The following is a 70,607-nucleotide window of genomic DNA, read 5'->3' as shown; positions in this document are numbered from 1 at the left end:
CTATTTGACTCCATTGGCTAACCCCAAAGCTCCCAATCCAATCCCCATCGATAGACATAGGGTTTCTACCCTATTATGCCCTAAATGAAGCCTTGCTTTCCTTTATTGAATCCATCGGTTGCATAGGCCTAATGGGGTCTTAGGACCCTAATGTGCCAAGGAGAAAGCACTCTTGGTGATTCCTTTTCTCCAATCTACTTGAAAATGAAAGCTTTGGTGAAGAATCCTTTGATTTTGGGGTTTGGAGACACGCGATTTTACCTGCGGTTTCAAGACCTACGAGAAACTGCCCCTGCAACCACCCTGAGACCATCCTCTTAAGAAGCTCTCTGTTAAAGTCGATTTTACCTGCGGTTTCATATACCCTGAGAAACCACACGTAAAATCGCACCTAGCAGAACCCTTCCTAAGCCCCTGTTTAGGTTGGATTTACATGTGGTTTTAAGTTTGGGTATGAAACCACCCATAAAACCACCCTACCTTTAAAGTCTACAACTTAGGTAATTTGTGGGGGACCTTTTTGGGGATCCTCCCTTTTGACATAATTAACCCTATTCTTACTCTTTCATTAGGTTAAATCTTTCGTTTTTCCAACGTACTACTTAATCACGGCGACATCTTCTAGCTTCGGGATATAACACCTAGGGTGAGTGGGTTTGGTTTGTTTGGGCTTGCATAATTTTACCATGCTATTAGTATAATTAATTTGGCATAATTTGTGCATTTGCATACTTTATTAAATGATGAACATGATTATGATTGTGGTTGTTATTACATTTTAATGGGTCACGGTGCCGGTGCCGAAACCCCGAATATTATATATTTATGAAGTAATTTTGTTGAATGTCATATTGAACTGTGTGTGCTGTGCCGTGCTGGTAACCGAACATTAAACTAGATGAAAAGTTGATGCACCCGGATTACCTCTCGGGATGATAGGACTTGCATGTAGTATATCTGTGGCTAAGATTTTTGCACCCTTATGCTACGACCCTTACCAACAGGGGTTTAGGTGTTGGGTAATCAGTACACCGAATTCTGTGGAGGGGAGAGAGGCCAGTCATGATAGTATTGGTTATCGGGGTTTGCCACTAAGTGGTCTTGGAGGCTTCGATCTGCATAGGCCCCCTGGTGACAATTGAGAATTCATTGTGATGATAAGATAAGTGACCTAGAGTGTCTTTCGAGTTGTCACAGTAGCATATACCTGACTTAGTTGTGTGTTAGGTGGAAAATGGAATTAACATGTACATGCATCATTGGACTATGTGAATTGCGTGTTTGTGCATCCCCATCTCCTCACTGGCTCAGTGGAGCTAACCCCCTAGTGTGCACACTTTTTAGATTATGATGCAGATGGCAGGTATCTCGCGGGACTCGAGGTCCAGTCGTCGGGTTATGATGACATTGGTACGGAGGAGCTGGAAGTTGTGTTAAAGGAACATGGCAACGGGTGTCCTTGTGATGATTGTGCCTACGGGTCGTGAGGATATTCGGGACTTGGTCCCTTTTTATTTACTTTTGGGGCTTAGGCCCATGTATAAACCTTTACCATTATACCTTTTGATAGTTATTAGATGGTCATTGAGAATGTAATTAACTACTGTATTTATCATCTAGCCTTTGAACATCTTGTAACTATATGATTCTATACGCTTCCGCAATACTACTGATCCTTGGAATGAAATACTCCTTTTCCGCATTCTAATATTATCTTGCTTTAATATTGGTTATGACTGTGCGTTGGGACACTGTGTCAGTGATCCGGGAGGTTTAGTAGGGTGACACGCATCGTCCTAGTCACCCTTTATATTATATTATATTCCTTGTCTAGAATAGGGGTGTGACAGAGAGAGAGAACACAGGTTCAGGCCATGGAAGAGAGAGAGAGAACGCCGGTTCAGGCCATGGAAGACGACGATCGTTTTTCCCTAGTTGAATCAAAAATCATGATTTTCAAATCATTTTTCGATTTAAGGCAAGAAGCTTATGATTCAAAGTTGGATGATGTTATTTATACCAAGCCTAGAATTTGTAATTCATATCTGAGTTCACCTCTTTAGGTGAACTTAGATATGGATCAAGTTTAGTGTAAAAATCAGAATTATGCAATTCTTGTAATCCATTGGAATTAGGCAACTAAACGGTTTTATTAATTTAGAATTATGGTCCTACAGAACACCGTTTTGTTGATTTACGCAACCAAATGCTTCCTAAGGTGGTCCAAACATGTTATGGGTGATTTAAAAAAAAATTGAATTATGTTGATCTCAATTGTTGGATATGAGTCAAGCGACGTGGCGCTCTCAGAGGGCATGGAAGTAGGATGGAAGTAGAGGATCCGGATCCTATTGTCACTAAGGTGGTGAAGTTAGAAGTTGTAATCTTATTTTGATTGTCTCTTTTCTTCGTATTCTTAAAAGTTACTTAAGTTAAGATTTCAATAGATATTGCCCATCTGAAATGTCATGATTTGTTTTTTAGAACTGGAGATGTCCGGTTTTTGGCTGATGGTCTACGATCAGCTGGTGCAAGATTGAATATTTTCTTATTGAGTACAACTAGACAGTTGAATTTGGACCCTTCCTTCAGATCCTCACTACAACTGTTCGTGCATATGATGGGGCCACTCGAACCGCGCAAGGTATAATTCGACTTAATCTCCAAATGGGACCCCTTGTTCGGTCAACTCTATTCCATGTAGCGGATATAGACGAAACATATAAAATGTTGCTAGCACGACCTAGGATCCACACCAACTTGGTTGTGGCATCCTCATTCTCTGATGTCTCAAGTTTCCCATTAACGAAACCATAATCACTGTAGTTGATGAACTTGATGTTGAGGAAGAATGCATCATGCTTGATTCCCAAGATTGGTTCACTAGTGATTAGGGATGTAAACAGATCGAATTCGGTCGGATAGTGGCATTATCATATTCGTATCCGATTATATTCGGACGAATTCGGATAATATCCTATCGATTTTCAGACGGATTCGGATAATTTTTGGATAGTGATTTTTTGAATACACGTTCTCTTAAATGGATATGAATACGGATCGAATACGATAAATTGACTATCCGTTGACATATTTACCGTTTTTATGATGAGGGTTAGGGTTGAGACTTGAGAGTTCAGTAATTACCCTTTCTTCTACTTTTCTTAGTCTTTTATTCTTTTATGTTTTTTACTTTTGATTTTTTAATAGATATGTAATTCCATTTATCACATTGCATAAAACAATATATATAAACCAATAGCAAATCTAGAAAAAGAATCACATTATCTTAACGTATAAATTTATAAAAATAAGATAACAAAATCCAATAAGGTAACTTAAAAGGCTAGACAAACATGGAGTTATATTTTAGATATTTTATTACCGTCGGACTGCTAAACGAATCGGATAATAATCGGTCGAATAGGGGGATTATCATATTCGTATCCGATTAGTTTCGGACGGATTCGGATTCTTCTAAACGGGTACGAACGCAAATCGAATACGGATTTACGAATATCCATTTACATCCCTACTAGTGATGTCCCTACCTTGATAGCAACCTAATTCCCCCAGGGCTCGTGCACGATCCCGCAATACACATGAACCGGGAGATACTGGGGCCCCCATGTTCACGAGGGAGAGTTTCCTCTCAGGTGGGTGGCCCCAAGGGGGGAGGCGGAGTCGAACTCAGGACCTTTAGCTTCCTGAGATACTGGGGCCCCCATGTCACGAATTACCTTCATGGAAAATGATCTGTTATACTAAAAAGGTAAAATAGTAAGGTTACAATTTTATTGTAATCAACCTTGGTGACAAGAAGATTTTTCCATATTTAAATTAAAAAATAGACCACTTTTTGGCCAAGATAACTAATCCGTATTGAAATCGGCCTCCAACAATATCAATATGTATCAGCCGATATGCTGAATCGATACCAATACTAATTACAATGGGTCTTATATATTCTTTTGGTAAAACAGATTATACCAAAAGGGAATTAGTTCTCTGTCCGGGGGTGTGGTCTACACCAGCACTCGATGAGTGTATCTCTCTCCTCCCTATATGAAAAGACAACTCTGCCCCCTTGTTTTGAGGAGGAGAGAGATAGATACATTGGAGTGCTGGTATATGCCACATTCTCAGACAGAGAACTTTCTCCCTATACAAAATTAAGGAGAGTGATTCCTGTCCTGAAGTGTAGCCTACCTCAGAAGGAAACACCCAATGAGTACCCTCATACAAGATCACAAGAATCACTTTAAGGGGTAGAGAGGTTATTTCAGTGGAAGGGAGGAATGACAAAAAGAGAGGGGACCGCTAGCAGAGGCTATGCCTCCGGACAGGAATCATTTCCGCATAAAATTTTAACACTTCTTTAGTATTACAAAATTACCCTTCTACGCACGTGTAAGGGGCAGTAATGGTATTACGTATCATAATTATAAATTTCTTTACTATACAATATGATCAGATCACATAAAATTGCCCTCTTGTCTTATTTAAGACCCATCAAATCGTGAGGGACAGAAAAGGTAATAACAAACTATAAATACGGAGAATAAATCCTTACTTTTTTTTGCTCTATCTGTCCTAACTCCTGACTCCTAATTCCTGAGCCTGTTACCACTATTCCTGAATTGCCCTTCTTCCAACAATAAGCAAACAAGAAAAATATTTTGCATGGGAAAAAACCCTGAAAACAAATAGTTTTTAAAACCCTACTAAATTGATTAGAAACTTTTACCACCCTGAACAATTATCACCTTCAATTTATGACTCAATGGGAAACATATTGTTACAAGGTAATGTCGTTTGGAGTTAAGAATGTCGGGGCAACTTATCAAAGGACGACAACCACCATTTTATATGACCTAATGCATAAACAGGTTGAGGTCTATGTCGACAACATGATCCTCAAGTCAAAAGAATGTGAGGGACACATTGTAGCTTTAAGAAAATTCTTTGAAAGAATTAGGATACACAAACTAAGGCTATACCCCAAAAGTCTGTGTTTTCCTCTTCCTCTAATAGGGGGAGAGGATCCCACCTTGGGCAGTGTTTTTGGGCAGAGGGTACGGTGGTCATTCTCATCTCCATGTGAGGAATTGGAAGAATTGGAGGGAGCAGCGAATTGGAGGGGACAACGATTCACACCCAAAAAAAATTTAGTTTTTTTTTTCTTCTAAAAATTGAAAACCTGAGTCTTTTCGGTTGGACCACGGATCTGGCTTTAACAGCTGAGTTAAATGTGTGCCTACGGATCTTCATAGAAAACTTTCTTATGTTTGATCCAAGTATACATAGTAAGAATTTCTTACTACAGTTATATAATACATGAAAGTTGATCCTACCAAACGAAAAATTCAAGAGAAAATTAAAAAAAATAATATTAAAGAATTTAAATTTTTAGTATTAAAATCTTTTGGCTTTTTTAACAACTTTAAAGAATTTTGGAAGAGAAAAGAATTATGTGGGAAGTGTGGCGCCTGCAGAGGGGGCGAAATGGCCACCCCACCCATGAAAGGCGAAAATGCCACCATGCTGATACTTCCACACGCACCCTCATTGACCACGCACACACAGTAGGAGCCACGCTCCCCCACAGAAATGCTTCCTATTTAAAGAAGGAGAAGCAGTTCTCTGTCCGGGAGTGTGGCCTACGCCAGCACTCCCATGTGTCTATCTCTCTCCTCCTTAAAACAAGGGGGCAGAGGTATCTTTTCACCTGGAGAGGAGAGAGACAGACTCATGAGAGTGCTGGCGTAGGCCACACTCCCGGACAGAGAACTTTTTCCCTTAAAGAAGTACTTAAAAGCAAAGATATTGAATGTTATTCAATAATACTAATGTTTTCTATTAAAATTTTGCAATTATCACTTAATCAAAGGGATCTAATGTACCTTTTTTTTTTTCCGATAAGAAGGATCTAATGTATCGTGACATCTTAATAACAAAACACTTAAGGATGCCAATTGGGACGGTTTCTGGTATTTGGGATGGGATCATATCTGTACCGGTACCAAAAGTGCCAATATCAAAACCATCCCATTTAATTAATAGGACCAAATTTAAATCCCGGTCTCAATTACTAACGGGACGAGACGGTATTGGTTCCTAAACGATTCTAGGTATTGTATAAAAGGGAGAAGAAGTTTAATGGTTCCTAATGAAGCGGGTTTATTAGTGTTGTATGTTTTTTCACTATAATGAAATCTAAGTTGTCTCTTGCTTTATACTGCAACTTAAAATATGAAATCATAGTTTTATTTTTTCAAACTCCCTAAAATCACATGTAAAAAATTTTTCAAGATTATAATAAGACAACAAATAAACTCAACGACCCATAACTAAGAATTATGACAACCAAATAAACTCAACGACCTCCCAATTACCCGCAGCCCTATCCTATACCAGAAGTGGATCACAAATAATTTAGGGAAAATTAAAGCATTCAACACTTTTGAATTTTCATTTACAAAACTAACCACTCTATGTTTCAGTTAACAGAAACACACAATTTTGGGTTTTGTTCTACAAAACTAACCAAAATAGTAATTATCCTTCAACAATGCATATTGTTTGACCATTTTATCCCTGACTTCATCCACCCTGCCTTTTCCGATCACCATGTCCACCTTCCCTGCAACCACCCAAACTCCACGCCTATGAGCAACCCCAACCCTGGTACCCTCTCTGCTCCAATTTTCCTACCCCTGCAACCCCACCCAACCGACCCTCCCAATTACCCGCAGCCCTATCCTTCCTTGAAATCCCGCCTGAAACCCTTCAGCCCCCAGTCTTGTACTTGCCTCGTGGATCCTCCTAACGATTTTCCCTTTTCCAGATTACTCAAAATCCATCTTGCAAATCGTTACTAGTTGCTGCAAATCGTATGCGCAAGGGAGTGTTGGATGGTGTTTCAGGATGCAAATCGTTCCCAGATTTACTTAACAGCTTCTCCAAACCCAATTCTATTTCTACTGATTTTGTTTTTTTTTTTTTACCTTGAGAATTCCTGTTGAATCCGATTCTAAATTCTGGATATATATATATATATAGAGAGAGAGAGAGAGAGAGAGAGAGAGAGAGAGAGAGAGAGAGAGAGAGGCAACCTGTGTCCAACGCTCCAGCATCTATCATACAATTTCACTTTAAGGGGCATTGGGAGGTATTTTTTGTTGAATCTCACGCTCAATGTGGATTTGCAGAGAGGCGTGCCCATTATCCCACATGTGTTCATCTTGAAGCAGAAATTTTGTATCAAGCACCTCTCTCTGCACATTCGCAGCAACCCAACAAAAGGGCGGCAAAGGAAAACCACAAAAAAGAAAACATTTGATTTAATATAATCTTCATCAACAAAGAGAGAAAAAGAGAGGGAGGATTAAGAGGGACGTGCAGAGATGATGTAACCAAGAAATCGGTTACCTCCAAGCCTCGAGCATCCACTAGAAATGCGTCCTATATGCGATTATCCTCGCTCTCTCTCTCTCTCTGGTGAATAGAGAAGAAAAGAGGAACGAAGAAAAACTGGAAATAATTTCAGATTTTACAACTCCACTACTAAAAAGGGGAAACGGATTTTTGATGTTTTCAAGGTGTTTTAAAGTGGTTGCAAGAGAAGTGACCATTGGCAGGGGGTGATGCTCGTAGGATGATTCGCAACGGGTGCAGCAGTGAGCTAGACAGTCAAGAGGAGGAAGGGCTTAGGTGGGGTCTCGGGTTGCAGAGAGGGTTTGCAATTGCGGAGGTCAGGCAGAGGAGGTGGGGTGGTGAGGTGTGCAGGTTTTGGGGAGAGGGAGCCAGAGAGGGAGACGTGGTAATGGCGGTGGTGGCGGCGGCAATGGTGGTGGTGGTTGAAGGAATTAAAGGTAAAATGGTAAAAATAATACATGATTGAGGGAAAATTACAGTTTCGGTTAGTTTTGTAAACCCTAACTCAAAACTATGTATTTTTGTTAACTAAAACAATGAGTGCGCAATAGTTTTGTAAGAGTAAACCCAATTATGTCTAATCCTGTAATTTTCCCAATAATTTATAACAAAACTATCATCAAAGGGAAATGGGGCCCAAAATCGAATTCTCAGTGGGCCACCCTAGCTAGGCCTAACTTACATGTAGGTTTGGAAAATAGGACGCAATGTAAGAACTTGTACATGCGTGGAGGAACCGCTGTTGGTTTCGTACGCACTATGCGCACGTACGCGCACCGTCACTCCCCCAAATTAAGCAAATTGGGCAAATGTTTATTATATTCTCAATAACCCGCGAAAGAAAAAGCTTTATTAATAATAAAAAGAGAAAACATTGTGTGCAACATTGTATATGGTGCACGACCTTGCACATAACCGTCAGATGGAGATAAAAGGGGTGTACCGTAGACCTTTATTCCCATCCAATGGTTCTGTGCATGGTCGTGCACACAATCTTTTCCATTTTAAAATTCAAAAATGAAAATAAAATTTCATTAAATATTGGCCTTCCGTACGTTGGAAGTTGACGTTCTCTCTCTCTCTCTCTCTCTCTCTCTCTCTGTGTAGTGTATATTGACAGGACAAAGCTTTCAAAGCTTTCAAAGCCTTCAAAGCCTTCAAAAAGGTTAAAAAAACTACGCGTTTTTCCAATAGAAGCAAAGAAAAAAAAAGCAAACTTCGCCTACAAACCCTAAACCACGCACACACTCTCTCTCTCTCTCGCTCGCTCGCTCGCTGTCCTTGGGTGTTCGTGTGCCTGAATCTGTATCTATACTCGCCGGCCGGAGAACAAGAATTCTGAAATCACAGAAAGGATCTTCGCCGGAATTGCGGTTTTGGAGATGGAGGAAGAGAGTAGTAAGCCAGGACCAGAGAGTACAGAGTTCTCAGGGCACACGAGCTGGAACAGCAACTACTTGTTCAGCAGCGAACGAGAGAGCAGTATTTTAAGCGAATTCGGATGGAATTTGCAGCAAGAAACGTTGGTTAGAGATCCAGAGACCTTTAGTTACTACTCTGCCTTCAATCAGATCGAGTTGGACGAGAACTCGTATTTGGCGGGAAGCCTCAGTTCACAATCACAACAGAGCCAAACAACGATTATCGTTCCTACTAGATCTGTATCGGTTAATGATAAATCTCCGAGCGGTGGTGATGCATCATCGCCTTCGAATCAACCGTCGGTTTCTTCAAGCTCCACCGAAGAACCGCCGGAAAATTCGACGGGATCTGACGGAAAACTCCCTAAGATAGCGTGAGTGGTTTTTATTGAAGAGTAGTAGTATCCTCCGTTTTCCCTCTTCTTTGTCAGAATCGTAATTAATCGTAATCGTGCGCCCCTTTCTTTTTTTTAGGGAGAAAGAACGCAATAGATTTGTACTAAAATTCCTTAAAATCTCTATAAACACCATATGATTTCAGTGAGCGAGTGGCAAATTCTGTAATATCAATCAGTATTTGGGTCATTTGTTCCTGACTCTAACCCAGCCATTATCGCGGCGAGAATTGCGTTACTATTAGGGTTAGGGTTAAAAGGGTTACTCTAACTAACCCATCCATACTTATTGTTTAATATAGAAAATGGAGAACAATTCAAAATTTAAGATGGGTTATAGGTCTTCTTACTCTAATAGGGTTTTTGTCATTCTAAGTTGAGTGATTCATCTCATCCAAAAGGGTTTTTGAAGGTTAGAATTATTTATGTTGAGATGTTTTCTTGCTTTGCTTCTTAATTCAATATCTGACTTGATAGTTGTGGGAAATTGTTGTGTAGGAGTAGTAGTAGTAGTGAAGGTAAAAAAAAGGGGCAAAAACGGATTCGACAACCAAGGTTTGCATTCATGACTAAGAGTGAAGTTGATCATCTTGAAGATGGCTACAGGTGGCGAAAATATGGACAAAAAGCAGTCAAGAATAGCCCATTTCCTAGGTCTGTCTGTGCCTCTCTCTCTCTCTCTCTCTTAAGCAAGATTGATTCCATTTATATATATTCTTGTTTGATATAAAATGCAAACTATTTTAACAAGAAAAATACCATTAACGTACCCAACAAAAATAGGAAAATTTAATTGAAGATTTTGGATACTATATTTGGTAAGTTTTAGTTAGATAATTTTCAACACTCTATATATATCCAACCAGATAGAGCCTTTAGGGATAAATTAGCTTGCCTTTTTAGTTTTTAAACTTCAAATCTCATTTACTTCTTTACTCCTCTTTCTATATCCAAGACAATTGCAGCCAAGCTTCTTAATTGCAGAATATTTTTGGAATTTTGAAGAGACTGCATCAGCTATCTTCTGTGTGAGATATATATATATATATATATATATATATATTTTGTTTCTACTTTGAAATGTATAGTAATAAGCAAAAGAAATGGATCATCTGTTTGTGGTGTGAGTCAAAACTAGATACAACAGGTTCAGTGTGGCATATGTCAAACGATGGGTATCAAAGTCAAGCCCAATTAAGATTTAGTCAGCCACAACTAGAACCATATGTGACATTGAGGACCCAGTTCTAAAAGTTACATTAATGATTCTTTAAAGAAATTGTCAAGAAACAATGAATTTTAGAAGAAGAAATTAAACCCCCTTGTGGGTTTGCTTGTCTGGTTTAGGACGATGAGCTTTGATCAGGGGGTCCCAGGTTCAAGTCCCCACAAGTGAAGCGTTACAAGGGTTTTCATTTATTATTGCAGGGGATATTATAGGTGTACAAACAGCAAATGCACAGTGAAGAAGAGAGTGGAACGCTCATCTGAAGATCCATCCATTGTGATCACAACATACGAAGGCCAACACTGTCACCAAACAGTTGGTTTCCCAATTGCTGGTATCACTCCTCATGATCAGTCTGGCTTTGTTTCGAGCCGTGTGCAATTCCCAATAGGAAGAGGGTCACTTCATGTCAGCCAATTGCACCTGCAGGCCTCAGGTGAAGTAGTAGTAGGGCAATCTCATCAAGGCAGCAGCAGCAGCTTGTCCAAGCAGCAGCAGGTGATGTTGCCTGATTCAATGACGAACGAAGGATTGCTTGGTGATGTTGTACCTGCTGGAATGCGTAGCCTGATGAATTGATATGAGAAAGTAAAGGATAGCTAGTCATGGTATATACTATACACTCCCTCTCAAAATTGCCAAATAGGGTTTGGAATCAATTCTATTTCTATAGTTTAGCATGCACGGAATTGAAAGAAATACTAATATTTGAGATCTGTGATATATGTTTAAAGTTGCAGCACTAGTGAGTGGCATTAACAACATTCTAAGCAATGGTATAGATGCCATAAATTCAACTCAACTGGTGGATACATATGTGTTTCTTCACGTATCCCTGGGTCATTGAAGCCCATATTTAGAGATTCCATTCATTATTGGAAGACAACCCTTAATTAAAGAAGGAAAAAAAAAGTCTTTTTAATTTTTAATATTTATTTATGGGAGAAAGCATGTGACCCAGTTGCGCGAGACATGCTTCTGTGTCTTGACACAAGGGTGCATGAAATGACCTCCACACCTTTAGTCATTTCCAGGGTATCAAGGGGATGCAGCTGTCATTTCGTGCGCCCCTGTGTCGAGGCGCAAGAGCGATGCTGCGTGATAGGATGACATTCTCTTTTCTACTTGGATGCATGGTCTCTAAACAAATGTCCGGTCGAATGGGTGAGCACGCCAGGATATCTACTTAGAGAATAGAGATTTTATCTCAATGATGCCCAATGAAATGACGTAAAAAACATGACCAAATAGAGATCTTTTTCCCTTTATTTATTTTGAAAACACCAGGGTGAAACTTTATATGGGAAAAAAAGAAATCGTATTTTCTTTTGGTCCATAACGCATTAAATGCTTTTTCATGTTTTTAAGGCCTATATTTGCCTCCTTTATCAGTCGACTTGGAGTCATTGACTCTCAGACATTCAAGTTTTTTTTGTTATTGGGATGAAAATCTCAGCCATCCAAGTTATTGTCAATGGGTTTTGGCCTTTCAGCCGGGTTGTGGGAGATTGGGAATGGGAGGGACAGAATTGACAATTTTTTTTATTTAAAATAATATAATCCTTTTATATCTATTTAATAATATCGTCTTTCTTTTCCTTCTATAACTGAAGAGGGAGTAAGGATATGGTTGCTTCAAATGTTAAAAGAAAAGGGCTAATATTGAAGTTACTAAATAAAAATTCTAGGGTTTTATTTAATTATAGATAAAACTTATGCTCTGTGATTAGTATATGATCCAATAAAAAAAATTTAAATAAATAAACTGGTGAGTTTCACATGATTCAGGCAAAAATATGAGTTAATGAAAACATAGTGACTCAGACCAGGTTTGATCATTTTATAAACTTGGGTGAGTCTTCATGATTCCATATCAGGTTTCATTTTTTTTTTTTTTTTTTTTTTGTGTACTTGACTCCAGTGCCTCACTCAAGTCAAACCCTGATTTTCCAACTATGCTGCATAATGCAATTTGGATTTAGGTTGATGTGTTGTTTTTGACCCGCTACATTTGCTGGGTTCTGAGGGCTTTACAATTCATGACCCTTGAATTTCATTTTAGGGTGTGAAGCATTTCGTTGATATGTGATACATAAAGAAAGAAGCATTTTGAAGTAATCATATATTCTACCCAAAAAAAAAAGCAATCATATAGCTTCAAAATGAAACCTTACAGATTCTTTGACCCTCATGAATCTACTAAATGATCCATTTATCTCCCTATTTTGAAGACCGCCTTATTCCTGTCCGAGCGCCTTACTCGAGCGGAGATAAGACGGTATTTTTTGCCTTACTGTGTGTGGAGTGGACGAAAATAGAGGCAGCTCGGAAGTAGAGGATCCAGATCCTGAGACTTGAGAGTGTGTTGGGAATATCTTCCTTATTATAATTTTTTTTTGGTAGAATGGATAATCTTGTCATAAGATATTACTATGAATATGATTCTGTTGTATCTAGAAGTCCCTTTAGCAATGATCTATCAAGCCTCTTATGTATAATGAATGATGGTGATGATGATTATGATATCAACAATAAAGCAATTATTTTGTAGGGAGAGAGCATATCTAGAACAGTTCATTTCCATCATGTTAAGGACTAGGGTGTACCAATCTGAACGTTGGACAGATGAACCATGGAATGTATACATGTTGAATTTCTTTGTAAAAAAAAAAAAAAGTCTTTGTTTATTTTGATTCTATGATCAATTATATAATATAATTTTCTTTTATTTTATATTTTTTAATTGAAAATAGTAAGAGATGATGAAATTATTATTATTATTATTCTTAGGGGTGTTGTTCTCTGTGCCACAGCGTAGCCTGTGCCCAGGCACATGGGGGTGGACGTAATGACCACCCTACCCCCCGGCACAGGCTGCCCATGTGCTTGGATGCAGGTTGCGCTGCGGCAAAGAGAACATTCTCCCTTATTATTATTAGGGAAAAAGAATGCTAACCAGTCGCATGGTTCCTACTCTTACACATAGGAGTGCGTAAAAAGACTATTCAACTCTCACTGAAATCTAAAATCTCATCCAAACCAATGCTTCTGTGCATTCTCATTGGCCCCCCACACTAGTGCATGAGCTACACGATCGAGTAGTGTTCTCTTACCCAATTATTCCAAATTCTCTTCTGTTTACTTTTACATAGAGCCTTGGAGAGTTGGAGGTTTGGTAGAGATATTTATAATAGTTCGAAAGGTTGGAGGAGATCAAAAGGCACTCAGTGATACATATATACATATAAAGAGTGCATGGTCGTGCTTTCAACCGTTGGATGGGTAAGATCGTATACAGTACATGGCCTCTCATCCCCATCCAACGGTTGCAGGCATGGTCCTGCACCATGCACAAACCTTTTGCCTATTTTTAATGAACAACTCAAACAGATAGTTGGGTTTTTATTGTTAGACTTCTTTAAATTCAGAGTGGTGCACTATAGGGGTATTAATCTGTCGTCTAATTGAATCCCACCACTTTAAAACCTAGGATCAATACTACACAGCCTGGACATTGATCTACTTATAATCGGTCAATCAGTTGCAAGACTATAATTGGGCTCATACCAACATGATATAGTCGGTGTAATCGGGCTCGTACTAATTAATCAGTCCAGAATCTGGTCCGTATCAATCGGTTTGTTTTTAAATGGTTAAACCACTGAATTCTAATTGAAAAATAACCAACACAATCAAGTTCCTAGATATATAGTACCACTTCCTGGAGAGAAGTAGGGAATGGGTATCAACCATCAATTATTGTGAGCTGCTCAAACTGAGACATCATAGAGTGAATTACAAGTACAAAAAAAAGATCGGTTTGGTTGTTTATCAATCCTTGAATTTATACCTTAAACTGTTCGCAACTGGGATCAAAACTGGACATCCTGGTCATACGATTGTCACTTGTGTGTTCTCAAGAATATTGGTGATTTTAGACACAAGCGTGAGTGTATATACATGTGAATATAGAATTGGATCGCTTGAGAATCTTCGATAGAATACTATCAATTATATTAGAAAAAAATATTCTCAATAATGGTGATTGTTTTATTAATCCCTAGACCTGATCGAGAGGTTTGTGTCATTGCAATTGAATATTATAGATTTTGATGTTCTAACAGTTGATGCCAATAGGTTATATCATTACGCTGAGAGTTTGGTGTTTAGTTGTAAATGAAAGTCACTCGATAAGGAATCAATTTCCCATATTAGGAGAATATCAAGAATGACATATTTTGATCATGAATGGATGAAATTTTTTTTTTTTAGTTTAATAGCATGATTTGTGGATAGTTTACAATTAAATATTATTCTGTATTAATAACTGTAATTTCAAATGTTTTGAAAATTTTTTTATGCAAAACCAGTGATTACGATTCAAGATGTTTCAATAAAATCTTGTAATTATTGTAAAGTGAAGGAATCAAATTGTAATGTAACTATTTACTTTAAGGGTTAATTATTACTACTATTTTTGGATGTATTTGTGATTGATTATCTTTAATTATTTAGGAAATAAAGTTAGACACACATTAAAAAAAAAAATAAAAATATATATATATATATATATATATATATATATATATAGATTGGATCATACAATCGAATCTCACCACTTGATTTATATATTCTTTTTTATCCCTTTTCTATAGGTCTTACTCTGTCCTATTCTACTAGGAATGACGTAAATTGTGGATTAGGAGACTTGAACCCAAGACCTCATACTAGGATGAGCTTTAACTCTCTACAACACTAGGCACTTATCCACACTAGCACTAGCACTAGCACTAGCACCACTTGATTTAGAGAATGGATCGCTAGGACTTGGCTCTGGTGCAGTCGTGCAGGGCGGGAGCTACACAGGTGCAGCACCAAAACCACCCCAAATACAGGGGGAGGTGGTCATTTCACATGTGGGGCCCAGGTGGGACCCACCTGTGAAATGACTACCTTACCCCTATTTTTGTTGTCGTTTAGCGGTATTGCACCTGTGCAGCTCCCGCCACGACTGCACAAGATCTTTTTCCGGATCGATTAATGCACGTACCAAAAGGTGAATGTACATCTTAGAGCCAATCACATTAATTTTGATTTTGTTTTCATAAAAACTCCTTCTTCCCTTGTAAATGGCAACATCATTATGACAGGTAGATAGCTCTCACATGTACGTCTACCTATTGGTACGTGCAAAGGAACCGAACTCATTGAGTTACTTAGCAGTCAAGGACTCTTCAACATCAAACATTTTTAAAGTAGGAGAGGAAGCAAAAGATGAGGAGCCTTGTGTAAGTTTCTCTTCCACAGGGTTTTTAGTACTCTCTCTCTCTCTCTCTTTTTCTTGTGAGTTGTTGGATTAGGGTTCGATTAGGGTTGTTGTAGCAAACTATTCAGTGCTACGTTAACAAAGAGTGAGTGGCTGTCTTGCTCTTGTATGTCTCCATCGGTAACTACTTCTTCGTCGAAAGGTTCATGTAGCTAGTAGTAATAGTAACTAGCTATAGGCCCGCACAAATGGCACAATAGTAATGGATTTGCGTAGCCGTACGTGTTGCAGTGCCAAACTCTTATTATAGACGTGGAGCGATGCCTGAACGAAGAAACGGTCAGCACGAGCCACGAGGTATCCATACCACCCTAAGTACCTGAGGATCGAGCTCCTCCACGGCGTGGGGGTGCGCTGGAAGATGTCCGGCATACCTCTTATAATTTGACACGTGGTCGAGATGTTGTTCGATTGATGATGATGGATGTGCACATCAGAGTGTGGTCCACATGTATCGTACACTTTCATCCAAACAGCACCTTAGCCACGTGTCAAGCTGTGGCATAACACCGGATATCTTCCGATGCATCCTAAGTCTGTTGTATCCGGTAAGTGTTACTGATTTACCTAGTTATTATTATAGAGCCTACTTGATAAGTTACTTTAGAAGAAAGAAAAGAATATTTCTTTTTCCGGCATGGTTTTATTTGGTGTCCACGTAACAAAAGTCATGCACCCTTCTTTTTGTGATGCGTTATCGTTCACCCATCCCTTTCTCCCTCCCAGGAGTCCCAGCCCTTATTTGTCCTTCTTTTCAATTGTAATTTGGGAAAAAGGAGTTTGTCGGGGAGGTGGCTCCTGCATCCAAACATAGGTCCCATGAAATGACGGTAAGGCGGTAATCCTGTCCCTATTGATGATTTCATGCGCATTTCCATTGACTCCGCGCTAGCGCAAAGCCATGCTCCGGGACAGAAAACTCTCCTTGTAATTTTTAGCTATATTGTTTAGTTGGAAGCATATCTATCCAAAATCTTGAGAACTGTTGTTCTTCGTTTTTGGGTTTTTTTTTTTTTTTTTTTTTTTTTTTTTTTAAAAGAGATGGCAATGGACCATTAATACCAAAACTTTTAGATTGGAATGTTTTATCCTATGTAGAATAGAAGAGATATTTTATTGGCATTGGAAATATAGGGAAGAAAAAAAATCTTCTACAATTCCTCCGTGGTTCAGTTTGGGGTGAATATGTCGACACCTGGTGCAACATCCAAAATTGCCGAACTCGAAAAAAAAAAGAAAATTAAAAAACTGATCGAGGCGGTGCAGCTCGGACCGTTGAATGTCGTGTCTGCCATATGTTGACCTCTCCACCCCAAACTGCACCACACTGCCCCAAGAGATAATTGGAGAGGATTTATATATACAAGGGATTCTAATTCATTGATTTCTGAAAGGGGGGAGGGTGGGAACACTCATCAACAATGAGGTCTCTGTTGTGTGTGGGTGGGTGTGAAGACGTGAAGTACTGTTCCAAGAATGAGAATGAGGTGGAGGATGATGACCTTGGTCGCTGTGAACCACATCAAGTTTGAAATCGTTCCTTCCCTGACCACCACTGTGGACTGTGGAGAGAGAGAGAGAGAGAGAGAGATGAATTCACGCATGGGTTTCATGGTTGCTTGTCTACCCTGCAGCCTGCCGACACTTATAGTTTTCTACTATTTATAGTAGGTAGCTAATTGTTTGTTTCTTAGTTTTGCTAAGGAAGATCTTAAAATTTAAAAAGATTAAGGTGGCGGTGGATAATTACTACAGATAGTAGGAGTTAACAGCTTGGTAGATCCTTCCCCTTTTGAAAATATAAAACTGTAATATTGTGTTCTTTTGTTTAGGAGAAAGAACGCTACTTGGGAGCGTGTGGTGTGGGGTGCTATACAGAAGGATGAAATGATTGTCGTATCCTCCTGAAATTCAACTTTTCCATAGGGGTGTGGGGGTCATTTCACCCGATCCTGTGTCTTGTTTAGACGTAGGGGAAATGCACTGCATGCGTCTAGGTAACGTTCTTTCTCCCTCTTTAAGTTTCTGATAGAAACTATAATGTATATTAGATTATTACATGTGTAATAATTTTGAAAGCAGTTAATAGGTTTGAGGGAGAGAGCATGCTTTTACGTAAATAATCATAATGGGAGAGTGTAGGGGCCATGTGTGCTCGACAACCAATGAGAGAGCGTTGGCATTTGGGAAACAAGATTTCTGCCTTTCATTGGGATGGGGCTGTTGGTACTCCCCCATTGTGTCTGGGCGTGGCTTTATATATATATATATATATATATATATATATATATGCGAGAGAGAGAGAGAGAGAGGTATGATTATATTAAATCATAATAAAGGCCACTTTCTTTTCTGCATGTTTTAGTGCACGATGTAGGATTGGGTATCTGTCACCTGCAAAACTTATACGATACCGACATGGTATCGACAAAGATTGGCCATATCAGACAAATTTACCCATGATATTCCTTAAAAATGGATATTTTAATTGTTTTACCCTTGTCCGTACTGTTTCACCGATATGGTATTGGCACAGTAACAAGATCGATGACTAGCAAAACCGATATGTATCACCAAATATGTGCGATCCGATACCAATACCTCAAACCATGCTTCTCCAGCCTCCCTATCCCCTATCAATGGTAATTTTCTTCTAAAAGCTCTAATTCTTAGTATTTTTTTATTCAATAAACTTCAGATCTTGTTACGAGATTTAAGTTTTGGGGAAAATAACTCTGAGGAGCGTAGACCTACGCCCAAACATGGGGACCAAATGACTGCTCAACCCCCCATGAAAGACAAAAATGCTGCCCAATTTATGCTTTTCCGTGCACTCACATTGGCCCCATGCACGTGCAAGGGCCATGCTCACCGATAGGGAACACTTCCCTTATGTTTTACTGCTATTTGCTATTGGGTGGGGGATCACTATCAGGTTGCATGGCCCCTGCACCAGCATAAACCAATGAGAGAGTGTTAGGGACATCCAATAGGGGTGGTATTTTTCATATCACGGGGAGGGTGTAGGGGTCATTTTGCCATTCCTGTGTCTAGGTGAAATGAAAATGATTAAAAAACATGAATCTCAAACGTAAATTATGATAGATTGATCAGAAAAAGATTGGAAGAATTGACTGGTTTAAAATCAAACCAGGATATGAATTGGTTGATTCAAAAGAGGATCCCAAGAGAATCTGCTGAAATTCACCCAATCCAATTCCCATTCCTCAAACCATCATTCGCTCTCTCTCTCTCTCTCTCTTCCCTTTGAATTCCTGAGAGAGCGATTAGATTTGAACTTGGGACCTTTTTCAACCATATCAACTCTCTTCCCTTTGAATTCCTCAGAGAGACTTTTGATTTTCTTGGATTGTATGATGTAAAATAAAAAATAGGTCTCTAGCAGCACTATTTCTTGTATGAAAATGGAGGTTCATATTTCATTACTACGAATTTGGAGAGACTTGAGTGTGAAATTATCTTTCACCAAAAAAGCACTCCATATTAAATATTCCAACAAGACAAGCTAAAACTAGGATCCCCTAATAATAAAATAAAATCTAAATAATGATCAAGGTTCCAAAACTAGGGTTTCGATCAGTCAGAAACCGAGTTCGTCTCGGTTTCGACCATATCTCGGTCGAAACCTAGGACTTTCTCCATGCTAACTTGAACCTTGGTTTCGAGGCCCAGAAGTTATTTTTTTTGCATTGATTCTTGTTGTGCTGCCTATTTTTGACATTTTAAGCTCAATCCATGCATTAGTTTCACATAGAGAACACTAAAAATATTACTTGTGGTTTTGATCCAAGTTTGATACTGTATATTGTTCTTGGACATGTTATCGAATTAGGTTTGACTGGAACATAACTCCTTCAATATAAATGAGATTTAAGCAATCTTGGATTTATTAGAAAGCTTTGTTTTGATAACTTTCCAACAAGTTCAAGATTGCTTAAATCTGACTTATATTGAAGGAGTTATGTATCGGTCAAACTTGATTTGGTGTGTACGAATGCTGTCAAAATCGCTCTGAATGAAAATATTTTTTTGGACATCAAAACAAATGAATATTTTATCGCACTTTTGGTTTTTAATAATGTTTTACCATATTAAGATTTATGATATTTTTAGATTTGAGAAAAACCCCAGTATTAGAAAATTTTAAATTGCACCTATCGTCGAAAATCCAATTTTTGTTATTGAACTAAGGGGTTGACTTTTTTTCCTTTTGGAATTTGATTTTTTAACTATTTTTTTTGGATTCAAATAAAGGGTATTTACTTATTTATGAATAATATCTTAAGTAAAAAATTATTTACTTAAATGATATTAGACACAGCTAAGTGCCTGTTCTGGTTTCTGGCTTGATTTCTGACAGTTTTTTGCATAAACACCTATCTGTTCTAGTTTCGAACCAAGTTTCCCCTAGTTTCAATGGGCAATGTATGGTCAAAACCAATCAAAATTGGTCGAAACCATCGAAACCCAATCGAATGCAAGGATTTTATAAAATCCCCCTTCAACTCGTCTCAGAAAACTACGAAACCGAGTTAACTTTGGTTTTGACAGGTTTCAATCTAGTTTTTCTTGCATAATAATGATAATGATAATGATAATATAATAATAATAAAGGAGAGGGTTCTATGAGCTAATGACACAAGTGGCACAGGGAAACGCATCAATGAAATGCAACAAATCAGTATGAAAAATCATTTCATGTTTGGAGGATAGAGATAAACACAGAAATGCTAGTGTATCCTTCTCCAGCGGTTCAGAGAACCTTTTCCCTAATACTAGTAAGGGGAGAACATTTGACATATTTGCCCTCTTTTTTTTTTTCCTCCAGGGCAGCGTTCTTCTAAGCAGCAGTAACCACCCCAGGACCAGCAGGAGGATTGGCTGTTCCAGCTGCTGCTAATGCTGCTTGTTTCTTCACCATATTAATATGCTTTTGCCCTGCCAGATGGTAATTGAAGACAGTCTGGCTATTACACACCACATTGCATACTGGGCACACCCTCACTGCATCGGCTGCCGCCCCTCCTTCCATCAGTTTCCTCCTCTTTGTTTCTAGATCCTCCCCAGGCCCCAAAGATGATGCTCCCTTCTTTTTACTCTGTTGCACATCCACAGTCTTGCCCTTGTCAGCTGCGGGGTTTTCTTTTGGCCCAATCATGGGATCCTTTCCTGCAGCTGGTGCACTGGCAGAAGTCTTTGATTCTTCCAGTTTCTCCAGGTTCTTCTTGTGTTTCTTTCCCAATTTGTGAATCTCCAAGACATCCTTGCTGTTACAGTCAATCTTGCAGATTTCACACCAGGCAGACTGCACTATTTTGGTTTTCTGTGCACCTTTCTTCCAGACGCCATTCACAGCAGGGTGAGTCTTTGGCTTTTTACTCCAACCAAGGGGATTGGGGTTTGCTGCAACCAACGTCTGTGCCCCGTTAGGTCTTAAGCTAGCCTGCATAAAGTTACCAACAAATTAGAACTTCAGTAAAGCCACAAACCTAGTAACCCAAAAGGTCAACAGACACTATCGAGCTGAAATTCAATTGCACAGAAATATCCAAAAAAGAGCAGACAACTGACAAAGTCCAGGTTCAAGAGACACAGTTACTTCATAATGAAGCCGACCAGTATGTAAGGGGGAAGTTAGAAATCCACAGCTGTAAGATTGTAATGACATTGATATACAAAATGAAAATGACTGGCAATAAATCTCTGTTATTGCACAATATCAGACATGTTCTCACAAACTAAGACTTCTTAGAGGTTCAATATAACTGAGAAGGCAGGCAAGTACTAGACTGTTAATAGTTGGCAATGATTTCCTTCAATTATTATTATTATTTTAATTTTTGGTCTGCTATAGCTTAACACCACCACCATGAACTCATACTCAAAGAAGACAATATAGGAAGACAGATAAAGATGATGATGTTAGCAATAAAGGACCTCAGTTTGTGCATTAACCACTTAAACTAGAAGAGCTGAGAACCTATTTTGCATCCCAGTCAAGTCATCAACCCAAGTATTCATGCCTTTTGTTTACTACCATTTGTTACAAAGGCCAGCTCATTTGAAGATAAAATTTAACCGGGGAAAATTTTGCAGAAACACATGAGAATTATCAAACAAAATGCAAAACCAGAATAACCTAGCTCAGCAGTATCAGGAATAATTCCAAGGCTCCCAAGCGGGAAATATTCCAAGATAATGAACATATTGATGGAAAAACAGTTGATGCATGTACTGCAGACAAAACACACTTTCGCTAATGCTACAAGGTTAGTCATATAGAAAACCTTTAGAACTCTTCATAAAGAACCATCTCTTTTCCTCTATTACATATTGCAATGTTCTGATCACAAGCCAGGCCTCTCAAACAAACAGATTCATAAGAAACCTTCACTCTACATCGACCTAAATGAATTACGCAAGAGCCTAGATTGATATTCCAAGGCAGATCTGGTATTCGGAGGAAAAGCTTGATCTTATGCATTTAAAACTGCATTGGATATGGGAAATTCCCACTTCCTTAAGAATCTACAATACCAATTTGTCCTGAAAACATCCATAGAACTAACATAACCAAATGCCAAGGAGCGGAAGCCCAAAACCCCAACCCTCAAAACTAACCTTGCCAGAAGAAATCTCAGAATGATCTCTGTAATTAAATATCTACAGGCTCTCTTGAGATGAAAATTTGATGAAAATGTGTGACAACACTACTTTACGACAATATTTCTATAACATAGCTTGCTAATGCTCAGAGAATATCTCCAGTGTCAGCCATCAGTTAGGAGAATATGGGCCATCTCTATAATGCAGAAGAGTTGTTAAATCATTGCTATTGATAGGATTAAAATGACGTTACTGGTAAATACATGAAAATCACCATGGACAACCCTACTGAATCCCATGGAATTGATTGTTGTTGTCAAGGCTACAAAATCAATATAGATAAATAGATGGATCAAAATGCCACCTTCTATGCGGCTTGAGCCAAAGTTCATATTGGGGCAGAACTTTTACATTTCACAAGAGGTAGATTTAAGTAAATGAATCTTGGATTCACTAGTCTCAAGATGATCACCCCACTAGCTGATACATAGAGTTAAGACTAGTATTAAAAAAAAAAATTGGCTCAAAAATATTTTATGTGAGCAAATTTTCCAAACACTTCAATAAAAGAAATTGATACGTCCAAGATATTGATCACTGGAGACTCCTAATAATGCTTCTAAGATGTTAAACAATTCACTTCAGGACAACTTGTCTGGGATAACAGTATCACCCAAGATGATAAATAAATTGTGATTCCCTAAAACAAAAACTATTTAAGGATTGAATGATGTCAAATAGTTGCACCAGTTGGGGCTATATAAGTTGTATTAGGACTGAATTGACAAGAACAAGCTAGAAATCAAGGGCAAGTAAAGAAGTTCAACTGCAGAACTGCTGCAGCCGGAAGCATAGTAAAGAAAAAATAAATTGGTTTTAGTTATTAGATATGTCTTAGTCAAGTATAATATTATACTGTCTAGTGGTTTATCTAAGCAAACTACACAAGAAATGCAAACACTACACCATCAGATTTGAGGTAATGTTGTCATGGTGAAATTTAAGTTCAGTAGATCATGATGGAAAATGATGGCATCAGAAAGTGAAGACAACTTATGATTAAATTCGGCAAGTATAGCCGTACAGGTTAGGGGTGCAGGAGCCAGACCAAGACGAAAGTGAGGGTCTTAACCAAGTTCACTGTAGAAAGATCTAGGAAGCGTATTAGAAAAAATTGTAAAAAAAATTTTAACAGTTGATTTTAATTTAATTGGAGTACACAATTATTATATCAAGTGATTCATCAATGAATATTACATGGATTACAGATACCATAAATTAGTTGGTCATCTCAGTGAAATAATTGGTAGTTGTCGGGGTAGGAGAAATAGAACATTAGGAGAAGAGGAAGAGAGATACTGGCAGAGAAATAACCTAGGCAAAACAATTCTACATCTATTTTCTTCACCTGAATAGCATGTCTTTTACCAGCGAGATGGTTATTGAACACTACTTGGCTATTGCATGCGATATTGCATATTGTACACACCATCGTGGAATCAAATGCTGCCCCACCTTCCACAAGCTTTTGTCTCTTTGATTCCAAATCCTCACCAAAGGTAGAAGCCTTATTCCCCATGACTGTCCCTGGATTGATCTGCATTATTGTAGTGGTGGGGACATTAGAGTCAATCATCAGATATCTCTTGTTTTCTTTCCCAAAATATGTTGAGCATAGACATCTTTGCTATTAAAATCTATCTTGCAAACTTCACACCAAACGGTTTGCATAACATTAGTTTCTGTTAGTAATATCTTAGTGGCATCATTTGCTAAAGGATGATTCCAGTTGTTCCAGACCATGGGAGTCGAAGTTGTGGGCACCTCTTACTCCTTGTTCAGAGATTTTATGGCTTGTGGTAGAATCACAAGAGATTGATTTTGGAAAAACCAAAGAAAATACAACATAAACAAGAAAATCATCACACTAAATTGTTGAAATGAGAGGATAAATGGGTAAGGCTTGTACATGCACACACACATACACAAATGTATAAATCCAAGTTTGAATTGTGTGCCAAAAAGCTTCAGTGTTTATGTTCAACTGTGTATATTAATTAAAAAAATAAAAAAAAAGGCACACACATCCAAATAAGTAATTATCCATTTGGCATCTTACATTATCCACACGCATTAAAAAAAAAGGCACACCTGGGACTAGAAAAGCTGTTGAAAACCGATTAGTATCTTTAGCATCTTACATTAGGTTTAATTAGGGTTTTCCTTTATATGTCTTTTTACCTTTTTACCCCTTGGGTTGTAATCTCATTATAAATAAAGAGGACCTCTGTCATTACTAAGAAGTCACATCATTCCTAAAATCTCTGATTCTGAACTTGGTATCAAAGCCCAAAACCCTAGAAAGTTTTTCTCGCTCTTCGCGTTGCCCTTCTCCACCACCGCCACCGCCCCCTCCCGTTGGGGGCCACCGCCTCCTCATCTAGCATGGTAGACGAAACATGAACCATGCCATACTAGCCTTCCCTGATCGTCGTGCCTTCTTTTACCGCAACCGCTCTTGGTCGTCGGGCCTCTCCGCCTGCTCCTCTTGTCGGTGCCGCCGCAACCCTCCTTAGTCGCTGTGCCTTCTCCATAGCAACCTCTTCTTTGTCCCCGTGCCTCACCGCGGTCGGTGTTGCCGCCTCTTGTTGGTATTGAAGATTCCTCTTTTTTGTTGTAACCCTTGAGTCTTCTTCTTGGTTATCATGGGCGACGACAATGCGAGTACTACCTCTTTAAGTGCACCCTCCTCTGGCACACCTGAGGGGCACCTTCTTGGTCAATCAAGCACCACTGGACATCACTCTCTCCAACCTGACCCCATAAAATTGAATGGTCAGAATTATCTTACCTGGTCTCGAGTGTGTCTTCTCACACTCCGAGGACACAACTACTCTGGCCTTATTACAGGAGACACTTAAACCAATTGACCTCACTGCAGCTTTCCACATGGTCTTCTAATGATGCGAATTCTTTGGAGCCATCTATTAGTCCCAACTTTGTTCTCTTCAATTCTGCCAAGGATCTATGGGATGCAGTTCGCGAGACTTACTCACGGGCAAGGAATTAAGCCCAGATAACTCAAAAAGAGTTATCTTATTGCTTATTATGCGGCCCTGACCACTCTCTAGCGACAATTGGATTTTTACCATCTCGTTCCCATGGTTCACCCTGAAGATGCTGGCACATTTCAAAAGGAGAGGGAGATGGAACGTGTACTGGGTTTGAATCCTGAATATGATCAGGTCTGGGTTCAGATACTAGGGCGTGATTCATTCCCTACTCTTCTTCAGGCATATAATCTTGTACAATCTGAGGACCATCGCTGGACTGTTATTATGCCCCCTGCTACTCCCGTAAGTCGGCCTTGCTTACTACTCCACATGTACCTCTCATTATGGACACTTCCACTTCCTCTCTACGGGAACTCATGAAGTGTGGCTATTGTGGTTGCCCTCGTCATACATGAGAAACTTGCTGGAAACTTCATGGGCGCCCTAAGAATGGACACAATCCCAAACCAGGCAACACTCGTTCCTAGGCTCACCTCTCTGATGCAGCTGATAGTTTCCCTGCTACTTCTACACCGGCACCTTTCTCTCCAAATCAGATGGCTGCAATCCAAAAATTGGTGACACAGTTGACTACTACTAGTTCTTCTTCTGTCTTCAATCATGCCCAGTCAAGTAATTTCCATATCTCTTCTTCCAATCCCTTATGGTTAATAGACTGTGGTGCTACCGACCACATGACTAGTAACTCAAAGGTCTTCCGTACCTATTCTCCTTACTCTGGCTGAGACAAGCTACGTGTTGACGATGGGTCTATGTTTTCCATTTCGAGTAAAGGTTCAGTCTCTTGCTCTTCCTCTCTTACCTCTGTTTTACATGTCCCAAAATTATGTGCAAATTTGTTATCAATTTATCATTTAACCAGTGAGTTGGATTGTTCTATTCACTTCTTTTCCATTCGTTGTGTGTTTTAGGATCTAGTGACGGGCACAACGATTGGGTATGGTCGGGTCCGTGATGGTCTCTACTACTTGGAATCCACACCAACAGTTCCTCTCCCTTCTTCAACTCACACTCTCCGTTCTGACAGCATATTAACCATGCTTCATCATTGCCATCGCCGTTTGGGACACCCCTCTTTTCATATTTTACGTTCTATGTTTCCCGATTTAGTTAGAATTTATGGTTTGGAACAGCTCTATTGTGATGTGTGTGAATTTGCAAAGCATACACAAAACTCTTAAAAGTGATGTTTCTTTTTTAATTATTCATTTTGATTTTTGGGGTCCCTCTGCGACCGTTGATCGTAATGTTTTCATTTACGCCTCACTTGAGTTTACCTTTTACACCATAAGTCTGATGTCTTCTCTTGCTTTTAATCTTTCCATGCCATGCTTAAGACTCAATCCAATGCTGCTATTCGCGTTCTTTATAGCGATAATGATACAGAGTATATTGATTATAATTTTCAGCAGTACCTTTCTTCCTATGGGATCCTTTCCCAAACTTCGTGTGTTCGGACACCAGAACAAAATGGCATCCTTGAATGAAAAAATCATCATCTCTTGTACGTGACCCGTGCCTTGATGTTTATTCCTCGTGTCCCTAAAACCTATTGGGGAGATGATGTCCTTATTGTTGCCTACCCTATCAATAGAGCTCCCTTTAGTGTCCTAAGGAGAGAGTGGTCTACGATCAGCTAGCTCAGCCGTTGCTTCTTTGGTTGTGGATCAGCTAGCGCGCTCTGGAGTTGCTTGGTTCTTCGCTTGCTCTGCAGTACGAGCCTCATACAGAGTCGCGCCCCTTTAATATGATGAGATGAAGAGGGGCCGCCCTCTTTTCTTTCCCGCACCAATCCTTAAAAACTACTACATCTTTTTTTGGGTGTATAGCTCAACTTTAGAACCCCTTTTTCCTTTCTCCTAAACCCAACTATTGCTTCCTCCCAAAAATTTTGGGTGTGTCTGTTTTGCCCACAATTCCTCCCCCAATCGGTCCAAGCTAGATCCCCGGGCCCTTAAGTGTATTTTCCTTGGTAATTCAGCCTCCCGAGAGGGTTACAAGTGTTATCATCCTTCTTCTCGCCGTCTTTATATCACCCTGAATGTAACCTTCCATAAGTCGAAACCCTATTTTATGACACCTCTTCAGGGGGAGGGTCTGGAGGAAGAGCTGTCAGTTGCCCCTATGATTATTGATAGTCTCCCAGTTCAAGGGGAGCTTCCTGTCCAAGGGAAACCTATTATTGACATTACCAGTGGTGAGGGGGAGACATTGGTTCACTCTGCTCTTGATCAGGACACAATAACTTACACTCGGAGTCATAGTTGTCAAGGCGTCGCCCAGGTGTCCAGGCGGTTTTGTTGGGGTCTAGGTGACCTCCACCTTATTGCAAGGCGCCTTGCACTGGTTTTTATTGGTACCGAACCAGGTATTGGCCCTTATTTATGCCAAATATCATTTAGGTAAATATTTCATTTACTTAAGATATTATTCATAAATAAGCAAATACCCCCCTATTTGAATCCAATAAAAATAGTTAAAAAATAAAATTCCAAAAGGATAAAAAGTCAACCCCCCAGTTCAAGAACAAAAACTGGATTTTTTACGGTAGGTAAAATTTTCAACTTTCTAATGTTGGGGTTTTTCTCAAATCTAAAAATTCTATAAATTTTAATATGGCAAAACATTGCTAAAAACCAAAAGTGCGATAAAATATTCATTTGTTTTGATATCCAAATATTTTCATTCAGAGCGATTTTGATAGCATTCACGCTTACCAAATAAGGTTTGACCGGAACATAACTTCTTCAATATAAATCAGATTTAAGCAATTTTGGATTTGTTGGAAAGCTGGTTTTGTGCTCTACCTAATACTAAAAGTCTCGTGTAAAAATAAAATCATCTGACTAGTCAAACTTCCTAGAGAACAAAAACATTTCTCTAAATCAAGAATAATTTAATTACTTATAGATAAGATCATATTTTCTAAGAACAATATAAATCAAATGTGTGACTAGTATAAACCAAATGTATGTTTGATTGTTTCAAACTTTCAATAGCTTGCTTCTTCAAGTTTTGTTGCCTTCTAGTTCTATGTTGATTTTTGATGACTTGATGTGGTTTAATATTGATTTTTGATAACTTGATGTGACTTAATGTGGCTTAATGTTGATTTTTTATGACTTGAGGAGGCTTAATGTTGATTTTTGATGATATAAGGTATATATTGTAGCATACTAAATAATGTTAGAAAAGGGGAAAATAAAAAATAACAATTTGGGGCGCCTTGGTCGCCTAGGCGGGCGGGCACCTTAGTCGTTTTCCTGCCTTGACAACTATGCACGGAGTAGGCTCAAGAAAAAGGGAACTGTGAAGGACCAACCATTACCCACATTGGTGCCTCCACCAGATTCGCCCACACCATCAAGAAATACTCCTCCCTCTGATAATGTGCTTGATCCTTCTATTCATGATGATTGTCCCATTGCTATTAGAAAAGGTGTGCATTCCTGCACACAACATCCCATTTCATATTTTGTTTCTTATGAATCTTTATCACCTTCCTATCAGAGCTTTGTTTCCTCTTTGTCTTTTATGTGTATCCCATAGGATTGGAAAGAAGCTATCACTTATCCGAAGTGGAAGGTGGCCATGCTAGAAGAAATGTAGGCCTTAGACAAAAATGGTATCAGGGGCCTTGTCCCCTCGCCCTAAAGGGAAGAAATTGGTTGGATGCAAACGGGTGTTTACAGTCAAGCAAATGGCAGATGGCACCATTGAGAGATACAAGACCCGTTTGGTTGCCAGGGGCTTCATCCAAACCTATGGAATTGATTATCAGGAAACCTTTGCACCGGTCAAAGATGAACTCGGTTTGGGTGTTATTGTCATGTGCTGCCAATTTGGGATGGAACCTTCAACAATTGGATGTCAAGAATGCCTTCTTGAATGGTGATCTTGAAGAGGAAGTGTACATGGCCTTGCCCCCAGTATGTATTCCCTCGTCTTCTACTGGTCATGTTTGCAGACTTAAGAAGTCCCTTTATGGACTCAAACAATCTCCTAGTGATGCAGAACCAAGGGTGTATTCAAGGAAGAAGAAGAAGAAGGCTGCTGCCTACCTTGGCAGCCAGCCACAATTTTGATGTTGCAGCTCCATCGAGCCAGACTTGAACCAGCCCAAGTATTGGGCCAGTTTTGGACAAGGAAACACTGTTCACATGAACAGTGTCACAGCCCTTAGTGGAGCCAGCTGGCCTTTGACCAGTCAAGATGCCTTTTATATTTTAGAAACTTAGTTGCTTTAGTTTCTATTTTCATAATTAGAAGTTAGTACTTTCTATTTTTGTAATTAGTAGTTAGTTTCTATTTTTGAAATTAGAAAGTCTTCACATCAACTTAGTTGTAGATAGTGCTATGTAACCTCATTCAAGAAATTATAAATACAACCCAAGAGGGGGCCTAAGAGCTCCACGATTTGATTCAAAAATATATCTCTGCTGTTATGCAAGTTTTGCTTCCATGAAGCTGTTCCTTGGTGTTCGATCCTTGAAGAGAGGAGCTGGTGTTGGATCCTGCTGACTCCTTGCGCTGGGAAGCCCAGGAGGTTCTTTCTTGTTGCTGAGTTTCATTCCCTGCAAGTCTTCAAGCCTTCAGAAATCTCTCCCCTTCAACTGAGCTCCATTGCTGCTGCCCAGACCTTCATTCCCAAGTTACTTTCTATTTTCAGGCTAACCTTCTAATTCCATTACTCCAAGATACAAAGACCTTGTTGAAAATAGTGACATTTAGAAACATGGTGGTGTAATAGTGTTAGAGACGACGTTTAAAATTTGTGTTAGTAATTAGGTTTACATTTATGAGTCATGGTGATGTTTAGTAGTGTTGCTTTTATGTAACTGGGGGGGAGGGCATTGATGCAGGCGGAAGGTTCAGATCTAGTTTATAGGAAGGTTAGGGATAGGATAAAAGGAGAAGACGAGGTTTCAAGATCAGATTCAGATCTTAGATGAAGATAGAAGAAGAGACGGCGGGATGAGAAGAGTATCATGAGAGAGAGGAGAAGAGATGAGATTGAGAGGGGGAGAGAAAGAAGAGAAGACGTTGAGGAGAGGGGAAGGGATAGAAGGTGATCAAACACACCTACTGATTTCCAATGAAATCCAATATTCAATTCATTCTTCAAATTTTCTGTCATTGTTGGATTACATGAGTATATAAAGGAAATAAAAGTGACTCTTGGGCTCAAGCATTAATCACCTAGAAGCTAACTCCAATAAAGCATTAAGTTACCTAGAAACTAATACCAAGTAAAATTAATTACTTAACACAAAGTCACACACTCTTGGACTCCTACATAGAAAACTCAAACTACCCAACTTGAAAACTGAAAAGTCTAATTAAAGTACCTAGAAGAAAAAAAATTTTGAACTCATTAACTAAGCCTATGAAAATGAAAAGACACACTGGAATATTAAAAGACACTTTAAGAAAGTTAAACTCAGGTCTGGTAGCTCTTTGGAGTTGACTTCATGGGCTCCACCAGCAATAATATTGCAGGGACTAACCCTGGCCAGCTTAACCCACGGCTGGGCTTAATTGAGGTTGGTGTTGGCCATGCGGGTTGGTCTAGTTCTGATGTGGACCAAAACAGCATGAGGGATCTTCTTCAGGCTTGATACTGCATCAATTTCAGTCTTAATAATTAATTGACTATATTATAAATACAATATACTGCCCACAGTTGGAGAAGCTAAGAACAAACCGTGGGCTGTCCCCTTTTCCAATCTAACATGTCTTCTCTCTTTCTCTTGGTTCTCTTCTCCTCCTCCTTCCTTTCTTCTTGTTTGCGCCTTCTCTGATCCTGAATATATTTACTCTAATTTCGTAACATGGTATCAAAGCCATGATGGATGGAGGTCCCACCCTGCGGCAGCTATACTTGATGCTGTTCTCTACCTGCGGCTACTGTTCCTCAAGTTTCTCACCATGCGGCAACTGTTCTTGATGGTTTTCATGAGTTTTCTCTCCTGCGGACTCTTATTGATGTTTCTTATCTGTTCTGCCCATAGTACTATATCTCGCGATATATCGGTATCTCGGGCCTACCGAGATATCCGAAATTTGGCGAAATTTCGCCAAAATATTGCATTTTTTCTGCAATATTTCGGGAGTCCATCTCGATGGGTATTTGGTCATATCTAGGCCTGATACTTCATGGACACCCTTATTTAAGCTAAATAAACACATTTAAACCTTCATATTGCAAAAAAAATGAACTCGAAGTGGTGTTTTGGGTTTGCACCCTTGATTGACTGTAGACGGTCAGACCCTATTGTATAAAATAGTTAAATACATATTGTTTAAGTACTAAAAGACATAATAAGAAATTTTAACAAAGTAATGAAACAAAAATAAAGTCAAATGTAGCCTTTAGTTTAAAGTTTAAACTCATAAAATCATAACTCATAAGCGCATAAGTCATAACTCATAAACTTCAAAATAGTCAATAGTTCAATACACAAAGTATTTCTATGAAATTTACCGAAATATACTGCTCAATACACAGTATTTCTACGAAATATACCGAAATAAACTGAAATATACCGAAATTTCGCCGAAATTTGAACTTTTTTCATTTCGGAAGCCCATCTCGTCTCGGCCCTACCAAAATTTCGCGATATATCGCGAAATTTTGTACCATGGTTCTGCCTTCTTCAGTTTGGTTGGTCGCTGTTTTGCTTCACAATCCTGATCTGATTACTGCTGGTTCTCTAATGAATCATAATAAAATTAACTGGAGATGACTCTTTGATGTTTTCTGTCTGGTTCTACGGTTCTACCCCTGGTGGTAGCTCTGTTTTCTGACCCAATTTCAGATTTCCATCTTGGTTCGTATCTTCTCTATTATGCATTATTTAGCCTTGGAATTTGGTATTCATTCAGTTGGGATCATTACCTCTTAGTTTCTGTCTTTACCTATTGCTTTCTTCAACAGTTTAAGCCCATTGATATAACCTACTCTGTTTTCTGGTTTGGCCTGCAACTTTCCAGGGCACTATCTCCATCTCAACTAGAGTAGTATCTTCTGGGATGAATCTGTCCACCAGGGCTGGGTGATGCTGCTTTCAGAGTTTCAACTCTGTTTGCATTTCTTTCATCAAGTTACAGCTCAACTGTGGTATGGGTTCGCTGGATCTGTTTCTTACATAAGGTAGAAAAAGACCTACCTTTATTAATAAGTTTTTAAGGACAGGTTCTTTTATTTCTTCAAAAGTCCATTCCTTCATACTTTATTTTAAATTATCCCTACTATTGTTTTGAAATTCTAGAACAACCCCTTCCTTTTAAGTTCTGTTTTGTTTAACCTCTACCTTCTCTGAAGTTACAGATTTGTCCTCCTTCTTTACTTTAATCACTATTCTTCCCTAGACCTTGTTTCTTTGCCCAAAAAGGGTCCAATACTGTCCTAATAATTACGAAACTGCCAATACTCATTCAATTTAAGTTACTTGTCACTTGTGGGCCCATAGTGACCCCATTGCTGCTATGATATTGTTTCTATACTATTGCGACATGGTTGGCTTGCTGCCTGATAACTTGATGCGGACCCTGTGGCCTGCTGTTTGCCATAGTTTCTCAGTGATTGATGCCTATGGTCAAATCTGGGATTTATATATCTACAATGGTGATTTGTTGCAGCTGTTCCTGGTTAAGTGGTTTACTTGCTACTGATGCTGGTTGTTGCTGCCATATGATGATGGGTTATTCTTTGCTGCCTCCCCTGCGTTCATTGTTTGTCCATGCGTAATGCTACACATGAGGGGGAGATTGGAAATTATTATCTGAGATATTTAAAGAATATTATTATTATTATCAACTCATGTCATCAGCATAGTGTCATCTGCTTATTTGAACAACAACAACGATAACAACAGCAACTCAGCCTTATCCCAACTAAATGTGGTCGGCTACATGGATCCTTGCCCTCCAATCAGCTTTATTCAAGATCATACTTTAGAAAAGGCTTAAACTATGCATGTCTTCCCTCACCACTTCTCCTAGGGTCATTTTAGGTCCTGCCCCTGGCTCTTTTAGTTCCTTCAATCTGAATCAAATCACTCCTCCATACTGGAGCATCCAAAGGCCTCCGTTAAACATGGCCATGCCACCTCAAACGACTTTCTCATAGCTTATCATGTATCGGAACTACTCCCAAATCAGATTTAATATGATCATTCTTACTCTATCCTTCCTAGTTTTGCCACACATTCATCTCAACATCCTCACCACAACTACACTGAATTTTTCTACATGATGCTTCTTAACTCCCCAACATTTCGCACCATACATCATAGCTGGTCGTATGACTGTCGATGTCCTATAAAATTTTCCTCTAAGTTTTAAAGGGTCGTCGATCACACAACACTCTAGACACACCTCTTCACTTCATCCATCCTATTTTAACCATCTGTGAAATATCATCATTTATATCACCTTCTTTATTTATGATTGAGCCCCTGATACCTAAAATAATCACTTCGCGGAATCTCCCTTTCATCAATTTGCACCACCTCATTATCCAAGTGTAACTAAAGTTACACACCACATACTCCGTCTTCGTTCTACTAATCTTAAAACCTTTTGATTCCAAGGTTGATCTTCATAACTTCAACTTGGCGTTAATCCCTACTTTTGTCTCATCCACCAAAACAATATCATCAGCAAAAAGCATACACCAAGGAACCTTAAAGCTGATCCTTAATGTAACCCAAATGTAATTGGGAATTCACTACCTTGAAACCCCCCCCCCTTACACTAGTCAATACACCACCATATATATCTTTAATTATGTCCACATATTTACTTGAAACACTTCTCTTCTCTAGTACTTGCCAGATTAACTCTCTAGGGATTCTGTCACAAGCTTTTTCTATGTCAATGCTCAATAAAGACCATATGGAGTTCCTTCTTGCAATCTCTAAATCTTTCAATGTCTCCTAAGTAAATAGCTTTTGTCATGGCTCTTCCTGGTATAAAATTAAATCTTCGTAATAGTAGTTTCTTATCTCAGATGGACTTCAATAACCCTGTCCCAACATCATTTCATAGCATGGCTCATTAGTTTTATGCCTCAATAGTTATTATAGATCTGAATATCACCTTTATTTTGTACATCAGAACCACGATGTTTCTCCTCCATTCATCTAGCACTTTCCTTGTGCTCATAATCATTTTTTTTTTTTTGGATGAATAAAAATTTCATTAACCAAAGGAAAGAAGGGGGGGGATTACAAGCACGAGGCAAGAACAAAGCCTTGCCTAATCAAGGCAAGGACAAACAAAAAAAAAGGGGGGGGGGGGGAAGATCCCCAACAAGAGCGCACTAAAGAAGTGGAGACGCCCGAACTAATAACAACCAAGCCAGCCAAAGCAAAGCAAACTATCCAGGATCCGATGGCTCACGGCAAAGGGCATGACCTCTGATATCCGAACTTAGAGGCGCAATCCTCTTCGGGTAGGGCAAGGAATAGGCAATGTAGGGACGAATCTTAGGAAAAGGAGGGGAAATAGGGTTACGGCAGCGAAAAACTCGGAGGAATGGGGGGGGGGGGCCGATAGACTGGGGCGTAGAGTGGAGGGGCCCAACGTGGAGTTTAGGCCCAAGAGAGGGTGGGCCGGGACAAAAGGGTTAGGGCAATGGGTCGGATGGCTAGAAAGAGCTGGCCCAATAATACCAGCTGGCCCATTAAGACCAGTTGGATCAGCCAAAGGGAATCGGGTGGTGGGCTGGGCCAGAGAAGGGACCACAGGTGCGTTTACCTCAGGGGATCGAGGGGCTAAGAATGCTTTGACTTGGTTTTTGAGGAAGGGGGTAATCCCCAGGCTCAGAGGGTTAGGCCTAGGAGAAAGCAACAGAGGAAGGTTGCTGGGAAGAGAGACATTACGGAGAGGGAGAGGGTTCCCAGGCTGCAGAAGGGTTTCAGACTGTTGAGGCAGGGGGAGATCATCCGCCAGTTATTAAACAGCTTGGTTAACCAAGATAAACCACAGATTCCTAAGCTCTTCCACACTTCTATTGGAACCTCATCTGCTTATTTGAAGATCATTATTATTTGCCCGTGTCATCTGCTTGTGTTATCAGCAATGTGTTTTCTTATGAAGATGATTATTGTGGTTCTACCTTATGCTGTATCTGTGGTTCACAGCTACCTTATGCTGGTACCCCCCCCCCTTTTCACCAACTCGTTGATGACAGAATTAGCAGATTGCTTCCTCCACATGATGGGGAAGTTCTGCTTGCAATTGAAGGGATCAGGCCTCCCTATCAAGTGGATATGCCTCCAAGGATAACCAGATTGGTCTAACAGCCATCTAAAGATCATCAATGAGTCATCCTCAATAATAACATTCAACTGTGAGATATAGAAATCTCCAATCCAGAGGTCCTTATCCATAAAAAATAAATAATGATTAAGCAATCCCTTCACATTAAAATAGGTGAGCCATCAAACAGGAGTTGATCAACCAACCTTCCTATATCAGCCAATACTAAAGTACCAAACAAATTTGCAACTCATAGGTCTTAACCTACCAAACATTTAATGGCCTCATGGCAATAGGCATCAATACTGCTAACCTGCTAGAATTGGTGGCCAAGCTGTTAACTGCCAAGTCTCCTCCATGTAAAAGAAGCAGAAAGTTGGTTAGGTCACTTTATTGTTTGCATGAGGTTTGAAGAGATCTTCCTTCTGCTTTTGAAATTAGTTATCAGTATTTGTTGAATCAGATGTATCTCCTATAAGGTCGAGGACTTGAGCTCCTGATAAATCACCTATCCCCCTTAGGCTTCTCCACTAGTTCGTTTTGAGAAAGCACATTGAAATTCCAGAGGAAGGAGGCTCCTGGAAGGCATATATTATTTTTACTAAAGTAGGGGAACCACAAGACTCACAATTATCTTCTTCCTAACAGAAAGAAGAATCTTATTAATGCAGGATCTACATAAGAGATGCACTATATAAAGAAAAGATACTTAAAACTAAACTTCGGGAACCTTTTAGATTGGATTAGGAACCTTGAAGGGCTAGGGAGGGATATCCTATGCTTTCATTGTGGTAGTGTGATGATCAAACAGATGATTCCTACCAGATTCTATCTGAAACATGAGGATAATGGAAATAATCAATAATTATTCTAAGGTTGAGATGGGAAACTATCTAGTTTTTTTTTCTTTTCTAATGATTGTAATTTTGTATAGCTTTTTTTTTTTAGTATTATTCAGGATGACACAATAAGAATTGTCCTTCACCAACAGAACAACTTTCATATGTAAATGGAATGTTACTGGAAAGGAAAAACTTCAGAAGATCAACAGAAGACACACTCATGTGCAGGGGTGCAAATGGGTTAAGTTAAATAGGGGCCCTACCTTGTGCCACCCCACTGGTGAGGGAGGGTTTGGTATAACCGATTAGGGTTATGGCTGGATTGGGATTGTAAAAAGCCCTAGGGCTGCACTCTGCATCCCCACCCTAGCTTACCTTGTACAATCAGTAAGTCTCTCGCATACTTCTGATGCAGTGCTAATCCCGAACCATTAAATTCAGTGGGAGATTAACTTGTGACAAGATCGCAGTTATAGGAATAGAACCAGATTGAAAGAAAGCCAAGTATGAACTGTGTGAAAGAAAGAAATAAAAGAAACGATAGAAAAGGAGGATATGATCAGGAATCACCCACCTGATCAGTGGGCTGGAATCACCACCAGTACCCTAACCTCAAAATCCCCACTAGGTTTCCTACAATCACCATCAGGAACCTACTGAATCATCACAGCAGGGATGATTTTGAATCACCGTAGAACCAAAGACTGAATCCAAAATTTTCATTAATCAAATCGTTGCATTACATAGGATATCAGACCACTAATTTATAGACTAACCCCTCAACTTTCTTTCCTAACACAACTTACAAATTAGAAACTGCCCTAAATTCCTAAACTTGAGAACCAAGGAAACCTGAAAATAGAAACATTCTAGAGCTTCCAGAGTTTCTAAAACTAGGATCAACAATTCCTCAAAAAAATAGAAACAATCCAAATTAGTAACTCAATATGGACCCAATCTAACCTAAATCTTCTACAAAACTAAAAATAGAAACTAACACCCAATCCCGTATATGACTCAAATCCCTCATACTTGGGCTTATAGAATTGGCTCATTACAATAGAGAACCCAAAAATACTTAGCCCAAGACCCATATAACCCAATGGGGACTTAAATTTGAGTCTAATCAGAACTAATCTCGAATTAAAGGTTTTATTTGACCCATAAAATTGAACCAAACCCTAGACAACAGGCTCTTCTTCTTCTCTTCTTGCTGGAATTCTACATCAACTCTAAAAACCCTCGACCTCGAGTTTTGTAAAGTCGAGTGATCAACTTCACATTATGTACATCCAGCTTCAGTCCATAAACAAACTCTGGCAGCTCATGGATGTTAAGAATGTAACGCTCAAGTCTACGAACTTTCTCTTCAAAGAACTATGGTGGAATTGCGAATTCAATGTGCTCAACTTTTGCCTACCCATGTGGACCCATCAGGAAATGATTTATTATTTTGGGGTTTGAACTTTGACCAGCATATGAGCATAAACACCAACCTAGAAGCACATGAAACCAAAGGAAAGAAGAAGGACTAGCTGTGAGGTCCTATCTGGAATTGGTTCTGTCAGTTGGCTTATAAAAGTAGTTTCTTGTGTTTCTTCATTAGTTATGAGGTCAGTCTAAGCTCTAGTTTAAACAGGAAGCAAGTAGTTAGTGTCTTTATTTAAAGTTTCATGTAAAAGGTTGAAGTCCTAGTCTCAATAGGACTCCCAACCTAGGCTAGTGTATGGATTTTTTGAGTTTTCCATTTTTAGATTTGAGTTGTATTTGGAGTAGGAGTTTGGAAGCTTTTTTGACTATGTAAATGAATGTACTAGGTTCTTTATTTCTAGTTCAACTCCTATATTAAAAGGTTAGTTTCTGAGCTCTATTTTCCAGATTTGGATAGCCTGTTTTATGAGTTTACTTTGCTTATCTATTACTGTTCATGTCTTTTGGTTTAGTCATTAGTGGTAAGATTCCTTTCAAACTTCTTGTCTGAGTCAGCTATTACTCCCTTTTAATTCTCATTACTAGAATTGGGTTTACATCTTTCTGTTAGCATCTGTTCATACCCTTTCCTGTTTCTGCTAGCCCTGACATCTGAAACTGTTGGATCAATTTATACATCAGCGCATTCTGAGATTCCACTCAATAAGAAGATCTAATCATAATGGACACTCGAGACTTAACCTAAGTTTGGCAATCACTATAACAATATTTTGAAAGTTATCAGTTTAGACACATCCCTTGTGCTGGCCAGACAAGTAGGTTTTACTACTATAATCACAAACTAAGGGTTATGGTGTATCTATCTGGTTTACAATGGACAAAATGAGATTTATATTCTTCTTCTCCTTTCCCTTATAGAGTATGGAGGATGGCATAATAAAACATATCAGATCCTTCCTCAAAAGAAAAAATAAAATAATATATATAAAGAAAAGTAGCCATAAAAAATGATGCCAATCCACGGACCAGAGTTGTTCATTCTATTTCACATATTGATTAACAAAGCAGAAACAAAAATGTAGCAACAACCATTCCATCAGCTATGATTGAACTGAAAAGGCTTGGTATTCCCAATATATAACTTTCCCTTCGAATGAATTTAAATTTGCTCACTGCATTTTTCAAGCCATTTGAATCAAATGTACATCGTATGCAACTTCCATGAGAAATTTACATCAGAATATACATGTTTGCACAAACAGTCTATCATAATGGTCACATGGAATATTTGGGTGTTACTTTGGATAATAAATTTGAGTTCACCACACTAAGTAGAGAAAAATTGTTATAATTGTGGAATCTTAAGCACTAAGATTTTCACGGTGTGAAGTTGAGCTGTTACAACCCTGAAAAAAGGAACAGCAAATGAAATGAAAAGATATGAACAAGATTGGTAATAAAAATATGAAAATGACTCCACAAGCACATAACATGTTTTCTGGAGTAAATTGGGCAAAGACTGGAAACTTATTTGAATAAGTATACTGTTTTAAGCATCACTTAGGACATACAAGCATCAAGAATTAGTGGACTCATCATACAGCACTGACAGTCTCATAACAACTAATCAAAGATAAATACATAATTCTTGATCCACCATTGCCATCCTACCAAAATACCTAGGGCAAATCTTCCATTAAACCATATACATTCAAGCCTTTTTCACTACTGAATGATTGAATCCTTTTTCCCCTTTTTCCTATTGGGTGTAGGGGTTTGGGGTTTTGATAGGGATCTAGGTCACCTAAGGAATTAGGGATTGGAAAACCAAAGGAAACTCCAGATTCACAGTGATTAGGAATCTAAAGATAGAAACCACAATTTTTTCGATATTTTAATAACTCTGAAAAGACAGATAAGATAGGCCTACTTTCCTGGTTGAGTAATCTATTATAGATGGAGTTTAATCCCACAAAGTCTGACCCAAATCTTACGGTCAGATCTTAAGTTATCATGTCGTCACAGAAATCGCAACTAACCAAAACAGAATCCCTGACAGAAAATAGCAACTAGAAACCAGGAAATAGAAGGTCAGACTCAAAAAAAAAACTTGGATCAGAATTAGAAACTAAGCTGGTCAGAAAATAGCAACTGATAAAAATAAAAACTAAATTGAAATCACAATTAGAAAAAAGATTCCAGGAGAGGAAACTAAGAAATAGCAGTATAAGAATCGACCTATTAGAATATGATTATTATAGCAGAACAGAACAGCAGTTCAGTTTCAGAAAGAGATTGGTAAATAAAATTCTGAAATCAGTGGGACTGTTCTGGCTTTGAAAACAGATCTGGAAACAAAGCAAAACTAAAAACCTGAATGTGACAACTGTAGGGAGAATAAAACAGTAGCCAGTTATCAGAATGGCAATTGAACCATAGAACTGAAGTAGAAACTTAGGCATACGGTTGGAAAGTGCAGAAAACTGACCTCCATCAATGGAGGAGAAGGAAATAAGAAGCATAGATAGAAGAAGGATATGTTCAGGAGTTCCACCTGAACTGCAGGGCAGGAACCCCACCAAACCCCAGTGAGGGAGTTGTGTAGGCCCATCTCTTTATTTATAGAAAATATTCAAGGAAAAATAGAATTAGGAAACTCTCCATGTACAGGCTATGAAAAGTCCATTACAACTTAACTCTTGAAAATAAAACGTCTCTAGAAACTCTAAGAAAACAGAAATAAACACGCCAGCGAAAAAGAGAAAGTTTCCAAACACACAGGAATCATTGCAACCTTTGACAAAGCAGGGAGAAGGCCTGTGAATACCAAACAACCAAAAGGGATTCACCTCTTCATCAAAGCCCACGACCACCTAAACAAAAGTCTAAGACGGTTCTTAATGAAATTTGGAGTGGAAATTTTCTATGATAATCAGGCAGCAAGAAACCTAATACTCAGTGGACTATATACGAGATATAAAAGAAAACGGTGAAATTAAAGTACTGTTTATGCCTACGAGCGATACGGTAGCTGATCCCCTCACAAAGGGAGTTTGTGCAGAAGCCTACATTAAACATGTGAATTTAATGGGACTTAGAGCAAACAAAGTCTAGAAACAGAACTAAATGTTCGGAATATTTATGGGACTTAGAGCAGTCTAAGTCTGGAATAGGAACTGAATGTTCTTTGTAATGACAATGAAAATCTTATGATACTTGTTCCTGGAAATGGAAATGGAAATGAAAGTTTCCTGACGGATGTTCCTAAAAATATGAACGTGAAATGTGGATTCGGCCAACATGGCCAAGTGGGAGATGTTGGTGATGATGATATAATTACTATCTCAAAACAATAGGTCAAAGAGACCATAACATAATGGAGAGTAAATAGGGAAGAGGCGATTCCACAATCGTTGAACCAAGTAGTTGATATTATTATACCTCCAGGACCAGAACTTCTAGTTTCAGAGGGCGAATCTATCAATCTTGATCAACCATTAACGAGTAATCCCAATGTGCGCGGATTTGGCCAGGGAGATGCAAAAATAATACTTCAAGACCCATTACGTGTCCAAGGCCAAGGCCTTTTGTTCTTCTTGGCATCTGTTATTTTGGCACAAATTTTTTTGGTTCTTAAGAAGAAACAGGTCGTCAAGATTTCAGATAACATGCACAAATGCAACCCATTTACTCCAATGAACACGCAATCAATAGATGGACAAAGCCAATAAAGTGAAATAAAAACATTAATGATTATCAATGGTAGAATGATCAAACTGTCCTCATTAACCATGCTGTACAGGTGGGGTGAGGGGAAAAATAGTACTATAGTTAATAATAAATCACATAATAGAATTTAAAAAGGAAAATTCATTGTTAGTATAGAAAAATCCAAAACAGTAAACTACCATTCAGGCACACAGGAAATAAAGTAAGGGACAGACTACACGAAAGGAACAGCATCAAACACCAATTTCATTCACTCATAAATCATAAAACAAGTCCCAAGTGACAATCATGAAATGACCCTCAGCTCATTAATCCCAAACGTAATTCCGATTAACGAACGAACAACACATACCCACCTAACAAAAAGTCTACAATTCCATACATAGCCTAACATTTTCACACAAAATAAATGGGGATAACAAAATAAGCTACTGCAGTACTAATTTGCAAGAAATAGTATGAATACTTACAGCAGTGTAGCTCGCGTGATCCGCACCAAACTGTTGTATAGATTCAGTGGTAGCCCAATTCTGCACAGCAGTACTCGTATCCTGATAATACGCTGCAGCAGTCAATGCACCGATCTGAGCTACATGGTGACCATAGGTGACGGCCGCCTGGCCTTCCAAACCTACATGGGTAGTATGGTACGAATTAATGGCTGCATAGGAGTCGATTCCAGGCGGAAGGGTCGGAGGGTCTACTAAGGTAGGGTTTTGGGTTTGGTGTGGGTAGTAAGGATATTGATGAGCATAGGAAGAAGACTGCTGTGCATTGTATAGCTGAGCATAATGGTCCGATGATGGGTTAGGGTTTGATGGTTGAAGACGTTGCATTTCAGCCCATTTGCTGTAATCCATTGAAGGTTACCATTCAGATTTCAGACAGAGAGAGAGAAAGAGACCCAAAAATCTGTTTCTGTCCACTATTTCCTCCATGCGGAGTGCAGAAGAGATCCTGTTGAGTTTCTGTTAGTTTTGGTGTTCTGTCGCAGAGCATAACATAGATGGGATTTCTTTATTTCATAGGGGTGGGTGGGGTAATGATTTCACGCAATCTTGCATTGTGTCACGGGCCCAGGAGACGAGTTGGATTCCCATTCTCATACGTTCCAGCCATACAGATGGCATCCTTTATTTGTGGGTCCCACCATGTTGATGCCATCTGGATGGCTAGAACCCATTCTTTTACGTACGAGAATGGGAACCTGCCTCCCACGAGACCACGCAGGTTTCTTTGGTTTTTTTTGATTTTTAGGATGAGAATTTTTTGTTCGGGGGTGTGGCTCCTATGACAGTGCAAGGCTGATGGGAGTGCATGGAAACATCAACAAGGACGGGATTTCCGTTTGTCATTAGTGTGGGGCGGTCATTTTGTCTCATCTTGCGTCTTGATGCAGAGCCACATTCTCAGACAAAGTCATTTTTTCCCCTTTTATTTGGTTTGTGTCTAAATGCAAATACTACACGACCCTTTAGCATTCTTTTTTCAGTTTTGTAGGAGTAAGTTTCCCTCCACCCATAGAAGACAGTAATCCATCATCATAGGGTTCACAAACCCCTTCTAGGGTCTTAGTAGTGTTTTTCTTGTCATGTTGTAGATTTGAAAGAATGTGGGTCAATCCTCCATGCCATAGAGGAATTGATGCCCATCACATTTGTGACATTTCAGCTTTAAATAAGATTAGGAATGGTTAAGATATCTTCATAAAAGATACGAAGGGTTTGTGTTTGGGATGGGTTTGTGCGATTAAGGGTTTTGTGGACTCACGTTTTTTCTTACTTGTTAGGGTCTTTTGTGGTATCATTGTTATTTTTGTTTTTTAACACTTTTGTCATTTTTACATGTGTCTAGTATCATTTAAAATTAGGAGGAAGTTTTCCTCCACCCACAGAGGATGTTTCACCCACTATCCTAGGATTCACAAAGCCCTCCTAGGGTTTTATTATGTTCCTAAATGCCCTCCCGATACCCAGTCCCACCCTCTCCCACCCCACGGTGAATGGGATCCCATTCACCGTGGGTGGAGGAAAACTCGGTTCTATGTATTATGGCCATGATCCCATTCACCGTGGGTGGAGGGAAACTCGGTCCTATGTATTATGGCCAAAAACAATTTTACTTCTCTTTTGCACTTAAGTTTAATGAGCACGTGCTTATAAAACCCAAAAGGTTAAATTATAGATCACCCCCTGATTTTCAATTCAAACTCAGATCACCCCCTGATTTTTGAAAAAACTCAAATGTCTCCCTCTACGGTAACGGTGTTAGTCTGCTGTTAGTTATTGATGTGAAATGATTATTTTACCCTTGTACTAAAATATTAGAATTAAATTTACAATATTACCCTTCCTTCATCTTCAACATTGATCAAGAGTAGTTTAGGGATTTAAATTTATTTAACTGGCTGACATCATCACGTAACAGTATAAAACTAACATTAGGGACTAATTTATCATTTTGGGGTCTCAACTAGGGGGTGATTTGAGTTTTTTCAAAACCTAGGGGGTGATCTGTAATTTACCCAACCCAAAATTGAGGTGTAAAATAGACATTTGCTTTTGTTTTTAGAAAATCCCCTTCTTCTTCTTCTTCCTCCTGCAACCCACCCTTTACACACCCCCACCCTATCCAACAGCCTACCCGCCACCACGACTCGATTATTAATCTTTTTTATAAGGACCATAATCCCACTCTTTTTTACGAGTTAAGTTTTTAAAGGAATCATTGACGTCACCCACCCCCCTTGTTGGGGGCACTGGGAAATTGGGCCAGAACTGGAGGGGATAAAGATCCTTTATTTTTTTTTATGAAAAAAAATAATTTAATATTACTTAACAAATATTACACAAGTCTGAGTTTGAATTTACTACCATAGTTATACATTTATATATACAAGCTCTATTAGCTAACATATGAACTGGCTGAATAACATATCTATCAGCCTTCTGGATATTAATAGAATAAAAAAAACTGAAAGTAAGACATAATATTGTGCAAAAGATGGAAGAGTTTCCACGGCCATAATATTGTCTCCCACTTCTTCCCATGAATGGCACCTCACAACAATTAATGCCTGTATGGGACATGTCGATGGATCAATTCTCCTCTAATGGGTTTCTGTAACAGAAAAAACCAAGTGGGTCAGAAACAAACTAGGCATGATATGAATTTGTTTGATGTGTTAATCCTACTATGAGTGACAAAGACAAATGCTGGGTTCAAATTTGTGAAAATGACAAATGCTTAGTTTCTCAATTATCCCATGTAGTCTGAAGATTTCACCAAGGATTAAATTAATATTTGGGAGAAGGTTCTCTGTCTGGCAGTGTGGTCCCTGTGCAATCACAACGGGATTCTGATCCTCCTTAGTGCGCCAAGCTTTTCAACGCACATCTAACAATTGGGAGCATCAAACATGCACCCCCGAGTGTCTCCAACTGTCAGATGCGCACCGGAAGGACTGGCATGCTGGAGAGGATTTCTTTCCATCATAACATGTGTGGGAGGGAGTATCCATAGGAATGGGATTTTTGCATTTCATGAGGGGCTGCATCCATCATGTAGCTTTGGGCATGGAAGCCTACTAACGAGTGACTTAAGAATTGGTAAAGTGGGCAGGTGGGCCCATCTTGGGGCTTTATAAATAACACATCTACTCTTAAATTAACTTCAGCCCATTAGGCCCGAGCCCACTTTAATAGAGTTACTTTCTACTAAGCCAACATTTCCATCTAGAATTGACTTTTTTTTAAAGCAAAAGGTTTTGTGTACGATTGTGTATGGTGCATGATATGTCAACAACCGTTAGATGAGAATGTTACTATGTACTATATACAATCATATCCATTCAACGGTTGAAAGTACGACAGTGCACCATGCCCCATGAAACTCTCCTCTTCTTATTTCATATAAATATCCAACTAGAGTCTAGAAACTAGAATCTAGAAGTTGGCTTGCGGAAGTTGCACCAAAAAGTGGGATTCAAAGTAAAGACGACGACCAATAGAAGCATAGAAACAAAGACTTTTGCTCTCGTGGACCCTAAAAGGTCCGTAACCGCAAACGTTCTGTCCTCATGCTGACGTCATTTAGGTCCGAATCTCGCCTTTGAATTTTATATTTTAGGGGAAGAGAACCCATCGCTAAACTAAACTGCTGGTCTCATGCTTTCTCACATTCTCTCTCCCCTCTGACTAGTGGGCCCCCTAGATAAAGTAAATGGGTATTTCAAACCGTCTGATCAAATACGATCCTTATGGGACCCAGGGTGTTCGGTGGATTCCAATCCAACGGATTGGACCCAGCGTTCTATCCTTCTTGTAACGTAATGAACGTGGCGGCACAAACCAGGACGAGAGAATGTCAAAATTAGGGGAGGTGGCATTAAGGTCATTTCAGCTGAATCGTGGACTTTCTTTAGTGCTTACACTTGTGAGCATTGACCAAAACGATGCCTAGTCACTTGTCAGCACACGGGGGAGTGAAGTCCGTACTGCAACTAACTCTGTTTTTTTTTTTGATAATGGCAACTAACTCTGTGACTCTGATTTGGATTGGTCTTTTACTCGTTAATTCCGAGGAACCACATATTTCGACACCTGAACTATCTCTGACAAGAAAATAAAAAATAATTTTTCAAGAAATGTATATCATCTAAAATGACCAGCATACCCTCCTCTCTTTCGGCAAATTACATTAATGGAAAACCATATGAGGAAAATGGAAACAGAAAGTAAGACTATTTGGTTTGCATCTTGGAATGCATTCTATGTCGATTTCGTATTCTCATATGATAAAAATCGACTAGTGCATACCAAACGCTGCCTAAGAGTTGTTTTCTGTAACACAAGATCCAAAATGCTACTTCTTACCTGTGGGGACTTCTTGTTGCAGATCAATTGATTGGAATCTAATTGGGGTTCCTACATTTTTTTTAATTTTTTTTTTCCTATTTTGGTTAAACAACAACAAACTCAGCTTTATCTCAACCTAATAGGGTCGGTTACATGGATCCAAACAAAACAAAGTAGGGAAAACAGAGTTGTAACCAAAAAAGAAAAAAGACAAATGAGAAATGTGAAATAAATAGAAAAATGAAAGATAGGACTAGGGGAGAGGCACATCCCTCCACTTTGGTTGTATCTCTCTAATCAAACTTGAATCCAAATCTTTTTCATTTACTCTGATTTACCTAACAAAAGGAAGATTAGACCCCATATAAAACTATAGTTTAAAACCTCTAAGTGGGACCTTAATTCATAACTTCATGTATCTAATTTATGGTGGAGTGGTTGATTTTAGATAAGCACAATAAGAAAACCATGGGCAAACCAACCCATTTGATATTTTGATCCAGTATGTATCACTATTGAACTAATAACCACTTTCAAAATGGTGTACTTGCATTTGCTGAGTTGAATAGATACAATATAGTGTCACTTCCTTTGGACCTTTGTAGGATTAGTGCATGCTTAAGCTGTAGCTAAAGTAATTAAATTGAGCTCACTGAAGCAAACTCAACCAATCTGGATAAAGACAGATTCTCCTTTTGGTGGTATTGAGGGGGGGTCAATCTCACTCAAGTTGATACCGGCTAAGTTGAACCATAACCTTCTCTCTCTCTCTCTCTCTCTCTCTCTCTTTCTTCTCTTGCAAAGCCTTCAAGATTAAGATATATAGAAGAACTATCATCACTGGGCCAAGTAAAAGAAAGAATAGAAAAAGACATCAACATATATGTAACAATGACTAAGTGAGATGGGTTGTCATATATGATGGTAGGTGACTACACAACCACCTAGAGCTCACATGGCATCTTGTACATTATAAAAAAAAAGAAGCTTTTAAGGGTCATCAACCATGTTTCCTCATGACTTCACAGACCAACCATACCCATCCATTTCCTTTGAAGAACTTCAAAGCAGTCCCAACTAATTACTCATCTCCTTTTTATTCACAAAATAACCCAAACAGAGTGTTTCTGAAAGAAAGGTGAGCTGTTCTGTTCTTTTACTTGATTTCAATTTCTTTAATGTCTTTAGAAGATCAAGACTAGTAGCTTTGTACTCCACTGTACTACAAAATTACACAATACAGCTACCCTTTCTCTCTTGAAAGACCTCAGATCCCAAGATATGAATTCACCCAAGTGACAAAAGTGAGCTTAACATTTAATATGGCAAGAACAACCACAGATGCAGTTTTTTCTGAAGAAATTCTTACTGTAGGTTCAAGTTATCCAACATATGGAGTTTGATCTCAGTTCATCCAAAAAACCAACTCAAATTCAGGTACATTGTAAGAAGAAACATAAAATTGAATTATAGTATTTAAATTTCAAATGAACAGTTATTGATAATCCTGAAATGTGCAACAATAGAAATTTATTAAGACTGGAAGGGAGGAGAAAAAGAAATCTTTAAGAGCTGGACTAAGGAAAACTGCAACTTAGAAATTTTTAAGCAGAAAATGGAACTGTTACCTTTGTAGAGAATGTTCTTGAATCTCTAAAGAATTAATGAAATAATATCCACCAACAAGTCTGTACACTCTTGGATCTTCATAGGAACAAATAGCCCATTATCAGGTTTTTCAGTTAGAGATTAGACCCACCAGAGGTTCATGCTTTGAGTTGTTTCTGACCCACCATGGATTGAAGTTCATGTGTCCACTGGTTTCTTCTTCGATAGGAGCAGGGAGGTTAAGATCGAGCAAATCTCGAACCTCAGGAAGCTGTTTCTGAATTACAATGGTCTGATTGACTCCAGATTCAGAGCCACCTAATAAATGGGATCTCTTGTGGCCACCCAAGGCTTGACCTGATGCAAAAACCTTGAAGCAAATGGGACACTCATGCCCCTTGCTCTTCTTTGATCCATTACTTGTCTCTGCAATGGCAACTCCATCTTGCTCTTGCTCCTCAATTGGAGTCTCATTGCTGCAAGTCTTATTAAGCTTACTATCAGCTGTTGGATCAGGAGAAACATCTGTTTCAATGCTGTTTTCACTGCTTTCAATCCTTGAAGTGAAGCAGCCTTTGACCTTCTTGTGGCTGGCTCTGTGTCCTCCAAGAGCCTGGTAAGAATGGAAAGTCTTGTTGCAAGTAGTACACTGAAACCTGCTTCTCCTTTGAGTTTCCCTACAGATTTCAGAATGTGAAGTATCATACCTCATTTTCTTGCTGGAATCTCCCCCAAATTCAGTATAGTAAACTTCATTTTTGCTTCTCTTGCTTGAAGTATACTTCCCAAGCTCTGAATCAGTTCGATCCATTCCAGATTCCTCAATGCAATCTTTTCCCAATTCAGCTTCAGAATAGTCCAATTTACTCTTCTTACGGTAGTTCTTCCTGTTACTGGAAAAATCCTTCCCCAATTCAGCTTCAACTTCATCATTTCTGAGAAGCCCATCAACAGAAACTTCGGATTCAACCTTCTTGAGGCCACCCCTAAAGAACCCAGAATTAGAAATTACGGATTCTAGCTTCTTGTCTCTTGGTTTCTTCATCTTCAGACTCTGGAGAGTTTCATCCCCATCATCACAAGCTAAATCTCTACCTCCTTTTCCAGGAATTCGCTTATACAGAGCTGACGATCTAGTTCGAGCTTCTAAAACCACAGAATTGGTATCGGATGACTCTGCAACAAAATCCAATCCACCCCATTGACCCACATCCCTCGATAACATCATCAAACACATGGCTACCTCTTCTTGTTCTTGTTCAATTTCCAAAACAGAAGTAGCATTTGTGACACAGAAAGAAGATGAAGCTGTAGCAGTCTTGTTCCTCATTCTTCTCGATCTTCTCCTACGCCTGGGAGCAGCACCTTCGTTGTCAGATTGGCTGTCCATGACCAATTTCTGGTTCTCACCAGTCCATGAATCATCTTCCAAGCTGTTGTTGGAGACCCTTTCTTTCTCCTTCTCAGAGTGGCATCTCATATGACCAAACAGAGCTTTCCATGACTGAAATTCTTTACCACATTCTTTACAAGTTTTGTCTTGCCGAATCATGTCATCGTTCGGATCCGAAAGTCTCCAAGTCTTCTTGGGGTTCTCTCTGAGACCATAACCAGCATGAACACCAGCTTCGAAGCCCACAAAGCTGTTACTATTTTTGCTTCCACCATTAGCCGAAGCTGAAGCAGAGTTCCTCTTGCTGAGCTTCTCGTCTGTATCAGCTGAATTCATGGTAACATGTGACCTCATGTGACCTCCCAAGGACCTGCCGCAGGGAAAGCTCTTTCTACAGAACTTGCATACATGCTTCAACTCTTGATATTCCTCCATCGATTTCTTCACTCTTAGAAACCAAGGAAATCGAGAAGAAGAAGAAATATAGATCAGAAAACAAAACGAGAACTAAAATCGGATGAACAAGCACAAACCAGCAAGAATGCTTGGATTCTTGATCTCATTCCACCAAAACCACCCAAATGCTGAAGAAGTAGAGGAACACAGAAAAAAAACCCAGATCAGAGAAGCCGAATCTGATACGGAAATCCAAACGTATCGCGTCTTTATTGCTTTTCAACTGAACATAACAAGAAAACCCATCTCAGATTTCATAGTGTTTCGTCATCAAGAACAAGATCTGAAGCACAAAAACCCACTAAATTTGGTCTCTGCTCTCACAGTCTGTATTGGGTAGTTGGAATTTGCAGAGAAAAAAAAAATCAAATTTTGAAGCGATGTGTCTATGACCTTTGTTGTTAATGATGCGATGAACAGGCCAAAGCATAAAAGGAAGAAAAAAAATTAAAAGAAGGGAGAGAGCTTTCCTATCTTTTCTCTCTCTCTTCCAATTGGAGTGGTGCTATACTTGGAGGAGAAATCCATGCATGGAAGCAAAGATAAAAAGAGGAAAGGACAGATAGAAGCATGTGTACACAACTATGAATCCTACACCATCACATCCAATGGTCAAGATCTCTCCAGATTGAGTATCCCAAAAGGATGTGGAGCCCACTAAAACTAACTGCTCTCTAACTATTCCTTCCTTTGTCTTGCTCTTAAGGAAAGTTGTGAAAGCAAACAGTCACGGATGAAAGGATCGAATCGCCAACCGTTATTCTTTTGGACTTTCTCAATTCCCCTTATTATGGCAAAAGTTTCCCATAGACCAGGTAAGGGGTCCTTTGTTAGGACTTTGACACCTAATAAGTCACATTAAAGGATTTAATGGTAAATACAATTGTTGGTTACTGTCATTTTTTTTATTAAATTCAATTATTTGCCCTCATGAAATGTCATACCCTCTCAAAAAAAAAAAAAAAATTCAATAATCTGGTTGTCATATGGTCAATTTCAATTGAGCTGATACTTGACATGTGGGCAGAGGACTTTTGGATCTATATGTCCACAAAATTTTAGTTCAATTTAATTTACTACGTGGCAGAAGTAGGCATCCAACCATGGCTTGGTTATGTGGACCACCAAACTAAAAATGTTTTAGCTTCTTTTCTGTTTTTACTTCTCCCAAGTCATTGTTATCTATCCACCAAACCCAATTTAAAATGTTTAAATTAAATTAATTTGCATTATCATTTTTATGTCTGATATATTGTCTGTAGATTATATTCCTTGAAGTGTTCTCAACAAAGGACAGAACTAGGCATTCTGTTCATATGATTGTTACATTATATATTTTCGGAATGTGATTAAAAGATATTGGTCCCCATACTTAGGAGGTCCTTACCGTTTGCAGTTGTACTTTGTGCGTTTTGATATACCAAAGGTTGATGTCTATACTGACTATATATCGGTGCACTAGATACACAATGTTTACATACAAATGGAAGAGATACTCAACAAACAATTCACTTTCTGAATAGAATGAATATCCAAAGAGAATTACACAATAGTAATTGGATCGAATTTTGAACTTGGTGATAGTTTCCTAAAGAGTTTACAAATGCATTAAAATGATTTTATTTAATTAATAGTTACATTTTAAAAGGTTTTCCAAAAGTTTTATGTCCAATCAGTGGTCGAGATTCTTTGATATAGTCGTCTCGCTAGGTTAGGATTTTTTAACGATGTTCATATTCCATACCTATAAAGCCCGTAATGTGATATTGTTAAGTGGAGGGACTATAATGTAATTATTTCTGTCACTTTAATTTTTGGTTACTACCATTTAGAGATATACTTATTGGTAAATAATTTTGTAACTTCTTCAATGTGAGATGTTTAGATAATTACTTGTATTTACACATGTTGAGTAATTCATATCAGGAAATCCTCTCTCCTTCTCCTTCTAAACTTTGTCTTCTTTGAGGGTTTTAGGTTTTGAACCAAAGGGTATGAGGATCGATTCTACTATTCAAGTTCTCTATCAATCGTTGACCATGAGAACCCGTTCTTTTGCAAAGGGACACATATTCAATTGTCATATTCTTTTGGAGGTACTATATTCAGATCTTTTACAGTACGCTGCCCGTAGCGGCCTGAACAGTGCACAAACAGGGCACATTGCAATGACCGCCTTACCCTTGTCAGAGCGCCTTGCCCGAATGGGGGTAAGACAATAATTGCATCACGCCTTATTTGTGTACCGCTCATGCCACTACGGGCAACGCACTGTAGAAGATCTAGATCCAGGTACTACATTCGTGGTACAAATAGATAACATAATGCCATAAAAATAAAATTAGTCGCTAAGCGATTTTGCCTATGAACATCTTGAATCACAAAACAACAAAAGCGAAAGCCATAAAAGACATTATTCAACGCCAATGAAACAATACTGTGAGACTGACCTCTGTGTGTCATCTTTGACAATCTCCAATGGCTGATGATCAATACTCTAGGTTTTCTCTGCCTTCTTCCCCTTCAGTGTATCTTAGTAAATGAGAATTTTCATTCATACAAAATATGGAATAGAGGGAGGACCTAGAACCAATATATATTAACAAATAATGTCTTCATCCATTAAGAAAATCTACTCAATCTTAGGATTTTAGTTCCCTCAATTAGCTAATTACTAATGGAATAGATATCAATACATTAGAATCCAAATCAATTACCTAAAACAAAATAATGAGATTGTAGATAGGGGAAAGAAATCCTCTCCAACGCACATCCGACAGTTGGAAGTACACAGAGTGCGTGCCGAATGCTCCCAGTCGTCAGATTTTTGCTAGAAAAGCTGACACGCTGGAGAGGATCTATATCTGTAGATAAGTCACTTGATTTGAATTTGGTCATGTCGGCAACACTAATGAGATAAAATTGGATTGAGCTCCTCCCCAAGGAGCCCAGTGCCCAGGGGGTCCAATCGTTGGTTGTGTTGCACACATCCCAATGGCTGACTGGAAACACGCCGAGATTTGTGAGGCATAGCCCAGCCGTTGAATGCCCTCTGAGCCCTGAGCTCCTTGAAGAGAAGCTGGATCCGATAAAATCCCTCCAGGGCCCCACCTTGACACATTTTATATGTTATTCATTAGTTGTTTTTTTCTTTTTTTTGCGAGGGGGAGGGGGAGGGGTTGTGAAGGGATCCTTTGTAGGGAAATTTCTCTAAAAGATTTTTAGAGATTAAGGTTATAAAAGGAAGAGTTTTGGTTCTTTCCTTGTGATTTTAATATATGTAAGCTTCTCACAGGTTGTCCAACGTGGGCTGGAATCTGAGTCAGGATCTGGGTGGCGGTGCCGGCCAGCCTTGTTTTTTCAACAATTCTGGATGGAATGAGCCCACTTTAACCTTATGGCTAAGACAAAACTTCTGTCTTATTTGGAGTTCCTTTTATGGATCTTTTTTTATAAACTTCTCTATTTCTGCCGTTCTCCGTGGGTCTTGCTCTTTGCCTGGGAATACCTATTGGTGGTTGGGTTGAGTTGGACATGGACACCCTTCTTAATTATTTTCAAATAATCAATTTATTATTTGAAAATATGAACAAAATAAAAAATTTATTATTTGAAAATATGAACAAAATAAAAAATTTAGGGTTTTTTTTTTTTCCATCACTATGACTAGTGAAATATAACGTTACACTATTTGCCATATGGGCAATACATGGGTTGGTCCATATGATAGAAGACCAGATAAACATCTCATTGGTACAATTTTAACTTAAAACGAGAAAACATTTTAACTTAAAACGAGTAGAGAAAGTTGTTAAAATTACAAAGATGCCAATTTATATTTTATATGAGGAAAAGATCTCTACTTGGTGGTGTTTCCTACGCCCTCTCACAGACACCGTGAAATGACACCTCTGCCTATGGGTAGATACCCAGGCGTGCTCCCCCATTGGCCCAAACGCTTGTGTACAGATCATGCAACCAAGTAGGGATCCCTTGCCCATTTTATATTCATTTGTATTTGATGTCATTTTGGTAATTCTGCTAAAACTTTGAATTAGAATTTGAACAACTTTCCTTATTTACTTTGAATTTAAATTTGGCTATTGAGATGTATGTGGACTGTGTGTGTGTGGGATCCTCTATCACATGGTCTAATCCATATATTACCAAGTGATACATAGTAAAGTGATATATTTTACTAGACATAGTGACGCCTAGAATGACCCAAAAGTTTATTGTACTTCCTTTAAATAATATGAAGGGAATGAACTTCCGATGTTTTGGATGTTTCTAGTTATATTAACCATCGATATTTACCTTTAGTTGCAGAACCCATTATCCTATCAAGTAGGGGTGTTAAGCAATCAGTTCGGTGTGGGAATGGTGAATCCGAAACCAAAATTAATAAGGAAAGTTTGGTTTTGGTTTAAATTCGTATCAGTTTGTTATTAGGTTGGTTTCGGTTTCAGCCCAACTTGGGTTCAGTTTAACATACATATTCATACAAAACTACCGAAAAATCTGATTTTTAATGGATTTCGGACTGTTATCAGTTTATTATCAGGGTAAATCGATTTGGGTTCAGTTTCAATCCGGATTTTGAGTAGGTTCAATGTCGAGTTCTTTAGGTTTATGGTGTCGTTCGATTTGGTTTCGGGGTCATAAGGCCTTGGTTCGGCCATTTTGATTCGATTTGGGCCGGTTATTCGGTTGGGACATAATTTTGACTCCTACTATCATGATTAGAAATGTCGAACAGGACATAAACATAAAACGGTTGGGTTTCAGTACTGGTCCACCCAACCTGCCTACCTGGTTCAACCAGCCAATCCACTACAAATAATTTGGACTACCGAATCAGTGGGCTAACTATTGAGATAGCTTCAACACTAAAATCACATCCATTCATTATTCCAAATGATTTGATGAGGTTTCCCTTTGCCTAATAATGACTAAATCAAATAGTGAAGCCGACACCTTTTTCGTATTGGGCTATCTTAATATCTTATGAAGAAAAGTTTTCAATGGAGAGTGAACCGCCGACAACCAGAAGGAGGCAAAATTATCACCCCGCCCCATGAATGGTGTAAATTCCGCTCCTCATGATACCAACGTGAGTGTTCTCATTGGCCCCGTATGTGCATAGGAGCCACACTCCCCCACTAATAATGTCGACTTATACCTTATTTCTTAAAGGTAGGTAACATACTAGCATTACACGTGGAACGACAAAATACAATCACGTGGCATAGATCCAAAACTTGAATTGGAAATTTGATTTAGGGTATGTTAGCGGTATACCGTAAGCTAGCACCTTATGTGTTTATCTCTCTCTTTTCCCGTTGAAATGACTCCCTTACCCCTCAAAAGGAGAAAGAGAGATATAGAGACATAGGATGCTAGCTTACGGTATACTGCTAGCAAGCTTAGTCATATATATATAGGAAGGAGTTTTCTGTTCGAGAGTGTGGCCTATGCTAGCACTCTCATGTGTCTATCTCCCTCCTCCTTAAAACAAGGGGCCATAGTTGTCTTTTCATGTGAGGAGGAGAGAGGTAGACTCATGGGAGTGCTGGTGTAGGCCACACTCCCGGACAAAGTTCTGTTTCCCTATACATGGGATGCAGGGGCCATACCTCTCATTGGCTGCCGCGTGTGCATGGCCCCTACGCTCCCATGTGATGCGGGATCTAGATCCTCTACTGCCGAGCTACCCAATAGGATCGTGCTGCTTAGACACGATGTTGCATGCAATGACCACCTTACCCCAACTTGGGAAAGACACTTGGGCAAGGGTAAGGCGGACATTACGCGCAACACCGTGTCTGGGCAGCACGGTCCTACCGAGCAGCTCGGCAGTAGAGGATCCAAATTGATGCGAAGAACGATCCCCCATATATATATATATATATATATATATATATATATAAATATATATATTCCTTTTCAAATATTACACATGGCCTACTTGTTATAGAAACTTCATTTGAAGAGTTAAGAGCTCCCTCCATTAAGTGATGCTTAAATTGACACCTTGACGTCTTAGAAGTGAAGGTTGGCCGGCCATTCCTTGTCTTCTCTGCTTATACCCTGCCCCCCCTCCTTTGACATTATTAATTTTAAGACTTGTGATGATAAGAAGATGCCTGATCAAGTAGTCCTTACCCAAATGCTATTCACCACACCCCTTGACCTAACCCTAGAGCCAGCAAAGCATACCATGGTGGAAGCAGAGTTATTCTCATTGCCCAAATCTCATCACTTCCAACAGAACTATCCACCATCCACCACTACTCCAGGTAATGCATTACTTTCACTTTCCCTTTGCTTTCTATATTGCCCAAAATAAAATTCTCTCTCTCTCTCTCTCTCTTGAAAACCAAAATAAATTTAAGAAAAAAGAAAGAAAGATACATTGACCATCACATCTTCAAAAGTCAATCTATTGATCAGCTTCTCAACTTAGCTCTACCAACCATCCATGAAAATAGGCCAATGGCCATGCTTCTTCTTCTACTTGGCATCCCATCAGACCTGCTGCATTGAGTTCTTGAAAAAGACTCTTGGCCTCTGCTTCAATATTACTCTCTTGGTTCTTTTAGTATCTTCAGTTTAGATCAATTCACTCCTCCGTACTAGAGCATCAAAAGCTTCCATTGAATATGATCATGTCACCTCAAACGATTTCTTGTAGCTTATAATGCATCTGAGCTGCTCCCAAATCAGCTATAATATGTTAATTTCTTATTTTAGTTTTCATAGTTTTGCACACGTCCATCTCAACATCATCATCTCAGTTACATTGAGTTTATCTATATGATGTATCTTAACTACTAAACATTCTTCATCATACATCATAGTCAGTTGTATGAGTGTCCTAAAAAAATTTTCTTTAAGTTTTAAAGGAATACGTCGATCACCAAACTACAAATGCAACTCTCTACTTTGTCCATCCTATTTTAATTTTCTATGAAATATCATCTTATATAGCATCTTCTTTAGGTATGAATGAGCCTAGACACCTAAAATAATCACTTTGTTGAATCTCCCTCTCATCACTCATTATCCGTCCTTGTGTGACTAAAGTTACACACCATATACTCCATCTTTGTTCTACTTATCTTAAAACCTTTTGATTCCAAAATTGATCTCCATAGCTCCAACTTGACATTGATCCTAGTTTTTGTCTAATCCACCAAAACAATATCATCGGCAAAAGGCATACACCAATGAATATATCTCTGGTTAAATCATCCATGATAAAGTTGATCATCGATGTAACCTAATTGTAATTGAGAATTCACTACCTTGACCCCCATAGTTTTTACACTAGTTACAGCTCCATTATACATATCTTTAATCATGTCCACATTCTTGCTTGAAACATTTCTCTTCTCTAGTACTTACTTGATTAACTCTTTAGGGACTCTATCATAAGTTTTTTCTAAGAATCAATAAAGATCATGTGAAGATCTTTCTTGTAATCTCTAAATCTTTCAATGAATCTCCTAAGTAATTAAATAGTTTTTGTCATGGATCTTCTTGGTATAAAACCAAATTGGTTTTCCGTAATAGTAGTTTCTTATCTCAAATGAGTTTCAATAACCATCTCCAATAATTTCATAGTATGATTCATTAGTTTCATGCCTTAATAATTATTTCAACTCTGAATATCATCTTTATTGTAACTTAAAACCACAATGCTTCTCCTCCATTAATCAGGAATTTTTCTTGTGCTCATAATTTTATTAAACAACTTGGTTAACCAAGATAAACTGCAAATCCTAAACTCTTCCACACGAATTTTTTTCCTATGTGGTTCCCTGACCTGTGTGGTTCCTTAGTGCCTCTCACAAGAGGAGGGTGGACCCCACCCGGGCAGAGTGTTCGGTCAGGTGCCCCGGGTGGGTCCCACCTCCTCTTGTGAGAGGCACTAGGGAACCGCACCGGTCAGGGAACCGTAGACGATAACGATTCTCTTCCACACTTCTATTGAGACCCCATCTGGACCTAGTGCTTTGCCTACTTTCATCCTTCTTAAAGTTTTTTTTTTTTACTTCATACACTCTAATTTTTCGTATATATTTACGACATATGGTGTCTTGATGGGTAATGCACTCTTCCAGGACTTTATTACTTGAAACATTTTCATTTAATAGGTCATCGAAAAAATCTCTTTCTTTAATGTCCTCATCTCCTATTAGTACTTTATTATCTTCACTTTTAATGCATTCAACATGGTCGAAATCTCTACTAATTACATAATGAATCGAACCATTTAGCTGGAACCGAACCAATAAAGACCATTACTTAATGTGATATTTAATCTCGTCACGATCAGGTAGCCCATTTCGATGTCGAACCCTGTTGTAAGTGGTTCAGACCATATGGGCTCACCTACAAAAAAATCGAAAGAAATCCATCACTGATTCAAGAAGCATGGTTTCCTGTTTAATTTGCAGAAATAATGGACTTATATTTTGTGTTAGATATAATCAAACCATATCTTTTTTACAGTATCTTAATCAACATTGTTCATCTCTACTTGACATTTCCCAACATATAGCGCTTTTATTTTTTTCCATTTGGGACCAGTGAGGCAGTTAGGGTAAAGGCCTGGTTGACCCCAAACAGTGAAGATATTAAGAGAGCTAATATTAATTAGTAGAAGGGATATTAAACTTTAATCAGTTCAAAGCTTTAAATTTTGGGGGTTAGGTATAATCCTACTAGAGGGCGGGCCTCTGTGTAACAATAAGGTTGTTCCATTGTGACCAAGTGGTTATGGATTCGAGTCTTGAAACAATCTCTTTGCAAAAGTAGGGGTAAGAATGCATACATTATGACCCTCCCCAGACCCTTTAGTGGCGGGAGCCTCATGCACTGGATACGCCTTTCAGGTATATTCCTACTCAAGAGCTTGGAGTACCAATTTTAAGATTATCATATATCTGACTAGCTTGCCACATAAAATAGAAAATTAGCACCTTCCATAAGTACATTACCTTAGGCTATGTTTGGTTGCAAGAAATAGATAGAAATTTGAATTTGAGGAGAGAGATAGATGACACAATGATTGATTTATGTGTCTCTCTCCTCAAATTAAAAAAAAATGAATTTTTTCATTTCTTTTCTATCCATTTCTTCCAAACCGAACATAGCCTTGTTGATGGAAGCTTGATTTACAAAGATTAAAAAAACAAAAAAAAAAACCATGAAAATGAACCATGGTATAAGTGTTGATGTTTCACTTGAGAGGAAAGGCTGAGTGTAGTAAGATATATAAAAACTATATGTGCAAGCAATTACAAGTCCACAACACCCATTTTATATATATATGCCCTAATCATAAAGGTGCATGTGTTTCTTGGATAGGTAATAATGGAGCATGTGTCTGTGAGCAAATCGTCACCAGCAATGCTTGGGAAGTACTCAAATGAGTCAATAAAATTCAGATCTTGCATCTTTTGTGGGTCCCAATTTTTCTTCCTTGTTTATGGATAGATGAGGTGGTATTGGAGAAGAACTAGAGAGCACTACCACTACCACTGCCACTATCACTCTCTTTTGTTTCTTTCTTTGCTTCTTTAGTTCAACTAAGGAAGGCCTGAAGAAGCCTTCCAAGTCTAAAAGCATGTGGATAAGAATCAAATGCTGGCTCATACAGGAGATTTTGCTTTTCCACTCTCCACTATAACTAAAAGTATAGGAGACCCAACCCCCTTAGTTCTACTAAATGCTGATGAGGTAGTTGCCTCTCTTGAATTTAGTTCCCCAGCCTAGATTCCCTGATTTTGTCTTGGGAAAGGAGAAAAGAAAATCACAATTTTACCCTTCAAGACAGAAAGAGATCATCCTGTCGAGTGACAAGATTACACTAATTCAATCAAAGTTAGGTTCTTAATTTGGAGCTACCAATAGAAAATTTCTGCTGACTTGGTCATATTGACCCCTATAGCTTAATCAACTCCATAAATTGGAAGTAATTTGGAGGTCAGGTCAGTTGTTCAAGACATCTGGCATCTCCAACAAGACTTCCACAGTTGAGTTCTTGTATATTTTTGGGTTTTTTAATGTTTGTATCCTTAACATTGCTAAATGGATCGTTTCTTTACCTGAATCCGATTGGTGGGAGAATTCTGGTCCAGAGTTTCTCACATCTATTGTGATAAAAATAAAAAAAAGGACAAGAGATCTCTACTTGGTCGTATGGTCTCTACACAAGCGTCTGAGCCAATGGGTGAGCATGCCTGGGTATCTACCCAGGAGAGGGCAAAGGCATATCATCTCACAGTGCCCTGTGAGAGGGCATAGAAAACACCACCAAGTAGAGATATTTTTCTCTAAAAAAATTTCCCCCTTGAGGCTTGAGGATGAATAAAACTTCGACCCCTCTGTAGGGCTTTTGCATAAAAAAAAATTAAAATTCCCTTCCCCTATAATTAATTTCTATATTGCCACAGATTATACCCATATTTCCATATCTCTAAGAGTCTAAGAAACAAACCCAAAAGAATTCTTGGGAAAGTAAGACACCATATCTCTATGTCAAATATTAATATGAAATAGGGTTAAAGAATGCCACCCGGTTGTGTCCAAGGCGTGGACATTGCACCTAGATAAAGTTGGGTGTGAAATGATCACCCAGCGCCTGCCATGGCAACTAGAATTTTCCCCTTGGAATGGGGGCTGGGCAGTCATTCCACGCCTTGGACACGACCAGTTAGCATTCTTTATCCCTATGAAATAATACCCATTTAAGAATTAATCAAAGAGATTAACCTCTGGATTATTCTTTCTTTTAATTTTAGTTGGACCAAATTAACCAGTTAGAGATGAATAGAACCATAAGCACCCAATCCCAAGATAAGCACTAATAACATACGACGACAGTAGTTAAACACTCAAATATTATAATAATCAAAGTATATAAACAAATCTGTAAGAGTGCATGATAATGAGTGAAAGAAAGAGCTCAAATCTTGATAGAAGAATCCGAAACAAGATCTGTCCCTCCCTCTTCGATTCCACAATCCTCGAAAAGATAAACAAAAATGTTGAGATTAATGTTAAACAATTCCCCATAAGTGTTGTCAGGATATTAATTCCAAGAAGAGATTGAAATTAATTGGTGGATGATTAAGGATTATGAGAAGCTTAACAACATTGAAATGGATTATTATCTTTTAAACCAATAAAATAATGGCTAGGACACAACAAAGGTCCACTTAATAATTATTTTTATAAACTAGAGATTAAAAGAGGACTTCATGTTAAGAGTGCTAACTGTATTTTACTTTTTGTTAATACGAAGCGTGGAATTAATAATATAACTGTAAAGGGTTTTTATTAATGGTGGAGTGAGCATGAGCATGAACATGTTTAAGTCTTCTAAGGCACTAACTACTACAAAAATGATAGAAAGAGCTCGTAATGTTATTATACAAAAACCCAACACAGAGATTCAAAGGAACATGTTGAGGATCCAATGGCTTAGATAATTCAAACCAGTATATATTGAAGTACCAAAATCCATGATGGGTCTCACATGTTACGATACTGTTTATTTTGGTTAAGGTTCGTCGCACGGATCCAGATCCTTTACTTCCGCCTTCCTGGTACTGCTATGCGTCCCACACACAAGCAAGATGGAAAATACGGCTTACCCCCGCTCAGGCAAGGCGCTCGGGGAGGGGTAAGATGGTATTTTCCGCCTTGCTTGTGTGTGGGGTGCACACGACAGTGAGGGCAAGCGGAAGTCGAGGATCTCAATTGTCGCCGTACGATTTCAAAGTGTGTCGTATCATATGAAGATTGTCCGCGACTTATATGGATATTTCATGACCAATGCACAACCGATGTGAGATTAAATTCTAGGGAAAATTACATGATTAGCTACTTTTGGGTTTTCATTTACAAAACTGTCTACTCTATGTTTGAGTTAACAAAAATAGACAAAAACAAGTTAAGGTTTACAAAACTGGACAAAATAGTGTCTCTCCCTCCCTCACTTACTTTTTTAGACATTTTTAACCCTGCCATTGCCTTCTCGCCCAGGCATCCTGGGTAGTCACAGGAAGGGGAAGGGAGGGGCGGGTTTGGGGTAGCAAAGAATGGCGGTGGCAGGGACAAGGGTGGGGTTGCATGGAACGGAGAATGCCTGGGCAAGAAGGCAATGGCAGGGGTAAAAATATCTAAAAAAGTAATTTTGGGAGGGAGATGCACTATATTGTCAAGTTTTGTAAACCTTAACTTGTTTATGTCTATTTTTGTTAACTCAAACATAGAGTGGACAGTTTTGTAAATGAAAACCCAAAAGTAGCTAATCATGTAATTTTTCCTAAATTCTATGACATAACATATATTACTCTCATATTGGTTCAAAATTTATAGGATAGACCTCGATGAAACAGTAAGGTTGCTCCATTGCGACCTAGTCATTGTTGGTTCAAGTATGGAAACAGCCTCTTTGCGAAACGGGGGTTAAGGCTATGTACATTATGATCCTCCCTAGGGTACGGAAGTTTGGGGTGGGGTGGGGTGGGGTGGGGTGGGGTGGGGTGGGGGGGGGGGAGAAGGGATGTCAACTCATAATGCCACACTTACCCGATCCAGATTCCAGCCGATTGTTTAAACCCTCCTTTGAATCGCTTGTGAATCATGTTTGATCTTCATTTTTTAGTTATTGTCTTACTCTTTTGGTTAGTAAAACAACAGAATTTATGAAACTTATTGTAGCAAGATTCTCAAGTTTAAAAGAAAAAAAAACCCACAGAAAATCACAAATTTTAGAATATCTTTGCTACTTCTTCTTGATTGCAAATTGGGCTGATGTTCTTTGTGCCACAGCGTAACCTACACCAAGGCACATGGGCCTGCCATTCAGGGGGTAGGGTGGTCATTTGTCCACCCCCATGTATCTAGGCGCAACCTGTGCCCTTGGCACAGAGAACATTTGGCCTTGCAAATTATAGGGGTTCAACCAATTCCGAATCAATCCTGATCCGATTCCGGTGGAAACTGATCCCATATCCGACTCCACATATACTTCAACCATGCTCAATGTCTGTAATTACTATTTTTCCTCAGCATAAAAATGCTTGCTTTCTTCAATTATGTATTTTATGTGATGAAATAGTGGATAATAGATTAAGCCTTTTCACTTCCATTGACAAAATCCTTCCGTTTTTCTTCGTGTGATTCTATTCTAGTAAAAGATCACTCTTTTTTAGATGGAGTCAAGGATTAAATACCAGTTTCAAAGATGAGATTGTCCTTTTTTCAGCTCTTTCATATCAAGTTCCAAACCATTGCTCCTCTTTTTTGATGCTATGGACATTGGATTTTGTCTCTTCAACGGTCAACCCTCCTTCCTGCCAGTGACTATAGGCTATAGCCTAAAACAATCCCTTGGGTTTTTAAATGTGAAAAATGACCACTTTACCCTTGAAGTGATTTGAAAACCCAATTATTGTCAATATGGAATGAAACTTTCCAAAATAGTTTATTTTTATAATATTAAAGTATATCAAAAAATTTAAGATAAATTAAACAGGCCAGAGCCAGCCAGTTTTTCATTAAAAAGGCATGATCGCCTTCGACTGCCAAAAAGTAATGCGGAGAACTAGTAAGAATTGTGTTTGCCATCCAATTCGTGACACATGGCGATATTACTCTACCACTCTATAAATGGAGGCTCGATAAGTGTCTTCACTTCATCAAACACTGTTTGATTATTATTTCATCAAACTTTAATTCTATAAGCCTTACTTGTTTTGGGACACAGATCTGACTATATACCGGGTCAAATTTATGGTTTATCTTCGCACCACTGATTAGGACATTCAAAATTCTTTCCGATGATATATGGATCGTTGAAATTTGACGGTCGGATCTCCTGAAATCATTCTTGGAAGTCTGTTGAAAAGGCGATCACATTGCAGACCCCGCCTGCTTCAAACATAGATCTGAATGTGTTCCCTACTAGATTTATGGCTGCTATTGACATCATTGTACACTATATTTAAAATTCTTTCCGAAAATATATGGATCGTCAAAATCGGATAGTTGGATCTCTCGAAAACATGATTTGAGGAATCGGTATCTGATCGGTCTATTTGTATCGATATTGGTGGAGACCGATACCGATCTAGCCAATCCCATATCGGTGGATCGATACAGACAAGGGTAAAAATTTAAAATAAAATTCAAATTTTCAATGGAAACAACGATAAATCTGTCTGATTTGGATTGATTTGGATCGATATCGAGACCGATAGTGATTACTAAAACCATGCCCGAAATCAATCCTGAAACAGGCGATTACATCACAGGGCCTCAGGGGTCACTTTTAGAGCCATCGGAGACTGCCACATGACAGCCTCTCCTCCCCCTCTCACCCTTCCCCTCTCACCCTTGAATTCCGATAAATACCCCCCTGAAAGCTCTGTCTAACTTGTTATCTTCAACATTTCTTCAGTGTTCCAACAATTACTCTTTATTTTATTTGGCTACATAAAAATGAAGTGGTTCAGGGGCAAAACCATAGCCAGATTGTTTTGCAGTAAAGAGCAATGAACCCTGCAAATAATGAGATCACCCTCATCGTTGTTGCTCTTTCGAGGCGATAATGGGCTTCCTCTTTTCCCCGCCGCCTTCATCGAATTCTTGTTCCTCGACCTCTTTGTATCTTCATTCGGAACAACGCCTATTGCCTGTTGGTAATCCTGCTCCTTGGAAAGCAGAGGCAATTCGATGACCTTTTTCACAAACTGCTTGGTGCTCGGATTTGAAAGATCGATCCCAAGCTCTCCTTGAACTCAATCATCTCATTCATGTCTGAGTTTCTTAACCTCTCCAACATTGTCTCTTCCACTTCAAGTTGAGTTTCTGCTTCCTTTTCGGGCAAATATCACAAATTCAACAACAGAAATTACCTTCTCCCTCTAAAATCAATGTTTCCCCAACCTGCTCCTGCTCGGGATCACAAGCCCAAAATCTTTGATCCGCGTAGGTCTCTTCCTCATCTGATTCAACGATGACTCCCGTATCTAGAGCACAACAGAGGAGGAGGAGCAGGTTCAGTCTTCAATATTTGAATGCACGATCTCGCAGGAACGAGAACATGGAATGAGACTTTGGTGCATTCCAGAACAAGGCCCATTCTTGACCTCATTCTAAGTATTTAGAATGAGAATGCATACCAAACAATGTTTCAATCATTTCAGAAGGCATTCTAAACCCAAAACACATTCTGAGAATGCATATCATTTGACCATCTCGGATGGAAGTTTTGATCAAGCCACCGAGAAAGCAAGTTAAGCATCGATAGTTCTTTACCCAAATAAGTTTATAGCTGTCTGTATGAGTTGTAGTGTTGCACAAGTGTATAGTTGAAACAAAAGCTAAGGGACTTCTCCAAGCGATCAAAAACAGCATTGTTGTTGGGTCGCAACTCCATAGAAGCCTAGACTGATTCAGAAGTACAGTTTTTTTTTTTTGATAATGAATTCGGTTGACGCCAACAATACTTCGCCATGAGACTGTTTTATGATATCAACTGTTTCATTAACTATCATATTACGTTTGTTCTTAGGCAAAATTCAAGGGAAGTTAATTAAGTATAGCTCACCATCTACCTAAGCCGGCTAGAATAGAGAAGATCAGTCAGCCGGTGCTAAGGGAAATAAAAACACTGTGGGCATCAACTGCACTCATTATGAATCATACATATATTGAAGCCACAAAATCTAGGAACCTATTTGAAAGATAAGAGAAATCATTGGCATCTGAATGTCTGATCACTAACAAATAGATACACCAAATGAGGCAAAAATAAATAATAATAAAAAACGAAAGAATTTTCTTATAATTGAGCTTCCATTGACAAAAGTGAAACACGGTTACATTAAAAAAAAAAAACCCAGGTCTCTCCCGTAAGTCAAATTATGAATCAATATATATTCGCTTCCTAAGAAAGTGGACCCTTATAAAAGAGACTCACAGTGTGGGCGTTTTAGCCCTTTTGAAGGTGGGGTGATAAAGAGGCTGTGCAATCCAGAACAAACAGTAAGATTCCAAGAAACCACCTTAAAAACACACATTATGAAACCAATCACCTTCTAAACCACTATTTTACAGTGAAGGCAACGAACTCTTCCATTTTCCACAATGCGAATGTACAAAACAAAAATTGGATTCCACAATCTAACAGAAAAGAATTCTGATATGGACCCCAAAGGACTACAATAGACCATGATTCTCTTCCCCCCTACATATGTATATATCACAATAGGGAAAGATACCCACTGCTTTACCAAAAGCCACCTTGAATGCTAAGGAAGCACAAAGCAACCACAAAGCTAAGCTAGCTGATGCTCTTGCAATCTGTGCCTTTGTAAGCTTCCTCCCCGAATACCTCTTCAATCATATTGCTTGTCGGCAAGAAATCAACATTTTTTGGACCAGTGAGATATCCAACATCCCAAACTTTAGCATCACAAGGCTCCAAACCATACCCATGTTCGATTCCCCTAATTAAACAATCGTAAGTGCCTTGCAAGCCCTTGTTACTACCACTCTCAGCTCGACTATCTTCCATTATGATCCCTGCATCCCCATTGTGTTGACATTCGTAGGATGTACAAGAGTCATCTTGGAAATCATGATCTTCTCCAACATCCTGTGGGTGTGTAACACCAAGCTTAACCACAGGATTGAAGCTGCAACCAGCAGGTGATTTCTCAATACATGTTTCTGAAACATTCTCCACACCTCCCTCATCCTCTTCGCCAGCACCACCCCTATCACTCTTGACATTACAATAATCATCATTATCATAAATATCTTCTCCAACCTCCTCATCCTCGTTGAAATCCTCTTCATGGTCCTCCGGGTTATAACCAGGATCCTCTTGATCAACTAGTGACTCCACCACAGAGTCCTCGTAATCCTCCGTTATTCCAAACTCCTCACCATCATCACTTTCCTGCCACTCATCATTGTCACTGTCAATGTTCAGTGGGGTGGTCCTGTTCTGCTCGGCTCGCTTCCGTAGCATAAAGACATTAAAATAATAGCTGACAAGGTCCTTTCGTGTACGAGAAGGAAAGACTACTGAGAGATGTTCCCAGAAGTTCTTGCCCAAAGATACAGGATTGGAGAACACAACCTGGTGGAAAACCCGTTCCTCCTCTTCACTCCATCTCTGGGCTACATCTTCTCCCATGTCACAGAATCCCAACTCCACAAAACTCTCCTGGCCAAGAGTTCCTCTAAGCCTCTCCCTTACTTCTTTGACATGTTGTCTCACACACCTGATGGAACCACCATCGGGGCAGGTGCAGTCAATTCGGCCACATCCATATTCGTTACCACTGTAAGATGGTTCTGAATCGTGCATTGGAATGACACAAGTCCCCATCAGCTTCTCCCGATTGTCATCATCAATCAATGTGTCTGAACTTGAAGACTGTTTCAAGGAAATTGGATCAGATGCATCTAAATAACTAGAAGCTTTCTTAACACCCCGGATGCCCCATGCAGGAACATCAGCTTGATGATCAGGTCCAACAGGAACTGGTTTTCGAGGAGGATAATCCAAAAGCGATGAGTAAATCTCATCAGACTGAACAACCACCCTTGCAGCATAGTTCGGTTCAGAGAAATCTGGGGAGAATGATACCCTGGCTGCAGTCTCTGACCTGGAATCTTCTTCACTTGTACTGCTGGTGACCCATGACAAGCTAGAGACACTGAGAGGAGCAGTTGTCCCAAACTCCTTATAGACCCACGTAGTCAGTTCAGTAATAGTGTTTTGTACAATCCTCTCATCACCTTGAGCTTTACTGAATTCACCTTCACCTTCACCAACTTTATGTCAAAATCAGGTCAGTGAGTAGGCCAATTTTACAGGCAAATAACTAAAACAGACTATGCCAGTCAGTCAGGACTCAAGACCCCCAACTGTCTAAACTAGCATAAGCCACCATTCATTGTTCCCATATGGAGATCCTCTCCCACGAACATGAGTCCTCAGGCACTAAACAATTAATCAAACACAATCATTTGGATTCTTAAATAATAATCTGGCCATTGCACTAAAGAGATCACTGGTAGAGCCAGGCCTAGGTGAGAGAGAGAGAGAGAGAGAAACTCAATGACTGGTGGTGGCACAATCCCACTGCCTGTACCCAAAGTATATGGAACAAGTAATGGAAATAGAAAACAGACAGAAGCACCTATTTCTTACCCGAAGCTTGAGGCTTCTGAGGGACGTCACCACTGGGAACGGCTTCAACAATCGAGCCCAATTGGTTACTGTAATCCAATTGCCTTGGGTGCTTAAAAGAAAGTTCATAGGGCTCTTCATCACCAAATGGTCTTTTATAAACCATGTTGAGTTGCTGACCTGCAAAACAAAGAGGGGCAAGACAAATTTCGGATCAGTAAATGCAAAAGAAGTAATGTAAACAAGTCTCTATGCCAGAATAATTTAGCAGAAACTAGTTCACAGCAGTATCTTAGAACAATCAGATTCAAGCAAGAGAAACATTATATAGAACACAGAAATCTCACAATGGTATCAAACTCTAATCAAAATACCCTATACTATCAACCGATTCAGTCTGCAAAGTTTGAGCTAAATCTGATAGCAGAATAATGAGTTCCAGAGGAATCCTAGTTCTACTAGGATTTCAGGTAGCAAATCTAGTACTCTAAGAATCAATCAGAATTCTTAAGAAGCAGCAATTGAACTTCAGAATAGGATATCAGAAACTTATATTCCAGATTTTAGATCAGCAACCAGAGAGATATATAAAGAAGAACAAAAACAGAACATTGAGTGAAAATAGAGAAACTGCAGTGAACAGAGATAGATAATGTCTGACCTGCGAACCAGAGACAGATAGATATTTTGACTTGGGAATTCAAATTACTACTTGGAATAGTCAAAACAAACTAGTATTTGACACTCCTACTCAAACTAAGACTCTTAAAACAGAACATAGACTTGGACTTAGCTAATTTCTAACATAAAAAGACACTAAACTAATCCTACTTGACTAATCTCGTATTTCTAAGTGCTGAGTGCTTAGGCCCATTACAGCGTCCAATTACAATAAAAACCCATTGCACCAAAGGCCCAACATGTAGAACCCAACCCAAGGTTTATTTCCACTTAAATAAGCCCACTTATGTGATTAACCTACATCAAGAAGCCATAACATAGGGTTCGTCCATCCTTGAGAGAATGGTTGACAGCATTTTAGTCTTGCACAGTCCATCAACAAAACAGATATAGAACTATATTAAAAAAGATAGGATCCGGAAACAGAATCATAGGCCACTGTAAAAACATTTGATTCCGCAAATCAAGCCAAGGAATAGACAACACTTCACTTAAATTTTGAGCAAATTCCTCTATTCTCCCAATAAGAAGCCAGGACCTAATGTTCCAGGGTACAAAATAAAGATCTCTGTAGGTTCTATCTCCAAGACTCAAGAGATTTATTTTAAATTGCCCACAATTTTATACCTTGTTTAAACTTTAATTTCCAGTGCTTCAAAATCCTATAGTGTGTAAAAATTGCATTTCATAAAGGAAAGCGAAGGCTTTTGACAACCGAAGACCCATCTCACACGTTATCCAACAGATCCCCTTCAATTGGATGTTCACATTACTTCTTATCAGACCCATTTCATTTCATCTCCCTTTGTAAGCCTGCATCTGCCAACTCTGACCACAGAAGTAAAAACTCAAATGAGTTTACGAGGTCCTGCACCCAGCAGAATGCACAACTCAATCTTTGACATGAAACACACATGTTACTGAACTGACCTACCCAGTGGTTGTCATACAGTAAAGTTCATTAAAGCCAAACACTGTCTAGATGGCAGATGCACCTGGCACACAGTCACAAGGACTGTTCCTACGGTTGCAGTTTCATGAACATACAAGCAGTCATACAATTCTCAGGTCAAATTTGCCCAATAAAGTCCCCTTCAAGCTGCAAATATACAGTATGTGGCACCAGAAGACATAGATCACCTAAACTAATAAATGTAATTGATCAGTCTAGTCTTCAAATCATAGTGGGTGGTAAGGTAGGCCACAGTGATAAAGAATTGCCGCAAGGTTGAGCCTCACAGATGACTGGCTTTTAACAACAACAACAACAACACCAACAACTCAGACTTATCCCAACTAAATGGGGTCAGCTACATAGATCCTTGCCTCCAATCAGCTCTTCACAGATGACTGACCTTCATGAGTCATAAATTTCTTTGATAATCAAGATCCCGTCTGCTCCTTGTTACTTAAGCTACGAAGAGAAGTAAAACTGTCTACCAATATACACAGTCGTCACAGTATAAGAAGAGATGTGTCAAACAGAAACTTTACTCAACTAAATTTTCATTAGATTAGACTGCTCTTGCACATAAATTATCAGTTGACCATCCACATTGTCCAAATTGAGAAAAGACAATTTCCTCTTCAAGAACATTACACTGCTAT

General features: G+C 38.9%; 4 protein-coding genes and 1 pseudogene across 8 annotated transcripts in view; 1 reads left to right on the top strand and 4 right to left on the bottom strand.

Moving 5' to 3' along the window:
• LOC122672095 overlaps positions 1–3,630 on the bottom strand; it is a 13,319-nt pseudogene extending 9,689 nt beyond the window's left edge.
• Positions 3,631–8,748: 5,118 nt separating this feature from the next.
• On the top strand, positions 8,749–11,060 carry LOC122672094 (probable WRKY transcription factor 57). Its single transcript, XM_043869594.1, has 3 exons — positions 8,749–9,232; positions 9,761–9,907; positions 10,682–11,060. The coding sequence occupies exons 1-3, from the start codon at positions 8,820–8,822 to the stop codon at positions 11,058–11,060; spliced, it is 939 nt and encodes a 312-aa protein (XP_043725529.1). The 5' UTR covers positions 8,749–8,819.
• Positions 11,061–20,652: 9,592 nt separating this feature from the next.
• Positions 20,653–42,711, bottom strand: LOC122672855 (zinc finger matrin-type protein 3-like). 2 transcript variants are annotated; one of them, XM_043870353.1, is made up of 2 exons: positions 42,247–42,711; positions 20,653–21,271 (listed from the first exon to the last, which is right to left on the bottom strand). In XM_043870353.1, the coding sequence occupies exons 1-2, from the start codon at positions 42,634–42,636 to the stop codon at positions 20,669–20,671; spliced, it is 993 nt and encodes a 330-aa protein (XP_043726288.1). In that variant the 5' UTR covers positions 42,637–42,711; the 3' UTR covers positions 20,653–20,668. The 2 variants fall into 2 exon arrangements, with proteins under 2 accessions (XP_043726288.1, XP_043726289.1); XM_043870354.1 differs by lacking the exon at positions 42,247–42,711 and adding an exon at positions 23,843–24,288.
• A 5,359-nt stretch (positions 42,712–48,070) lies between these two features.
• On the bottom strand, positions 48,071–50,573 carry LOC122670662. 2 transcript variants are annotated; one of them, XM_043867619.1, is made up of 2 exons: positions 49,558–50,573; positions 48,071–49,524 (listed from the first exon to the last, which is right to left on the bottom strand). In XM_043867619.1, exons 1-2 carry the CDS (start codon positions 50,066–50,068, stop codon positions 48,371–48,373), a joined length of 1,665 nt encoding a protein of 554 aa, XP_043723554.1. In that variant the 5' UTR covers positions 50,069–50,573; the 3' UTR covers positions 48,071–48,370. The 2 variants fall into 2 exon arrangements, with proteins under 2 accessions (XP_043723554.1, XP_043723553.1); XM_043867618.1 differs by having other exon boundaries at positions 48,071–50,573.
• A 15,369-nt stretch (positions 50,574–65,942) lies between these two features.
• Positions 65,943–70,607, bottom strand: part of LOC122671454 — a 6,207-nt gene continuing 1,542 nt past the window's right edge. For 2 of the 3 annotated variants that reach the window (XM_043868666.1, XM_043868665.1), the window contains 2 exons: positions 68,340–68,498; positions 65,943–67,960 (listed from right to left, as the gene is read on the bottom strand). In XM_043868666.1, the coding sequence (XP_043724601.1) occupies positions 66,456–67,960; positions 68,340–68,484 (1,650 nt within the window). In that variant the 5' untranslated portion in view covers positions 68,485–68,498 and the 3' untranslated portion in view covers positions 65,943–66,455. The remainder of the gene's footprint in view (positions 67,961–68,339; positions 68,499–70,607) is intronic. The other variant, XM_043868667.1, reaches the window with a different exon arrangement.

The sequence above is a fragment of the Telopea speciosissima genome, chromosome 8 (genome assembly GCF_018873765.1).
Source record: "Telopea speciosissima isolate NSW1024214 ecotype Mountain lineage chromosome 8, Tspe_v1, whole genome shotgun sequence".
Classification (NCBI taxonomy): domain Eukaryota; kingdom Viridiplantae; phylum Streptophyta; class Magnoliopsida; order Proteales; family Proteaceae; genus Telopea; species Telopea speciosissima.
Note: the sequence above shows the minus strand (reverse complement) of the source record. Positions and strands in the feature narration are given on the sequence as shown.

Coding starts and splice junctions, on each gene's coding strand:
- LOC122672094 (XM_043869594.1), top strand. CDS start 8,820: ATGGAGGAAGAGAGTAGTAAGCCAGGACCAGAGAGTACAGAGTTCTCA. Junction 9,233..9,760: donor GGAAAACTCCCTAAGATAGC/GTGAGTGGTTTT, acceptor TAGGAGTAGTAG/TAGTAGTGAAGGTAAAAAAA. Junction 9,908..10,681: donor AAGAATAGCCCATTTCCTAG/GTCTGTCTGTGC, acceptor TTATTATTGCAG/GGGATATTATAGGTGTACAA.
- LOC122670662 (XM_043867618.1), bottom strand. CDS start 50,068: ATGGAGGAATATCAAGAGTTGAAGCATGTATGCAAGTTCTGTAGAAAG.
- LOC122672855 (XM_043870353.1), bottom strand. CDS start 42,636: ATGGATTACAGCAAATGGGCTGAAATGCAACGTCTTCAACCATCAAAC. Junction 21,272..42,246: donor ATCACGCGAGCTACACTGCT/GTAAGTATTCAT, acceptor AACTTTATGCAG/GCTAGCTTAAGACCTAACGG.